General features: G+C 41.0%; 3 protein-coding genes across 4 annotated transcripts; 2 read left to right on the top strand and 1 right to left on the bottom strand.

Annotated features, from left to right (window-relative positions):
- The first annotated feature begins 451 nt into the window (after positions 1 to 451).
- On the top strand, positions 452 to 29,601 carry golga1 (golgin A1). Of its 2 annotated transcripts, XM_030059784.1 has the most exons (24): positions 452 to 621; positions 1,433 to 1,742; positions 5,253 to 5,343; positions 6,641 to 6,715; positions 7,957 to 8,054; positions 8,138 to 8,170; positions 8,494 to 8,622; positions 9,597 to 9,766; positions 11,147 to 11,258; positions 11,359 to 11,442; positions 12,169 to 12,294; positions 12,818 to 12,913; positions 13,489 to 13,584; positions 16,509 to 16,604; positions 17,206 to 17,346; positions 17,731 to 17,805; positions 20,200 to 20,289; positions 21,454 to 21,556; positions 22,809 to 22,969; positions 25,021 to 25,179; positions 25,395 to 25,454; positions 25,952 to 26,176; positions 26,556 to 26,642; positions 27,741 to 29,601. In XM_030059784.1, the coding sequence occupies exons 2-24, from the start codon at positions 1,614 to 1,616 to the stop codon at positions 27,819 to 27,821; spliced, it is 2,517 nt and encodes an 838-aa protein (XP_029915644.1). In that variant the 5' UTR covers positions 452 to 621; positions 1,433 to 1,613; the 3' UTR covers positions 27,822 to 29,601. The 2 variants fall into 2 exon arrangements, with proteins under 2 accessions (XP_029915644.1, XP_029915645.1); XM_030059785.1 differs by lacking the exon at positions 6,641 to 6,715.
- A 3,447-nt stretch (positions 29,602 to 33,048) lies between these two features.
- Positions 33,049 to 36,698, top strand: rpl35 (ribosomal protein L35). The gene is made up of 4 exons (XM_030059793.1): positions 33,049 to 33,158; positions 33,670 to 33,806; positions 35,875 to 35,956; positions 36,508 to 36,698. Exons 1-4 carry the CDS (start codon positions 33,156 to 33,158, stop codon positions 36,655 to 36,657), a joined length of 372 nt encoding a protein of 123 aa, XP_029915653.1. The 5' UTR covers positions 33,049 to 33,155; the 3' UTR covers positions 36,658 to 36,698.
- A 1,945-nt stretch (positions 36,699 to 38,643) lies between these two features.
- LOC115365899 (uncharacterized) lies at positions 38,644 to 44,974 on the bottom strand. Its single transcript, XM_030061113.1, has 3 exons — positions 44,704 to 44,974; positions 42,174 to 42,315; positions 38,644 to 39,168 (listed from the first exon to the last, which is right to left on the bottom strand). The coding sequence occupies exons 1-3, from the start codon at positions 44,972 to 44,974 to the stop codon at positions 38,976 to 38,978; spliced, it is 606 nt and encodes a 201-aa protein (XP_029916973.1). The 3' UTR covers positions 38,644 to 38,975.
- Between the last annotated feature and the right edge of the window lie 15,974 nt (positions 44,975 to 60,948).

Here is a 60,948-nt window from a genome sequence, read left to right as displayed (position 1 = left end):
CAAATCAAGTTTTAAGACCAGTCAAGTAAATTATAGAAATTTCATCTTCCAGAAAATTGGGATAGTTACACAGTTATATATCAGCCTTTGTGAGTATGAAGTATTTTGTCTAAAGTGTCATGAAAACTCCAAAGACATGTTCAGTAGTTTCCCCCCTCATCTGTTGTTTGTCGTGGCCTTGTTGCCCTTAAGGCCAAAACGGCACTGTTTGTATGTGTCCTCTAAGATAATTTGTTTGGTCATAAATCTAAGTTCGATTTATTAATAATAATAATAATAAAACTTAACCGATTTAAGCAAAGACGGAAGCACAAGCCAAACACACCTCTTGCTTCGTTTGGCTCCTCTGTACGCTGCGTCCCCTGCCTCCCGATCCCTCTGGCCAATCAACAGAGACACAGACATGACGTCACCAGTCATCTGTGTTGGGGTGATTACGTGTAGCTTATCCAGTAGCAGTGAGCTAGCTTGTCAGTCGGACAGAGTCGCTTAGTCTAGTTCAAGTGTGGATAATGAACGCAGTGCAAGCAGACCTTGGAATATATATGACAAAACAGCGACTCTACAGACACTGAGCATGTAAGAACGTCATGGACTAAGCTGTTTTATGAAGATATTACGGTAAGAGAACAGCGGATTCGGTGAGCGAGCAAGCTAGCGATAGCTAACATCAGTCAGCGGTGGCAGCGTTAGCTCTCATTGTTATGGCTAGAGACGCTAGCAGTGTGTCTCCAGCTGATTAGGGACATTCAGGAATTTGGAAATAACATCAGCTTTGACAGCACACTTGTACCTGTCCAGCGGGGGGTTAATGACAACGAGTAAAATGAGAAAAAAACAACTTTTGTGCTCAACTAATTGTGAGTTGTCAACACGTTAGAAAGCTGTATTTAGCCTGTCAGCGATACTGCCAAGCTAAGAAAACGAGATAGGCAAGTGGTATTTAGTTACAGACTCCTTACAGAATCCTCCTCCAAACCTTGGTCAAACTTTTTGAATTACAGTGCTGTTTGCAATAGAGTTATTTATGACTAGCACCTAAATCAAACTATGTTAATAAAAAGCTATTGAAATGTACTGGTCATTCAATAATTCACACATCGTGAGGGGTTGCAGTAGACAGTCAGTGTTCAGAGGCTTCCTGTACACTGTGTAGAGAAAGAGAAAGGGAGTAGAGACGACAGACCTGCCATCCACAGCTAAAATTTCCCAGCATGTGGTTGTGTTTGATGTTTATTTCTCAGGGTTTCTGCTGCTCCCATATGTGGTTTATGCAGCATTAGTTCTTAGTCAGTGACACCTCTGAACAAATTACAGCAGAAAAAGAGTCGCTGATGGTTCAGTGGCTCAGTAGTGGCATGTTATATTGCTGTGTACAGTTATGTGCTGTTTCAGTCTTGTTATTTTAATAACCATCTGTCCTTTTTTTCAGATTAGCAGAATGGCAATAAAAACGCACTCTTCTTTTGGACATTACTGCACCAGGACAAAGCTGCATTTCAGCTCCCAAAACAAGGAATTGTGAACCCCCTGCTGTTGAGAGCCTTGCATGGTGCAGCTTCTCCACAAGAGGCTGAGAACTGCACCCAGGAAGACATACTGAAAGGACAGAAATGTTTGCCAAACTGAAAAAGAAGATTGCAGAGGAGGCAGCCACAGCGCCTCGGACTAGTGTTCGGATCCCCCGCTCCATCAGTAAGGAGTCCATCACCTCAGTGGGGGCAGACTCCGGGGATGACTTTGTAAGTATTACTGCCTTGGTGGGAAACTATCACCAGCCAGCCCTAACCCTATTAAATAAACTATTCCAAAAGTGATTTGTGTGTATGCACTTGAAATGGCTAAATTACCCATTTTGAAAAAAACTGATAGAATTTCACTTCCCACTAGTTGTTCTGTAGGACAGTAGTGGTGCTATCTTCCTCTCATTGTTACTGAGTGCTGGATACTGGCTGGATGCTCCAAATGCTAACTGTTAGCCTCCTGCCATTGAGGTGGACTTCCCTCACGGCTAACATCCTTAGTGTCTATCCCTGTTCTTGTATCTCTACCTTGTAAAATAACTAATATTTTTAATCACTGGCTCCACGGGCCAGTAAGCCCCCCGAGCATTACCTGCACTTCTGTCCGCTTGTTTACATCCGCCTACAATCTGTTTACATTTACAAGACCATTTGCACTAACTTTGCACTTTAAATTGCACATCCCGTTATTTATTTAATGATGCAGAATGACAATAAAGAAATCTTGAATCTTGAATCTGTTCCTGGGATGGCTACTGCTCTTCTTGTGCAGAGTGATACAGGAAGTGCAGAAGTTACATGACCTTTCTGGATGTTGATACCAGGAAAAATACAGTCATTTGAGAAAAACTATTGTGAATCTGTGCTGACTAATCATATGTGGATTTTAGTTTTAGAAAGCAACACTTGTAAAGTGACTTCAGCCTTCTTTGAGTGGAGTTGAGGGGTTGAAAAAATAGTAAATTTTTCAAAACAGGTGAACTATCCCTTTAAGTATTTGTCTGGAGCTGGTTAGTTTATCTGCCAACCAGCCAGTTTGGTGCATAACTAATTGTTGTGAAGGTCTTTTTGCATGTGAAACATGCAGTTAAACTCATTAAACAGTGAAATAAATTGGTTAATGTGGGAGTTGGTTTCTTTTGCTGACCACCACCTCACTGTCAGCCAACAACCCTGCCTGCCTAATAGTGTGACCTTGCCATCGAAGTGGTTTCCCTTATAGTGTGATATCTATGTTGAAGCTGGTTGTCTAAGTATTGGAGATTCCCTGGCCATGCTCCAACTCCATTAGTAACCCCCCTCTGTGGCTGGATAAGTGCCCTTTTCCGCCTCCATGCAATGTAATGGAGCCCCCGGGACAGTCCCAGTGTACAACCAGCTGCATAGATGCTCAGTATCACACCTTTACCCCTCACAGTGATGGTCAAACAACAACAGATAGCAGCTTGAAGTCCTATAGACATTCCTCTGCTGTTAATGAATATCAGTATATTTTGGCAAGTGTTTCACCCTGAGAAACACAGGATTCTTGGCTCCAGTAAAACATAAACAATCCCTATCATCTGAAAGGCAGCATGATTGCCAAAAATTCACGTTCCTTGGCCTGTTATTGCCATTGCCATTTGAAGTGCAGTATATATAGAAAAACATTTTCCTGCATAATTTCATTTTCATCACGTATGATGTTAATCCTTAGAGAGTGCACTGTTTAAGACACAATAAAATGTGTTTTAAGGAAAAATATTGACAAACACCTCAATTTGTTATTTTGGCGGTTGTCTTGAAATACCCTTTTCCTCGAAGGAAAACCTAGCTCCCTGTCATTTGTAGGAATCCCACTGGTCATGGAATTCCTGGAATGTCCTGGAGCTTTGAGAGGTATGTTCCAGACTGGGAGACTGATAGCCTGATATTTAGAGTGAATAAAGTGAACGTGCAGTTCATTAGTCTGGAACCAGAATAGGAAAATCTGGAATTTGATCAGTTCTCTGGGGAAGTTGGAGAATGTCAGTGGATTTTTCAAATAGATGACTTTGCAGAAATTTAGCTGAATGTATTTTCCAGCCTTTATTGCACATTCATTACATGCTCAGGATGAGTGAAAGGAATGAACTTTTTTGCTGATGAAAATACTAGGATTTAGGGATGGAAAATAACAGAATTTTACATCAGCGTCATAGTGGGCTCTAGTTATCAATGCCTGGTTGTGACTGACATCCATAGATAATAGCAGATGCCTTTGTGCTTAGATCCAGTTTGCCGGCTGTATTGTTTGAGGGCATGTGGGCAGGATAATGTGTTCTCTGTCTTAAGGCCAACTAGTGTAACCTGAGGCCCTGCTAGCTGTCACACTTGCTCTACTTGATTAATTTCTCAGTTTACTACACTCACTGACACAAAAACAAACTCTGCTTGTGTCTTTCTTAGTTCCTTTCTTTTTTTGATAGCTTTTCCCACTCAATTTTGTTTTTGTATTTGAATGTTATGTAGTGCAACAATTATATTGTCAGTGTTTTGACACCCAACATTTGTCCATATTGTTCCCAAGAAATGTGGTTATCACATTTTACAAAGAAACCCATATCTTTTCAAGCCCATTTTATTTGGAACTAATAGGAATAGTGTCATCCCCCACCAGGGAAGCAAGAATCTTGAGTTTGTTCTGTCGTCTCAGTTGCACTTGGCTAAATTATTTAGTGTAGCCCAAGTCCCTTGCTAGCAACCCTGCCAGCTGACATGTAACACTATGTCTGATAAAATGAAAACATGCAGTGATAGAAAAGGAGCTACACTCATCAGTTTCTCCAACCTGTTTCAGGGTACCCGCTGGTTATTAACAAGTTTCAGAAATTCAGAAATCTCAGTGTAAGGTCCTAGAGGTATCAAAAGTCCATTTACAAAGGTCTTGAATGTTTTGTGGAATTCTGAGCAGGTGAAATAATAATAATTATGTCAAGTGTTTTTGTAGTTGTGTTGTAAAAGAGATTTATTAATGTTTTTGCTACATTACCCGGAGCTATCTGTAGGATGATGCATCATGACGCTATGGTACACAAGCTGTATGATTATGTGCTGTGTCATTGACTAGTATGAGAATTAAATGCATATGCATGATTTCAGTCAGCACCAAAATCAGTTACTCCTCACCTCAAGCTCAGCTTGCTAGCTTGAGCTTGTTTGTCCTGAAATGGGAAAGTGTAAATTTAGTGATGCCTTGCTTGAAAACTCAAGGTAGCAGTGGGTGAAGTGTGTACCTGAAAATCCGCATCAAGTAAGATGTATGTTGTGCTGGAAAATTTTCCAGCTCAGGACAATGGGGACAGTGGCATTGGAGTTGGCATGAAAAGCCAAAACAAACAGGAGCACTGGATACCAATGTAAACAACCCTTTTAGATTTACAAACTGCTTAAACGGATGTATGCTGTTGCAAAGTAATATTCCTTGTATCAAGAGCTCCAATTGTCAGTAAATGTGTTTGTTTATAACAATTAAAGGACTGATTGGACTAGATTGCTTAAGTGTATGGCCATGAATTCAGTATTTAATTGTACACAAAGCGGTGATAAGAAAGAGTCTCGCCTGTTTGGCTGCCTTAACCATTCCATACACGAGCAAACTGGTTGATACCTCAGAGAATCGGAGAGGATTTTTCCCCTTTAAAATCCTCGCTGTGACCTGGCCGAATATCATCGCGGGCTTCTTAATGCTATATGTCTGCCTGTTTTCAGGCCTCAGATGGCAGCAGCTCCAGAGATGACGTCTCTGCCCAGATCCTCAGAAGGAACGATCAAATTCGGAAGCTTGAAGCCAAATTATCAGGTAAGATGGGTCCTCAATGAAGTTCAACAGGCGGATGCTTTCCACCATCCATCCATGTATTTATTCCAGTTTGAGAGCCAAAATAAAAGCCCTACAGCTTGTTTTTGTTAGTTTTTGATTAACGGCTTCTCTCTTTCCTCTGCAGAACACAGTGACACTATAGTGAATGAATGAATAAATAAAGAGGATTACAAGCCTGTCCTTAATATACATGTGCCAAATAGACAGACAGTTGATCAATGAAGACCTATCAGTCAAGCCACACAGAACGTGTCACATTAAATCATACACGCACACACACACTGCGTAAAAGCATCACACAAAATAAACTCAGTCTTAAAGCAGGCCTTCTAACAGCTGATTGGCACAGAAATCAATCAGTGCCTTAGAAAACAAAGCAATTAGATTGAGGCAAATCCCTTTATGCATGCTGAATAGGAAATCCACGTATTGTTTACACAACTAGACACATTATACTTAAATCATTAGCAGAGCAAAATAGAAGAAAAAGCTGGCTTTATGCTTTGATAGTGAAACCTCAATAATTCTTTGCTCTCTTAATTCAGCAGCAGCAACTTAAAGTTTTATTTTGAAGAAACTGGTAATTAATATTGGAAAATGTGATATTGTTTCACTTCCCCCCCAGCTGTTCTGTAGGACAGTAGTGGTGCTATCTTCCTCTCATTGTTACTGAGTGCTGGACACTGGCTGGATGCTCCACATGCCAACTGTTTAGCTCCATTGTTGAAGTTTTCATGTACATTTGACATTAAAACTTTAGATTCAGAACAGGCATTTAAAAGTGTAAATACCACTATGAGTTGTATCCCCAGCTTCATCCTTAACATTAGTCAGCAAAGTGGTGTCCCTTCCCATTTGAAACCGCCTTTAAGGAAAAATGCCATGGTTTATAGTGTGTATTTGTAGTTTCTTCACGTTTTTCTCTTCCTAGCGTAAATGATTTTCCTGCCTTTGGGTGGCCTGTTTGGCTCTGAACACCTAGAAAACGTTAAAAGACGCCCGTTCTCCTGCAGCCATTTAACTAGGATGGTTTTCTCACACAAGAAAATCATTTGTTGTTTTTCCTTCCATTATTTCTCAATCATGTTTTCCCATTTGTTTTTCCCCCCTCTCCATTTGTCGTTCACTTCCTCCTCTGCCTTTCTCTTTACTGTCATCTGCCTGTTCCCTCTTCCTGTTTGTGTTTTCTTGTGATATGTTGTGTGTGTGTGCGTGTGTGCATGTGTCTGTGTGTATTGTTGATACCCCATCCCATCCCCCTACCTCCCACCACTAGACTACGCTGAGCAGCTACGAGTTATGCAGAGGACCAAGGACAAGCTTGAAATTGCATTAGAAAAGCATCAGGATTGTACGTACCTCTACTCTCCTCCCATTTAGCTTCCTGTCTCTCATATGTCTGTCGGCTGTGATAACGGTCACTCAGCGCACCATCTCTTCCTCTCATGAAGATCATTTTTATTCCAGAGGCTATTGTCATGGGCTTTAGAAGTTTGCTTTGGGAACGTTGGGTTCTTCCTCCTTTTTTAAATTAAAAATTCACCCTCAGATACACTGTTGAATATATCATCAATCTGGGATATTAAGTGTACTTTAGGAGTTCTTTTGTGATGAAGTGGTGTCATACACTATTTTGGTGTGCCCGCCATTTCTCCAGCTGCCTCTTCTATGTGTACTTCATTGAATAATTTCCCGTGTTCCCAGAGTGCCTTTAGGCAGCCCTCACAGAATGTGCGTGAACTTTCAGTTAAAGGTAAACCTATGCTCATATAAATATAGCCAGCTAGCCATAATGGGCCCTAGTTCTCATGAACTAATCCAGTTCTAGTTCTTGAACTGGTTTAGTTCATGATTTTTTTGAACCAAGGTGCTAACTAGCAAATTGGCCCGTGTTTGCACCAGTTTGGGGTGGAAACACTGTGACACTGAGAGGTGTTGCCGGGTTGCTGACCACTCACTCCAGCATCTCTGAATTCAGCCCCAGTCTGCTGGTTTGCTGCTCTATGACCCAGCACACCATCAAGGAAAATTAGGTTCTTGTACCAGGATGGACCCAGTTCCTTGTTGGTCGATAATGCTGTTTTATTCTGAGGGACTGACACCAAAACCTAGGTTTTGATGTTCATGTATTGCATCGTTGAAACATTTTCTGCCATCAGACTGCATTGTAGCTGTGCTGAAAGTATCTCAGTATGACATCACTTCATCTAACTTTGACCAGTTATCCTTGGGAATAGGAAAAATACACCACCTGACATCAAAATGGGTCCATTAATGCAAGATACAATGCCCATAGCTGTTTTTTGTTACAGTATTTCAGGGTGGATTTGTCCTTTAATCGCACAAACAGTGCAGTGCTACCTTTAATAATTGGGGTATAGGTATTTGTTTGTCAGTTGCCATGCATTGCTTGTCTTTGCTTTGCAGATAAACACACGTGTTAATCTGACCCTCACTTTTCACAGCTACTAACAGCGCCAGTGTCTGTGCAATGTCTTTTTATCTTACTAGGTGTTTTTTTTTGTATACAAACTATTCTGTTTGGTTTCTTTCTTTCCTTTTTTGTTTCTCTCCCTCTCTCTCACTGCCCAGCGTCCATGAGGAAACTCCAAGACCAGAATGAGTCTCACCAGGCCAGTAGAGCCAAAATGGCAGAGGGAATGGCTTTAGCCCTAGAAAAGAAGGATCAGGTAAACACTCCATTGGATATATATTGTAGCAGAATGATGTTTGTTAGTGTGTTTAGTAATCTTTCCCCATCTTTTGCCTGCAGGAATGGCTGGTGAAGATGGCGGTTTTGGAGAAGGTAAATCCTGCCTGTGGTCAGTGTCAAACAGAACATATAAACTTACAAGATTATCCAGTGGGCCAAAAACAGGTCCAAAACCAATACCTGCTCAACCAGGCAGACGAGAAGAGTATCAGTTTGTATTGATGCTGCCAGTATTTCTGATATTCAAGACTGTGAAATTTGACCATGTTCACACTGAAAATACAAGAATGAAATACTCAGAAAGCCCTAAATTCGAGTTCTCAAAACCTGCAGTCATCCTGAAAACGCAATTTGTAATGGCTGCTGACAGCTAAGCGTGTGTTTGTTGCTGTAGTGTGGCTGCTTGATTTGTGCAGGAGAAGACTGCCATGGCAGCCCGGGTGGAGGAGATGATGGAGCAGAGCCTGACGCTTTTCCAGAGGAGAGATGACCAGGATGAGCTGGAGGGCTTCCAGCAGCAGGAGCTCGCTAAAGTCAAACACATGGTACACATGCACACACCTGTGCTTCTATTCCCATGTGGGGCTTTTGCTAAATACAGTCCTTCTCTTGTCCTAAATTAAAAGGAATAGTTGACCCATTTTGAAAATTTTGATATTATTTCACCCCCCTCCTAGCTGTTCTGTAGGACAGTAGTGGCTCTATCTTCCTCTCATTGTTACTCAGTAACAATGAGATTCTGGCTGGATGCTCCAAATGCTAACTGTTAGCTTCCTGCCACTGGGGTGGACTTCCCTCACGGCTAACATTCTTAGTGTCTATCCCTGTTCTTGTATCTCTACCTTGTAAAATAACTAATATTTTTAAGCACTGGCTCCACGGGCCAGAAAGCCTCCACTTTTGCTGGCGCAAATGTAAACTTTGGTAAAAACAGAACAGAAATACAGAAAAGGTAAATTTGCACAACTTAACCCATCCTTCCTTAACTGTGAAACTTCAATAAATGGGAATAATCAAATATGCCATCGGCTATAAATAAGAGGCTAACAAAGAAAACTATGTTGTTGTTTTTTTATCTTTATTTATACAGCCATATTTACAACAGGTGAACACTGGCTGCTAGCTGAGTTACTTGAACAAGCCTCTGATGAGTAGATCAAATCCAGTGTCATCTGAACACATGCTTCAATGGAAGGGATACAACTCAAGGAAATCTTTTGTACAAAGGAGTTAAGTTGGTCAAATGCCACAAATTTGCTTAAATTTGATTGCCGACCTAGAAATAGTACGGAATCTCACTAAAAGGCATAAACGGGATGTTTTTGGGAACACTGCACTGGTGAAGAATATTCAGTGGCCACAGAGTCACTTTTTGTGGCCACAGGCCATGGCTAATGTTGAAACCACAGTGGGGGAATGAGAGGGGATACATTAGCCTGATTCTGACCTGTGACGCTGTAAGTACATGGTGCACGCTTCATGTAATCTGCTTCTAAAATCTGTGATATGTTGATACTAGTTGCTGAGGAAGGAGGAACTGCTGAGCCAGCGGGAGCGGGAGCTGCAGCAGAAGGAGTCTGAAGTTCAGACAGCAAAGCGAAGGCTGGGTGAGGCTCAGGGAAAACTCCAGGCTCTGGAAGAGCAGCATGAAGAAAGCTGCAGACTCAACACCGAGCTGGAAATAGAGAGGTAACTATAGGTGCAGTGTTGTGAGCTTTTGATATTACAATTATAACCTAGAGTAAAAAAGTAAGGTTTCATATGGTAGATTTTATTTTTATGACACTACAGAAAAATCAAGTTAGTATTCTATAAGTAAAGGTGATTTTACATTTTCTTTCCACACTATTTCTTTGGCCCAGTGAAGACATATTCCTGTTCTTTGTTGAATAATCATTTAAATATGGTTGTTGCCTTTGGAATTCAATTTTTATTGAAATGAATACTAATAATACAGTATTTACCTGAATAATAATACAGCATTTTCCTTGAAAACATACAAAAAAATGTTTGGATTTCCCTTATACACAGCCTATTAGTAGAAACTGTTGAATCAATACAGATGGAAATGAGCAAACAGGAAATGAATGACTGCACCAAATGAGCTCTCCCAGCGCTAACAGACAGACATGCAGTGATTTGCAGGCAAGTTAATTAAAAGATACGCTGCAACATTTTAACTTTCTTTTTACATGATTACATGCTGTTTTGGTGAGCTTTTTAAATGCAAAGGAATTGATGGACACTGCAATAGTCACGGCACATTGAAAATCCTACTCTAAACTCATTATTTATTTGACAGTTTTTTTGTTTTTTTTTTATCAAATGCCACAGCAGTTAGCCATGGTATGGATATATTTACACAAATGCTAAATAAAATGGGTCAGAGAGCACTGTTTTCAACCATGTATTTTGGCTGGACAGTTTCAAGATATATTTGACTGTGCTGTAAGTTTCCCGCTTTGAAACAAAGACATTGTTGGTTTTTAAGGCTGAAAAGAATTGCTCTGTTGGACTCTGCTGAAGACATGTAAAAAGCTGCAGCAAAGTGGTAAATTTCTGGTCAGTCTTGTGAGGTTATAAATGATGTGTGTCAATATTTTGTCATGACCAGGGTTGAAAAAATACCCAACCAACCCAGCTCATGAGGAATGTAGAAAGTCAAACAAAAGGTTTTGAGAGAATCCCATGAAATGACACAGTAATTAAAACATGCAAACAAACAGGAGCCAAGTGTGCTTCTCAGTGTTTTTACTGCTGGGTGCTCGGCCTAAAGTAGTAATGTTTGCATTTATTGTAATAAAAGACTGAAAAGGTGTCACAATGTTTGAGAGGACAATGAACTAAAGCATGTTCATAAGTGTCTCTAGTAAGAGGGATTCCAGACCTCTAGCTGGCAGATAGTGATGTGACCTAGTTGCATAATTTAGCCACTAACAGCATACATTGTACTGACGACTGACCAAAATCTTGGAATCCAGGGAGGAATTATAACATCGGACAAATGTCTGGAGCTTTGAAATGGGACATGTTAAGGAAAGACGGCATGTTGTGATTTTTTTTCTGCAGAGAAGAGCTGCTGGTGCATAGAGAGGAAGCAGAGAAGAAGATTACTGAGCTGGAGGGAAGAGGCCAGGAGCTGCAGACGGACATCCAGCAGGTTTCTGAAGACTTCAAGAAGGTCAGTCCTGGAAGACATCCAGCTGAAAAAGACTTCAGTTAATTAATAATTCATCAAGACAGATGGCTGAATAAACCCATGTCAATTTGTGTGTTTGTAGTCACAGAGTATGGTGGCATCTTTAGAGCAGTCCCTCCACGCCTTACAGACCGAACACGATGCGCTAAAAGTGCAACAACAAAAGGTCGGAACATCATGTAACTTGTGCTTGTCCAATCTTGTGTGTCTTTTGATGAGAAAGTGATACCCTTAGAAAAAAAAAAAACATTGGAATAAAATTATTACTTTTCAGCATATTGCCTCGTTATGAGCTCAAAATTTTTGTAAGAAATCTGAAATTTGTGATCCTGATATACGGACACCTGCCAAAAGAGGCTGGCAACTCGATAAAATTTCCTCTAGCTGATTCTCAGGGTTCCACTGCCTTTCTGGAACATCTGAACAGTAATAGAAATGTACTGTTTCTCATAGTGCTGCATATTTGTGATGAAAATAATAATCTCTGTTATTTTTCCTGGTTTTGTGGTAGGGAGACTTTACTGTGCAATGTTCCTGATTCCTGAAGTCTGCATCGATTTAGTGTGTTTTGTCTGTATCTTAGACATCAGGAATCAGTGAATCATTACGCCCATAATAAAATGTTTTTCCCAACTTTTTCACATATTTATTGCTTTCAAGGTTTAGCCCACCTAGCAAATCTAAACACATTATTAACAAACCAGGAAAGAAGAAAGTTTTAGGTCATTCTCTTTAATGTTATTATAGACAGTCATGGAAAAGTCAAAGAATATTCCATTAAGTCCACCGTGGAAACCCTGTTCTAAAATATGAAAATGCAGTCGAAACTTTGAGTCTGTACTCCCCTAAATCCCTCCCGTGTTATTCATCTGTCTTCCTTCAACATTGTCAGGCTGCAGTGACAGAGGAGGACAAGGAGCGCTTGTTAGTGGACCTTCAGAAGAAGGTGACCTCTCTTGAAAGACGCCTGGAGGGGAACCTGAGCCAAGATGAGCATTTGCAGGAGCTTCTGAAGGAGGTGAAGACGATTTAGAGCAGGGTTTAGTGTTGTCCAAAGCCTGTTCAGTTACCTTATGTTTCAGGTAGCCATGGTGTCTTCTCAGAACAAGCTTCAGGGGCTCTGCTGTTTCAGGATTTGATCCTATGATTTGTTTGTTATGTGGCAGACTTTCTAAGTCAGCCTCCACCTGATGTTTATAGGTTGGATGTGCCAAACTTGTAAACATTATAATATTAAAATACGAAATTCCATCAACTGAACTGATTAAAAGGCAAAAGACAGACTCCATTGTCCTTGCATACTTTTGAAAACAGTGAATGGAGTCTGTTTTCTTAAACTACCAGTACATTTATAGTATGGGTGGTAGTCCCAGGAAAGAAATGAACATCTACCCCCTAATTGCTAACCCTTTACTCAGCCATCTACAATGGTCTAACAATGACGCTGGGACTTGCCATTCAAGTATATTGTGGAATTATGTGGAAAGAGATGGAAGCCTCTTGGCTGAATATGAATTTCTTTGTTTCTTTGCTGTTTTCAGAAGTGCAGCCTGGAGCAGAGCCTGGAGGAGGCCAGAGCAGAGCTGCTAGTGGCTCGGACCAGCCACGCAGATACCGTTAGCTCTCTGGAGGCACAGGTGAACTAGGCTTTCTATTTACTTAAACCCTAACCTACAGCAAAGTCCAAACCTACTTGTATAGAATAAGTAGATTAAATTTCTGAGGTGAAAGTGGAGCAATGACTGATGACTGACAAATATTCTTTAGCTTTAGTCAGTGTGTGAAGTTATTAGACATCACTCACATTTAATAAAAACTCAAGATCAAATGTAGTTTTATCTAAGTTACAGGAAATGCTGTAATTGGTGCTGTAATTTATCTCTTTGTTAAATAAACAAAGTCACTACATGTCAATAACTGCATGCTTCACACAAAATGAAAAATACTAATTTTAGACAAATATACTTACCTTAATTGACTGTGAGATGTTCACCAGTGACCTCATTATCAAAAGCCATGTTGTATCAGGATCATTTGTATTTATCTGCTGCACAATGAGAGCTTGAAAATTGAATATAATATGCTAAGCCTATAACCAAATATGCCTTCACATGTGTCTAGGGATATATGAAAATCTATCAAAACCAACATCATTATCACAAAATTCCATGTATTTTCCAGCACTACATGTGTCTCCTCTGTCTGACTTCAGATATCCAGAATGAGCTGTAATGTTACTGAGCTGCAGACTCTTCTCCGACACAAAGATGATTCCTCCAAGGCCTACAGAGAGAGAACTGATGCTCAAGTAAGTAAGCAGGCTCACTGCTAGAGAAGCAACACAGAATTACACGGTAATTGGCCTCTCAGTGAGCTTTCACATTTTAAGCAACTCACTTGATGGGTCTCAGTATTCTGATGGGTTATTGGTGGTGCAAGAGGCTCTGATTGAGCATGTCTAGTGGATTTGGTGTCATACAGCTACAGAGCTTTAAATAGGCAAATCATGTATTTTGTGTGCTTTTGTTTTTCATGTAATAATGTTACATCATTTTGATGAGTTAACAAATTTAATAGTGTTTCATTTATCACAGACTGCATTTTTGTACTAAGCCAAGCACCAGTCAGGAAGCAAGATGAACATACGTTTTAGGCTACATACTGTACATGCTACAAGTCATAATGGTCACAGAGGTTTAGAGTAAAAGTGAAAGCAGTAGCAGTGTCTCGCTAAGGGTAACTTAGCTACATACAGCACATGTTGCATACCTGAATAGCAAATGTTACAGCCAATCATAAGTTACATGATTGTGGTTATTTTACTATGATTATGTTATTCCATACTAACTGAACAAGCCTGGATATTCCACAGCTTGAAATGTGTGCGCGTCAGCCTGCAAACACCAGTGACCAGACAGGGGCTGCTCATTTTGCATGTGGCGCATTATTCTGAAACCCCAGTAGTCCAAAAAATTTCCCATTGGACCGAAAGCCCATTATCCTGAAAACAAACACCCATTATTCAGAAACCCCAATAGTCTGGAAAATGTCCACCCGTAAATGTGGTTAAGTAAAGGCAGGGGTTTCCTCGGGCTGGGGTTAGGGTAAATGGGTGGATGCATTCCCCAGCAGCGATGCAAGACTCAGCATAACACTGGCAGTCACTGAACTCCAAGTGTGTATTTGCAATGGGCGTTTGTTTTGAGGATTACACACCGTCAGACTAATGGGGTTTCGGTCCAGTGGGACATTTTCAGACTATTGTAGTTTTGAAATAACTATATACCAATGGCATGGCACTGACCAGGGCTACCAGACAGACTAGCGCTGCCTCACACAGCTGGCATCAGCTTGGCTATGTGCATCAGGGTTGTGCATCTCTGATCTGTGGCTGATAAGATACGTATCTTGATACACATAAGCAACAACTACTGATGATTTACCCCCGATTTACTCCCATGTACAAGTGTTCTCTGTCTATTTAAAGTTGACAATACGGTACACAGGCTCACAGTAAAGGATGCTCAAGATTAACAACAACAGTGAAGCTTAGTACAATATGAAAAACTACCGTCAGGCAGCAGATTTGCTGAACACTCAGCAGGTATGCTAAATCGGGAGCGAGCAGCAAAATGCAGTTTCTATATTATGAACAACAAATAAAAATAAATTAACCTTTCACAGAGAGATCTTTTATAACTGCTTACAAATGAAAAAAATTGGAAAATTATAGCTATTATTGGTATTCACATGCTGCTGTAAACAAACATCAATCTCACTGTCATAATAATAACAGTCATGACATTAAAATAGCTTACCTGTGGTGAGAAATTGAAAAAGAAAAAAAGACTCAAATAATCAAAAGAAAATGATGTCAGGACACCTTGTGGCCAGTTAAAGTAGTGCACATAGAAGTGCACATTGGTCAGTCATTTTGTTCAAACTCAGCAAATACGAGTTTGTTGTGACACGCCGCTAACCCATGCTGCTCAGCAGCAGTCAGCTTCCACTCCCTAATGTAACGTAACATCGGAGAAATAGTCCATAATGTCAAAATAGATGTTTTTGGGGGATTTCTGCTATTATTTGACATCCACAGTAGAAAGAGAAAGGAAAGGCAGGGGAGAGAGACGGGATGACATGCAGCAAATGTTCTGAGGTTGGATTCGAACCCAGGATGCTGCGATCAGGGCTTAGTCTTAACAAGCAGTATGCGCTTTTATTCGGTGAGCTGCTGGCGTGCCCCCATAATATTAAATTATTGGATGGGTTATGTTTTTAAATAAAGGCGTAGAACATCTAATAATTAAATTGATCAGATCCCAAAATTGTTTCTATTCACAGCTGCCCTACCAATGCACTCACATTGTGCCGGCACGTGTCCGTGTGTCAATACGAATCTGTTAATCTTCCCCATCCCTAGTGTGTTTATGTGTTGAGAGCCAGGGCGGAGAGGTGGATTTTCACCAAAACAATAATAGTGCCATGACAAATTGGCTATTTTCAGAGCTTGAAATCTTGGCAGCCATAATGGTAATAGTGGATTGGTGCTGTGTCATGGTAATTTGAACATTTGAACAAGCAAATTATTATATATTGTACCTTAACTAAACTAAGTCAACTCCAGCTAGTGATGCACCTGTTCCTCAGCTGTTTTAAAATGAAGGTTGTGTAGAACCAGGAATGTTTTAATGGCTTTAAACAGTTTCACATCCATTTTGTACTTTGCTAGAAAGTGCATTGTTCATCCAATTGGTTGAAACAAGGAAACGGCCTGAAAATCTGACAGCACAGCTGTTGATGGCCAGTGGCAACAAAAAGTTCATCCATGGCCAGCGTTTCTCACCCAAAAAGCTTGTTGACTGATGTGGAGACGGTCTTCTGCACATCAGCTGAATTTCATTTTGTGGAAAGTGGAAATCACACTCTAAAGCAGGGGTGTCAAACTGGTGCCATGGAGGGCCGAGAGGCTGCAGGTTTTCATTCCAACCAACAACTCCACCAGGTGATTTCACTGATTAGTCCCGCCTCTCTGTTTGGAGGTAGGGTGATCAGTGAAATCACCTGGTGGAGTTGTTGGTTGGAATGAAAACCTGCAGCCTCTTGGCCCTCCATGGCACGAGTTTGACACCCCTGCTCTAAAGGAAATGAATTGTCTTCTGGTGACTTGATTGTGTTGCATGCTGTTTGGAGGTGCAGTCCTAGTCCGTCCTTGTTGTTTTGCTCTTACAGATAGCTGGCCTGGAGCAGCAAGTCCTAGACACCAGCGAGAGGTTCAAGAGTGCAGAGCAGCAGATCACAGACAAACAGCAACACATTGATAAACTGGTGAGTATGGAATACAGTCAAGAAATAAGAGCAAGAGCAAGAAATAAACTTGTGGCTGATGAGTCCTAAAATGAGTCCCACGTCCGGGATTTTACCAGCCAATAAATTTTAGTATTTATTTACTTATTTCTTTTAGAATGGTATAGGAATGGTGAGTAATAGCTGGATATTTTTCACTGAATATTTCCCAAAGTTACTTTTGGAGCAGACAGACTCACCAGCCACTGGCAGCATTTATCAGCATTTGACTGGAGGGAGTTTTTCACCCCAGTTAAGTTTGTTTGTTTGATGGGTTGTTTGTTTTATGTCACGTTGCCATGTGTTCACTTGTCTCTAGATAGTTCCGGGGATTGGCTTGCATTAATTTATTTGCCTTGTTTGACTTCACATACCTCCTTGCAACAGCTGCAAGGTCCATGAATTTAAATGTAAATGTAGATGGAAAATCCTTGAAAAGAGCATTACTTTAGAGTACTTGAACAGCCTGCGGAATGGAAAACGCGTGGATAAATAAAGAGTTTAGCATGTTTTTTTGTGCGTATATTTGTAAGTATAAAGACGGTAAATTAGGTGTTTGTTGGTATGTTTGTGTTTTCTTCAGCAAGCAGAGTGGAGTGCAGAGAAGGCCTTTCTAGATCAGCAGGTATGTCTATTACAACAGCAGAGTCAAGAAAGAGCCAGCAGGCTCGAGGAGAACATCACCACTTCACAGACAGAGAGACAGACGCTGCAGGCCAGGATTGTGAGTTCTGCTTCTGATTTTCACTTCTACTACGTGTTTTGTCAGTAAATGTATTTATAGTTCATTGTGCTATGTAACATTTGTGCTGTTGGCCTTGTTCTTCACTCCTTCATTTCTCTTAATTGAATCGGTCTAATCGGTGATTTCACATTTGCAGTCTGCACCATCTCAGATAATAAGTTTGTAATTTCATCTCAGCTGCAGGGCCAGAAACCCATGAAAATTTGTACATTTTTGTTGGAGTATGTCTGTTGTGCCATGTCACTCCTGCTCATATCTCTCCTAGCAGCTGTACCTTTTTTTTTCTTCTCAATAGTTATTCTCTGTATTAAAGCTCAGTCGCTATGTGCTAGACTCAAATCTCCCTTCCTCTTCCTGTATCAGAGTGATTTGGAACAGCAGAGGGACGAGGCTGACTCCTCTCTGAGACAACGGACGGAGGAGCTGGACCAGGCAAGGGTAAGAACAGTGGACAATAACTATATTAAAAATCTGCTAAAAAAAAAAAAATAATCGGTAGTGCAAGAAAGGAAACTCTTTGGTGCCATCTTTGAAACACCCCCAAGCAATAGAATTGTGACCAACAAGACTTAGGGATGGCGAAAATGGAAAATTTTCTTGGTCGACCACCGGGCCTCATTAATTGGTTTATTTCGGTTAACCGAGAATATTATTTGACTGTCTGTAAACCTTAAAAGAATAACCGCAACAAACAACAGTTTCAGACATTTTTTAAAGTTTCTGAATATCACAAGCGATCACGGAGAAATCGTTATGTAAAGTAGGCATGCCGAATCCTGTCGGTGCCGACATCGCTGGGTTAAATAACAAACTGCTGTGTTTGCTTCTATCATAACAAAACGCCAACATTTGTAATAACGGTAGGTGGGCTCACTAAACCATCCAAACCAACCGGTAAATCAAACTGATGTTTACATTCAACGTCTGCGAGATCTCTTCTTCTTCATGCCCTTTCTATGCTTTCTGGCACACTCGACTCACGAGACCTCCTTACAAGTGAACGTCTCGCGAGCATATGCTCGTGAGGGGCAAGTGTGTGGCATGTACCAGTGCACACCGGGTAATGTAGTATATCACAAATCCAAATCACAAGGCGAGACATAGAGCAAGACAGGGCACTATGGGCTCACGAGAAGTCCCAGTACGCCGTAAAAACTCCCGGTACGCTACAGGCTAAAACTGAGACGTGCCGGTACTCCGTACCGGTGCATACCGGCCCACTTGAAGCATCATAATTCTGTTTGAAGTGAACAAGCGCACGTCACATTCCAGGCTGACTCAACTTCTTTTTAACCGACAAGATTATTCAGTTAAAGTTCAAACGGTCAACAACCGGTCAAACGGCCACCGGTTAGCATCCCTAACAAGACTACAGCTCTATTTCTTTAAGCGGGAAGCCTGTGTTATTGCCATGGTAACTGTAATTGTCTTTCCATGGTAACCATAAAAGTCCAAAACACCAACCAAACCAAAAACACACTGTCACGTGCTGTCAAGTGATTCATTTTTTAAATCATATTAATCACAAGGTGATCATGCATTATATAAAATTACTTGCTTGCTTACCCTTTCACTTTTTTGTAGTGTGTTTCAGAAACAATTGTTGCTCTTCAAGGGGGTTTATATGATGGATTCCCAGACACAATCTGTATGTTTTCAAGCCTGTTCTCTCCAACAGTGCTTATTGACTGGCAGTCCATGGAAATCCGTTTTGTAGATGCATCATTCGGTTTTGCTGTGTTGACAGATTTACCCCTTACACACTACATAAGTGTGGTTTGATGAACACAGACTAGCACCGCCACATAACACACTACTACCACTGGAAGCACCAAGAACATGGTCAGGATTTAGATGATTTTTTTAAACTGGTTGAGTTCCAGTAGACATAATAAACATTTCAATGTAGTGTGTCCATATGAGTTTATTTCTGTCCACAGATTCGTCAGGAAACTGCTGCCATTAACTTTGCCTGTTATTGCTTTTCAGTAGCTCAGTGCAGACAGCGTGCACTGTATCATTTGTGACACCAAGTTCAGTTCAAAGATCAAAAGTGGGTCAAAGTTGAACATTGCGTTAATTTGTAACTCCACAATATCATATTAAGTCTCATTCATGCTCAACATGAAATCCATATACGGATGCGAACTGAGTCTCCAGTCCGTACTCTGTGTTCCTTTTGTCTGTATTTGTGCATGTTTTCAGAAAACATAGGGGTAGAGACTAAATGGAGCAGTGCCACTGGAGCTCCTGGGGGCAGTGCAGCCAATAGTTACAGCAAAACACAAAGAAAAAATTTAAAAAATATGTAATATTAGAGAAGCGAATTCTCCATCCTCCTGTTGTGATGTATTTGATGGCCTCACAGACCATCACCGTCTACAACACTGCTTCTGCTTTTGCCTCTTTGTAGCAAGTCCATTATTACGAGCTCCTCCACTGTCACCATGTTTGCTGTCAAACTTTGGACTCTGAGCTGCCCTCTAGTGGACTAATTGCCAACGTAAAGGACACATGGGAGCATGTGGGCAGTGATGGTCACATAGTTTGAAACGGACGTATTTATTGTTGTACATAAAGGGAGTATAAATTAGCCTTTCAGGTCCTCAAATGAATCACATGCATTAACTTTGACAGCTCCAGATTTTACCTGCATTCATCGTGCGGTGTCCAGCAGGCTCTCACTTGTCTTGCCTGAGCTTGTATGGGCTGGGAAATACATTATGTAATGTCAACAGCATTAGTAGTGTGATAACATAATTCAGTGTCTACCATAGAGGAAACAGAGTGTTTATGTCATAATATATTCCTGAACTGGCTGTGTTACATCAGGCGGAGCTGAGCAGCCGGCAGACAGTCAGTGTTGAAATTGCCAAAGCTCTGGAGGACACCAGGCGACAGAAAGAAGAGCTGCAAACACAGGTCTGTAGGCAAACACATCCTGCTCAAGTCACAGCAGAAACAAGACAACAGCTCCCAGGGGTACATGATAGATGATGTAACAGTCATCCTCTGGGCCAATCAGAAACAAATATGGCACTCAGAAAATCCAATGTGGTGTTCTTTGACAGTTCCGGTAGGATACTTGCATATGTGAACAAAATTTCATATTACTTCAACTTGTGGTGTGGGACAGATGACTGGATTTTTCATTTTTACTTGTAAAAATCTTTTACCTCAAGCTGTTGCATCCTTGCAAATTTGAAATTACTGTAATATAGTTGTGAGATGCATCATATCTCCAAAGTCTTACTGGTGGTATCTGATATTGAGTGACTGATAAAGGTAAAGATTTATGCATCACATTTCTTACCAAAGTTCTGTAATACTGTAAAATAAGAAACAAAGTAATTGTATTAACAACATAACTACTGCCTTATGAGAACAAGAACAAGTTAAATTTAAACTTTGGTAGAGTGTTGACTTGTATTGGTACCTGGGCGTTATGAGTCCACATGGTGGTGAAATGTCCTCATCAGTTGCTCCGTGCTCAAATAACGCCCCAGCAATTTTACAGTCCAACACTGTTAAAGCTCTAAATGAGAGCTTAATTTGTTTGTTTGTTTTTTGTTTTGTTGTGTTTTTTTTTTTTTCAGTTGTGTGGTTTAGTGCCAAAGATGGAGACTAATAAAACAGCACTAGTGTATTGTGAATTTCCACTTGAGTATATTCTGTCTCGCTTGGAACTGTGTTAAAGTTTAGGCCAAGTTTATGTTGGGAGCGCTGATGAAAGGTATCCCCAGATAATAAAAGAATAATTCTGTTAAGTAAAACATTGATATTAAAACCTCAAGAACTAATTTGAATCTAAATTTCTTTAAAAATACATTGTGAAGCCAATTTCTTTCTTTCTACCTGTCATGTCTCAGTTATAAATTTATTGGTACTGTCGATACAATTTTTTGAACTACTTAATGCATCCTATCCATCTATGTAATCATTCATTCATTCATTCTGTCTTTTTGTGAGTTTATATCATCATATTGTCATTGTGTGTCTTGTGTATTATATGCCTGTCTTCATAAATGAAAAAAAGCTTAGACCGTTTGAATGTTAAATGAGAAGTTGCCCTGTGTTTTTTGTCAGGTTGGGGAGCTGACCACTTCTCTTCAGAGCACACAGCAGGAGCTGGCACATGTCACTGAGCAGCTAACACTGAGAGAGGAGGACATAACGGTACTCCACGACGGTACGCACACACACATACACACACACATGATGGAGCAGTGAAACCTCACTCAGAAGTCCTCAGGTCATGTCTTTGTAGAGTCTCCTGACATGTATAACAAGGGTTGTGATCAAAATTCCTAATATCATTTTGAAAATATATTCTTTTTTTTTCCCTGGGTCTTTGTGGTGGTGGTCGGTTGCTTTTCCCCTTTTCCCCACCCACTGCTTCAAAACAGGGAATTAGTACTGCCCAAATACATATGTTTTGTAAGCAAAGATCTTAAAGGGCGAGGCAGTATTTTTGATTTATCAGTCGTAGTTTCAGGCGGTAATCACAGCAAAACGGCTATGCACATTATTATGGAGAAACTCAAAGCTAAAAATTGGGCTTTGCTGCAGGTTATGTCTTCTCTTCTTCTCTCTCCGTGGTCTGTCCTCCTCCTTTCCTCTGCTGCAACAAATAGCTTAACTCCGTTTTGTGCAGCCTAAATAAGGTCAGCCAACAAAATCAAAATGTCAAAATCTGGAACATGGTTAGCCATTAGGTATGTGGAAGGATTTGTGTTTGAGGCGGATGCTCAGGGGTAATAATAAAATTGCAAAACAATATATGCAAAAGATGCTGTTGAAGTTTCCCGTTCCATAGTTGTTTCTTTATCTAATTATGTATAAGGCTACTTATTATTTCCATATTTTTCTCATGTCTCTGCTGGATATTGCAATTGAAATTCTCTGCAATCTAAAAAGTTATTTAAGCACAGTTGAGTTATTGCGTGTTTTAAATACTTGAAGGCTTAAATACTTGAATGTTCAATAGATAAAGGAGTTTCCCAATGTTCATTCCAGGAATTTCTCTACTAACCCATATGGCCTTTGCAACTGGTCCAATCGCCAAATTAAATAAGGACAGGAATAATGGGCATCCCTGCTGGCATCTCTGCCAAACATTTCATAGATAGATGTTTGCTCATATTTGAGCTTGAGGATTGGAGTGCATAAACCTTATAAGGTGGTTATTTTTAAGAAGGTTAACCCACCTCAGTGGCAGCAGGCTAACAGTTAGCATTGGAGCATCCAGCCAGTATCCAGCACTCAGTAACAATGAGAGGAAGAGAGCACCACTACTGTCTTATAGAACAACTGGAAGTGAAATAATATTTTTTTTTTCCAAACTAGGTGAGCTATCTCCTTAAAAACCATATCTTTGGAGCACTGTCATGGCTGTCTGACTTTGGAATAACATTTCATATGTGTGTGTGTTTGTGTTGCAGAGCTGCAGAGGAGCCAGGCGTCGCTGGTCCAGCTGCAGGAGGATGCTGAGCGGCAGCGGGCCCAGATGGAGCAGAGGGAGCTGGATAAAGACTCCCAGCTGAGCAGCCTGAGGGAGGAGCTGCTCACCCAGACACAGCAGTTAGACTGCTGCCAGGCACGGGTGAGCAGGAGCGCGCACACACACACACACACACACACACACACACACACACACACACACACACACATAGTTACTTTCCAGAGTTACGGACCACTGGAAAATAAGTGACACCCACTTTTAAAAACATGGGGAAAAATAAGACAATCATACAGCAAAGAACAGGAAAGAAATTTAAAATCGGAAAGGACTGACATGACAAATGAGGATGAAAATGTATTTTTAGGTATTTGCCCATCACTAGCTTCACTACAGTATTGAATCAGTTGAGTAGATGTTTATTACAGGGCTTCCAAATTAATGATCTGTTACTTAAGCATCTGGACAATGGACAAAATGTACTAGTCTTCAGCTGCTGATTGATCACATTTTTTTCATATTATGACTATAAACTTTAAATTCACATATTTGTTTTCTTCATATTCCCAAATTTGTTCTCCTTTGTGTAGATTGTAAATATCTGAAATAAGTTTATACTGCTAATATTTAATTTTTGGTAGTATATTTCATATCATGCATCAGGGTTTCCCCCAGGATTTTTTGAAACTGTGGTGCTGAGGTGGACGACCCCTCCCCCCCCCCCCCCCCCCCCCCCCCCCCTAACAATAATGTCCCCACCGGGAGGGGGGGGGGCAAGCAAGCCAACAGGACCAAATGTGTTGGCATGTAACAGAAACACATTTATTTACATTGCTACATATTGCAAGACTGTATTATTGGCAGTGTGCAGCCTGGCTGAGAGCACTTCATCTTTCTTTCTTTTTTTTTTTTTTTTTTTAAAAAAGAGCTCTAAGGCTCTATTGTAGTTCAACTCAGCCAGAGGTGGCCCATTGATGCTGAGAAAAACCAAACCTGGGTGGGGCTTGGGGTTTACTTGGTGCTGACTGGATTTACTCTCGGCGCGATGTAGTGTCAACAGAAAGCAAACAGCCGGGCACTAGGCGTCCCTAGCAACACGACCAACACTACCAAGCTAACGCTAACGTGCTAGCTAACGCTAACAACACACTTTTTAGCCGGCATTTTTAGGGACGCTAACGTTAGCTTTAGCGGACGTTAGCTAACGCTAACAACAGGCTTTTTTAACAACACGCATTTTGATGCCCCGGTCATGGTCGCGCAACCGCCCGGTAACTTTACAGGAACGTCCTCTCACTCGGCCTCTCAGTGGAGTCATGGCAGGTGAGAGGGCCGAGCCAGAGGACGTTCCTGTAGCAGCTCCTGCCCCCCAAATACTACCAGGAACACTGCAGAAGCCCCAGCCACAAGCCATCCACAATCCGAAAAAGCGCGCAGCAGTAGGACAAAGCAGGGGGGTGATAACTCCGGTGCTTTTTCAAAATAAAATTAATTGCGGCGTAGTGTAACATGTCGTGATATTTAATGTATCATTTAAAACTCTGATCATAGTAAGTATATGTGCGCAAATATATGCTATGTGTGTATGTAGGGTCGTTTTCACAGGTCATTCATACAATATACTTTAAATTGTGTTAACACCCGAAAAAAAAAAAAAAAAAATCATCATTCCCAAGCCGTGGCGGCTTTTATTTAGCCGTGGCGGTGCGCCACGATCAATTACATGTAGCGGAAACCCTGTGCATGTTTTCGTTTTTCTTTGTGTCACTACTTTACCTCAGTGTTTTCCACACTTTAATAAGGCTGTAATCTGTGTGTTTTTCAAATTTATTATTATTTTTTTATTTTATTATTTTTTACAGAATTCATTGAGATTGTCTGTTATATTTAATAGCCTAGTCCACATTTCCTCTACTCTCATTAATAGTTTTTTTTTTTTTTTATTGTATTACTATTTTTTTTTTGCTGCAATGACCCACTTTCCACAAAAGAAGTTTCATCTCAGGCAATCTCACTAGCTGAACATTAAGCTTGCTTGTCTGTATGTGTTTGTGTTTGTGTGTGTGTTTGTGTGTGTGTTTGTGTGTGTGTTTGTGTGTTTGTGTGTTTGTGTGTGTGTGTGTGTGTGTGTGTGTGTGTGTGTGTGTGTGTGTGTGTGTGTGTGCGCACGTGGACCGATGTACATGTGTTTCCAGATCTCGTTCCTCGAGGTGGAAGTGGAAACCCTGACGGAGCAGCTTCACACTCCAGAAGTGTGCGATGAGGATCAAAACGGCAGCGTGACGATGGACGACTTGGACCACATTCAGAAGGTCAACAGAGACCTCGAGCAGCAGCTCAGCGAAAAGAACAAGGTTAGCCGGCGCTGCCTCTATTCCCTAATATTCTCTTATTTTTGTTTGGCTTTACTCTTGTTACTTTAATGTGTAAATCTGCCAACGTGTGTTTGGTGGTGGTGGCTAGTTTTCAGCCAGACTGCATGTCTTCTGTACCTTTTAGCCCACTTTGTGAAGACTGATGCCAGGATTTTTGGATTGGAAGTTCCACTAAACAGTATTTTGTTTTGCAGACCATCAAACAGCTGCAGCAGAGACTGGCAGAGCTGAAGAGGACTCTGCAGAAAGAGCTGGTCAGACACACTGAACATCAGTGGGGTGTTTCAGTTTTTGTTCATTCAGAGAACATGACAGGAAACTGAAAAATTCCATCTTTTTCCATCTCGTCTTGCCATTATAGTGATTTGGAGAAAGTTATCTTTGCTTTTTTTTTTTTTTTTTCAGGGTATCTGCATGTCCTTTAAAAAGTCTTTTCAGTCACTTCTCAATATTTCAATACTCAGTAGTAGGCCTTAAAATTCATTAGTGGTAAATTGTTATTTATGAGGTCTTAAAATCAGCTTAACATTTAATCTAATTTCATTCATCCAAGGGTTCTTTCTTTCTTTTTCCTTTTTTTTAATCAGTCATGTTCTACCCCATTGGAGTTAGCTTTCTGTTGTCATAAAACTAAATCTTCCAGTGCTAAGACTGCCTCTATATTGACCTGCTTCTTCTCTGCCTGACCTGTTGCCGTGTTTTGTCCAGCGCTTTATCAATCAAGATGCGTTAAGTTGTTTGTGCTTTGCAGAAGCTAAAGCCTGACCCAGAGGCTGAGGGCAAGGAGAAGTTGCCAGAAAGCCGAGTGGAGAAACAGGAGAGGGTTTGTCCCGACCCGCCACCAGCCTCAAGCCCGAGCCCCCCCACCTCCAAGACCACCGTGACCAACACTTCAGACCTCAACGACTCTCGAGAAATCAATTTTGAGTATCTCAAACACGTCGTCCTCAAGTTCATGTCATCCAGAGACGCTGAGGTAAAAGAAACCTGCTGGCAGACTGAGAAATGTCAGCATTTTGGTTTTGGAGGAGATCATGGCCACTGTTGATTTATGTGATTGTGTCTTTGGGGTGTATTGAATTGTTTTTCATATTACTGTTATTTTGTCTTCCACAGAGGGAATAAGTGGCAACACTTTTCTGTGTTATAATCTGTGGTCAGATGTACATGAATCGCTATTTCTTATCATATCCTCCTTATGTGTTTTTCTGTTTACCAAATCCAGGAGCTCTGCATTGGGGTTTTTAGATGTTAGATTTTTTTTTTGGGCTTCAGAGTCAATTGTCTGTCAGATAATGAGATGAAAGTGAGAACCTGGCTCTTTTTGAAATGTGTGCCTTGTCTCTTCCTCTCAGGCATACCAGCTAATACGAGCCGTGTCTGTGCTGTTGAACTTCACCCGTGAGGAAGAGGACATGCTGAAGGAAACACTGGAGTATAAGGTCGGTGTGTGATGTCATCACCAGTCGCCGCTCTCTGTCTTCGTCTTATGCCAGCTCATTTGAAATTAGACCTCTGTTACTTGAAGTCTCATTTTTGGATATACAAATTAGGGTTTGATATTTTTGAGTTAAACCCTTTCACAGTTGTTTGGAATCCTCTCAAAATGTCTAGAATAGAACAGGGCTTAACATACACGATCACTGTAGTATTGATCAATCCTACAATAAATATGAAATGAATCAAACTGCATCATATTGATAATATTAATAATAATAACACTGAATGAACCAGATTGGATTGATTTTATATATATATATATATATATATATATATATATATATATATATATATATATGTGTGTGTGTATGTGTGTGTGTGTGTGTGTGTATATATATATATATATATTTTTTTTTTTAATAAAGGATGAATATTTTACACATACATAGGTTTAATCTTACAAATCAGTGGTGGTTTCTTAAGAGCTGCATGTAAAGTTAATTTTGTTGAATAAAACTATGAGTAAAAGTGTTCATCAACAATTTTCCAGGTGAAAACAAGACTAACACATACCAAAAAGTCTTCTGTTGACAAAAACAATTAGGAAATATAATGACATTTTTATTAACAAAAGAAAAAAGAGATGAAAATGCCAGAAATAGACAAAAATGCAACTGCCAACGTCAGTTTGGAATAGAACACATACATGGGCAAACTTTACTTTTGATATTACGTTCAGTAAAAAAAATCAAAAACTTGCAACAAAATCAAAGCTGCTGTATTGAGGAATATAGATCAATCTATGTATAAAGTTCACTAATAAACAATTTAATGAGGAATTAAGAGGGCAGGAAAGGCAAAAATTAGTGGAATTAGATTAAAACTTTCCATTTTATTGACTAAAATCTCTGAGGTTTTCATCAACAAAATCAAGGCTAGAAGTAACAAAATGACTAAAATGTGAATGAAACTAAAATGTATTGTAGTCAAAATGGTAAGACTAAAACTAAATCAAAACCATCTGTCAGAATGAACCCTGGTTGAACACTGAGTTTGACGAGTCTGGCTCTAAGTTGACTGGCTTGTGTTGTGTCTGTCAGATGTCCTGGTTTGGATCCAAGCCTTCTCCGAGGGGCATCATCCGGCCTTCAATCTCAGGAGCGTCGGCTCACTGGAGCTGAGGGGCAGCAGGAGGAGCTGCAGTGATGGAGAGAGAGAGAGAGAGAGAGGACAGACAGGACGGAGTCCAGGAGGACAGTCTGTCTCGCATGACTCCCGTCACTGAGCAGGACTCTCGCAAAGCTTTAATCAGTCTCCCACAGTTTCCTCCTCCAGATTGTTCTGCAGGGGGGAAGACTGCTGTTGTTCTGCTCTTCAGGAACAGAGAAGGGCTCCACACAAACTCTTGAGACATACAGGCCTATTTATAATTTGTTGTTGATTTTGGAATGACATTATTTTCATGTGAACCATGGAGGCACGCTGGTGTTTGGCCTAATGTTAATTAACAACCAGTATAAAGCTCAAATTATATTTCTGTGTCAAAGTAGTGAACGCTGCGCCATGCCTCAGTGGCTTACGTCACTGTGGGCAGTTATTATTTTGAGAGTCTGTGCACACGATTTGATTAATTCTGCGGTAATAGTGCACAGATAAAAACATAAGCAGTTATGTTTCCATTATCTGAACCAGTCTGTTTGTGTTTGGAGAGAGCCGTTTCTTTTTGGCCATTTTTAAACCAAAACTGAACCTTAGAAGTGCAGTCAGACTGCAGTAATGTCTTGGCAGTATTTTTCATCAATTTAAGGCTCAGTGAATAAAAATATCAATTTCTTTCCAAATTCAAAAAACTGTACTGTAGTGATTACTTTTCAACAGTTCGGAATCACTGAGAATTTTTTTTTAAAGAAACATACCAGTAGTCACTGTGTATTAAATTGATCAAAACTAGAGCCAATGATTAACTATCACTGATTGATAGATAGATTTATTTAAATTATTTTTATTTCTTTACATTATACATACATATATATGTATCACATTTTTTTGTGTTTTTTGGTGTTTTTTGTGCATTTTAGGTTGATAACAAGTATACACACAGTGACAAAGTAGGAATATGAATGATAAAGTTAAACACAAGGTTGGGGAATATGGGGAAATAATGGGGGTGGGGTGTGTGAGGGGATTTGGAGATAGGGGCTTAGGAGGGGGCACATAGTTGGGCTTTGCACTAGAATAATGTAAAGCTAATACCACATTTCTAGACTAGAAATGCAATAGAGATACTTGGAAATAAATCAATACATATGCACAATGAAAAATAAAAAGGAAGAAAGAAAAGATGAAGAAGAAAAGGGAGACACATCAGAAAGTTATGAAGTTCAGTTTTGAAAATGGCCAAACAGAAATAGCTTTCTCTACTCACGAAAACAGAAACATGTATCCACCAGTCCAGATGTTGAGGTCTTGTGTCGCCCTCCACGCAGTCACATTACTGCAGAGGTGCAGCACAGGAGCCACAGAGCAGCCATGGCGTAGCTTATGGTGGCATTTTGATGTAGAAATATAAATTGACCTTATCTTGATGGAAATATGCAAGGCTACATTCACACTGCAGCTCACTGTGTCTCAATTCCAGTTGGTTTCCTTTGTAGGTGACCCAGCTCTGATGTTGTCTGTCAACAGCAAAAAGCCAGCCAGGACACAAGGAACAACAATTGAAAGAAAGACAACTAGCTTGAATGACATTTTGCATCAAGTCAGTGGAACACTTGAAGGCTCTTAATGAAAGTGAAATATGTCAGAAACAAGAACAGATCATTTGTTATTGCCTCCCTGTGCGTCTTCTACATGGCTTTTCATGTTGTGCCAGATTTTGGTCAGAATAGATACAGACTGTCCAAAAAAAAAAAAAAAAAAACATCAGAATTGATCATGAAGGCCTGCAGTTTGAATGGAGCCTCTTATGGTTCACAGCACAGGACGGCTCTTTCTGCCTGAGGATCAGAGCTTCATGTCAGACATGGAGTTGGGCAGCGAGCATGTCTTTGTGTCCTTTATTTGTTCATTTATGTGGACATTGACAATGGTACATATTGCCAGTGACTGCCTGTGGTCTGGAGTCGGGAAGAAAGAGGAATGGCGTTTCTATTCTGTATCATCATGTCTTCTCTGAATGAATGATACACACTTTGATTTCTGAAGGACTTTTTTTTACAGCAGCATTTCTCTTTATTGGTTATGTTTGATTTTTAATCTCAGAGGGCTCCTAACTGAAATTGTGTAATTTTAATGACATCCTTGTAAGGATTGTGTTCCAGAGTCCCAGCCACTCCAGTGGCTTCAGTGTCAGAGACGGTCTGTTTACTAGTCCAGGCCGAATGGAGATGAACGGTTGAACCTCTGTGTAAAAAAAGATCAGTAATTGGTCTGCATGTAGCCTTGGTGGCCTTTTTTCCCACCATTCTATCCATCCAAGGAATTCCGGGCATTGAACTACAAGTTTATATCAATTTGACTCCTATGACACATTCGAAAAATTGGCCTGGACTACAGTTGACCAGTTGGATAATCACTTCAATGTGACATTAGAAAGTAAGACAAGATGAGTGAAAGACATGCTCTACCTTTACCTGCCTTGTGTTGATGTAAATGAGTACATTCCATATGTCTATTTATATATGAAAACTGTATATATGCATTGAGAACTTTATAAATCAGTGGATGTAAATGGTTTGACGTGACCGGTTGCAGTATTTATCACCATGGACCTGAACCCTCTGTAACCTCTGTCACAACGTTACAGTTAGTTCTCCATCAGTGGGAAGCCCAGGGAATCAGCATGTCTGCTGTTGTGTCAGATCATCCGATCCCTAAAGCAGCCAATCCATGTCTCCACATCAGTTATTAAAGATTCCCCTTGGTTTTTAAAGCCTTAGCATATTCAAGATTTTATTCATTCCAATAGTATGTGTAAAATGTGACACTGCAACAGATCAGTCTACTCTCTGGATTACCATTGGCCAGTCACACAGAAAGATGTGATTGAGGCTTAATAGTTGTTTTAAGACATTTGAAGCTCTGTCTTTTGAAGGGACGCCCCTGTATTTGGAGGATGAAGCACCTGATTTACACAACACTATAACTTAGTGTTATTAATGACAGCTGACACACTGCTGCAAGCCACCTGGACTCCACTGGTTAATGTGCTCTCAATGAGAATCAAAGAAGCAATGCACTTTTTAGACCCAGATGATTCTGCTGTGTGATAAACTCTGCAACAATACTGTCCAATCACTACAGATTTTCTGTCTTCTGCATTCTATGATTTAACTGAGGTTGCCACTACAAATGGTTTCTTTTTCCCCATTTATTGATAATAAATTGAGAATTATTTTAAAAATCATGTCTTGGCTGCACATCATGCATATAGGCTGTACAATCAGTTTTGTTTCTAAATATTTTCATATATTGTCATCTGTATATTGCATATATCAATTTTATTATTTCTCCTATTTCACACATTTACATTGGGGAGCGCGGGGTCAGTTATAACACAGACTTTTTAGGTAGTTGCACAAGGTCAGCCGGCAAGTGCTTCTGGTTAGTTCGTTACATGATCGCAAGAGAGCCCAGCACGAATTTTGGGGGGAATTGGCTGCATTTTTGAGGAGATACAAGTAAAAGTGTGTTTTACCACCAAGTAAGTGAATTTCTTTACCTTTCTAATTTTTTGACTACTGAACTGTGTGCGTGCGTTACCGAATCCAATCTTACATCAACGTATTAAGCATCATGTTGTCTAAAACATAGCACTGATTCAAAACATTTAGCTAACTCATAGTGAGTGCTAGTCAGGTTTGAGGCCAGTGACTACACAGTGGGGTTGGTTGTAACGCAGTGTTACAACTAAGCCGCAATAAAAATCAACTGCATATTTGTCACTAACAAGAGAGCTACGTAGTGCAGCTGTGTGTGTGTGCGCGCGCTACACCACTGATGGCCTGCACAATCAGTATCCCCCAGTAGAATGTAGATGAAATTGTATTAAACTGTGTTAAACCAAACCTTTCTATAAGTGTTACAACTAAGACTCGCTTCGTTACAATTAATCCCACCTGTGGGGTAAATTGTAACATTTCTCTTCTTCCACTTAGGGTGAAATTCCACAGAAATGGTAGGTTCTAGAAACAAAGTTAAAGTGTTCATTTGTAGCAGAGATGTGTATGTTGCTTGTATTAAAAAAAATGAGTTCTCTAACTCCTACATATCCTACATTTTTTTTGCCTTTGGCCTGAAACGATAGGTTGTACCCCTTGCTCCCCTACATATTAAGTATATATCCTCCTGAGACCCGGGGGTGGAGGAAGTGTCTGAGTGTTATTTTTTCATTACTACTTTTTAGGGTTTTAGGCCTAAAAACGTTCCAAAAGTTCCAAAAGAAGAACTACAGATCGCATGATAAATATATTTGTTCCAGGATGTCCACTGTAATGGGCCTCGGGATGATCTCGGCTGTTTTTGCACCTCCATCTCCGGGGCACACTGCAGCTGCTGGCGGAGACACATGCACTACAAGCCGGCGTCGCGCCACTGAACGTCCGCTCCGAGGCTCCGGAGAGTCTAAGCTGCTCGAGCTCCGCCTGTAGCCGCACATCGAGGGGCATTTCTGGCTGCGCTCCCCGACCTCCTGCTGCAGCGACCCAGCCTGGAGCCTTCCTGATGCTTACACACGTTTCTATCGCAGAGCCGTGTGTGTGTGTGTGTGTGTGTGTGTGTGTGTGTGTGTGTGTGTGTGTACACGTGCAGCGCGATCGCTAACTTTCCTCCTTCAAGTTCACCATTATTAAAACTGTGGATGAGCTGAGCTCCATGTGAAAATGCTGAAAAACATACATTTTTGATCCAGCGTCCACTACAGTAGACATACAGTGGGCTCATATTTCATGCTTCAAAAAAGTTCAAATCAAATCAAATCTCAATTAGAGCATTCATCAGGTTCTCACACACAAGAAAAATAAAGGGGTTTTACTGAAAAAAAAAAAAAAAAAAAAAAAGATGTAAAAATGTAATCGTCAGGCATCTTTTGTATCATCTGTTTGAAGTTCAGAAGGTTCACGCCTTAATATGTCATCTTTGCAAAGTTTACGGTGTTCAAAGGAACACCCGGAATTTTCATAACAGCAGATGGCATGCAGTCTGAAAGATACAGCTCCAAATGTGTAATGTCCACTGCAGAGGACACAATGCATTGGCTGGGTCTCGGGAGAATATTGAGCGCACACACACTGGGCACACTCTCACAAAGTTAACTCATAACCAACGTTTTATTAGTGCTCCGAGGTCATTTTCTCCTATTTTCCGTCTGTTGCTATTGCGACTGTCCTCCTGTTGGTGGTGCTGTTTGTATTTATTACGAAGGGCTTTGAAACAATAGAAGAAGAAATTCTCCGGAAGCTACTTTTTTGTGAGCACGCGGTACGTCCGGCCTTTCCAACTGGGCAGCGAGAGGAAACATGGTGAGAGCACCGATGCTCCTTCAAAAATGCTTTAAATATCCTTCACCGTCACCTCCAAATTTCGAACTAGTGTTATATAAGTGTACATAAGCTTCTTACGTGACTATGTATATATGTATCGACGATTAGCAAGTCGTTGTTAATGATGAAAATACGAAATTGTGCCCGGGTCCCGACGTTATAGCTACGGTAGCTTACATTGCTAACTAGCTAGCATATTTCAGTATGGCGAAGCGGCGTCTGTCGCTGGCGAGAGCTCGCCAACATGGTGGACAGAATAAGTTAAAGTTGATGTTTGATGTGTTGGCCGATATAACGTATTTCGTTTCTATGCTAGAACTCAGACAACCGGCTCGCTTTAGTCGTGTTCATCTCTAACATGCAGTGCTAATCGCCGTGTGATGTCAGCTAGCTGTGTCGGGAGACATGGGGCCGACTTGGTGTTTCTGTCTGTATCAGTTGAGATGGAGAGCAGCCATTAAAATGTCTTCGTCCATTTGTGCTGGTTCAGGCCAAGATCAAGGCAAGAGATCTCCGGGGCAAGAAGAAAGAGGAGCTGCTCAAGCAGCTGGACGACTTGAAGAACGAGCTGTCCCAGCTGCGTGTGGCCAAAGTCACCGGCGGAGCTGCCTCCAAGCTCTCCAAAATGTGAGTATCATTAGTATGGGAACCCACAGTGTATCCTGTGGCTGGGATGTTGGGATTATCTCCCAATTCAATATTATTTTGATATTTGGGTGCCACCTCGATATGTATTATGATTCAATATTACGATTTATTGTGATTTTGTTTTTTTTGAGTCATCCTTTAATATATAGTTGTAAATTTTCATGAGGCTGTGATGATCCTAAAGGTCACAATGTCATTTAATATGGTGATAAGTTTTTAAAAAAAGTCTCTGCCTGCAGTGAAGTGGCTGCTATGGGGGCCAACATCATCACACATGAATCAAATGTGGCTCATTGAATCCACAAGAGTCTCAGCTTTCCAGTTAAAGCCAACTGATGCAGCTCCAAGACTGTTTAGGCCCCAGTCTGCACACACACACCATTCTACAACAGGCCACAAAACACATTTGGACTGCATGGTTTGTGGCCCAAACTGCATGGGATTAGCAGAAGGTGGCCATGTCTGCAAAGGGGAGAGCCATGGCTGCCCAGAGAACCCATTTTCATTCAGACAGCTGGAGGTCAGAGGTCAAGGGACCCTGCTGAAAATTGTAATTCCATTTTTCCCCCTCTAAAAGTGAGCCAAACTTTGGAGTGATATTTAGCCCCATTACGTAGCATGGCATCCTTGGTATCAGTGGATTCCTTGGGTTGTCTATTTTCTTATGATAGCAGAATCTTTACCTTGAATTGATTCGGCAATTTTAAAAAATGGAGCAACTTTAAGAAATGTGTTTTTTTTTTTTTTTTTTTTTTTAAGTAAATCGATCCCCACTCGCCACCCACCTCTAGTGCAGTCGTAAGGCCACGCTGTGTGAACATGATCAGTTGAACAGGATGATAGATGGCAAGATGCTGCTTTACATCAGGGTCCCGTCAGTGCAAACTGTCAGCATCTACTCCACAAAGCAGACCCTGAGAGTTTTGTCTTGAATTTTTGAATCTACAAGGAGTCAGGATTATACACATTGAAATGCAGGTGTCTGTTCTGTTTATTCAATATCAAAGCATGTCACGTGGAAAGGAATTCTACATCACAGCTACAGTGGAATTCGTATTCAGATTGTCTTGCTGACACCCTGCAAAGATGTTTTTAATGATATGGATGCAACATGGGATCAAACAGATTTGTTGTTTTGTTGACGTTACTGCTGTCCTTATGGTCTAGAGCACAGGTGTCAAACTGGTGCCATGGAGGGCCAAGAGGCTGCAGGTTTTCATTCCAACCAACAACTCCACCAGGTGATTTCACTGATTAGTCCCGCCTCTCTGTTTGGAGGTAGGGTGATCAGTGAAATCACCTGGTGGAGTTTTTGGTTGGAATGAAAACCTGCAGCCTCTTGGCCCTCCATGGCACCAGTTTGACACCCCTGGTCTAGAGGCAGCACCATGTGTTCACCTGATACTCATGTACTGGAAGCTGGGTTAATGCCGTGGTTCATGTTGGTGTGAAGTGAGCAGTTTTGGCTCGTGACAGGGCTCAGTAGTTGATTGACTCTTGACAGAGTGAAGGGCTCAGTTGTGACTGGTTGAGGGATTGCCTTTGAATTAGTATGTAGTGCATCATCATGCTCATGCCCAGTAGGATGGGATTATAATGGAAGTTAATCAGAGCTGCAGAATTGGGGTGGAAACTCAAAATAACAGTAAAGTTGGCGAATCTGTTTGAAGTGCAAATATACAAACTAACTACAGGCACTGAGACACTTGTTGGCCAGACACCCAAAACAGTGTCTTCAAATTCCTTAGTCTAAAAACAGCAAAAAAAAAAAAAAAAAGTGTGGTGTGGTTTTAATATGGAAAAGTTCTGGCATTTAATTGGCAAATAAAATATCAATGAAAATGTAATATATAAAATATCATAGCCCATCAAACAGCCTCAAACTGAGAAGACAAACAGATGAGGGTAAACCAGCAGATCATTTGTATTTTTCTGTAATAAAATGGGGATATTGTTTAAGTTCCAGCAGTCTGCAGTCTAATCAGTTAATAAATAAGACCTGGGTCTGTTTCTGAGTCTGACTTGGATTGCCATCTGTCTTTTCCAGCTGTGTTGTTCGCAAGTCCATCGCCCGAGTGCTGACTGTCATCAACCAGACACAGAAAGAGAACCTGAGGAAGTTCTACAAGGTGAGAGCCACGGTGACTCTGGAGTCCTCTGCAGTTTCCCTTCTTAGAACAGTCTGTTCCACTGTCTGTTGAGCACTGGAACTTTCTCTGCATGGCATCCGTGGTCCGAGATGATTTTCACTGAGCTGATGTTTTTGCTGATGCATTCACAACTGCTTACCAAAAGACTGAGACTCGAGATGGCCTGAATGTTCCTAATGTCCTGTCATTTTAACGTTCCCTCCCTGAATGATGCTTTACACATCATTCCATAGTGTTAGGGGCTTGGCACTGTTAAAACTGAAATATCCAATATTACCTAGTTTTTCTTTTCAGCCTTGAAAGCTAACCTTGATGTCATGGACATCAAGGTTAGCTTTGATGTGCATGACATGGAAAGCCTCGCATGGTGTTTGGTGCCGGGAAAAACTAACTGTTATAACATAGTTAAGTACTGCAGTGTCAGACAAATGTCAAAAGTCCCTAAATTTTCCTACCCTCTAGTTAGTTTTCCTATAGAGAAAAATGCCATTGATTTACTGTGTATTGACTATTAATTTCATTGCTTTCAGGGTAAGAAGTACAAGCCCCTGGATCTGAGACCCAAGAAGACCAGAGCTCTCCGCCGCCGGCTGAACAAGCATGAAGAGAGTCTCCGCACCAAGAAACAGCAGAGGAAAGACCTCCTCTACTCCATCCGCAAATTTGCAGTCAAGGCTTAAAATGCTTTTCTAATGACAAAATAAAACCCCAGTAAAAGCCTGGAATTGTTTTGTGTTTTTTTTTTTTTTTTTCTTCTCACCAGAGTTTTTACACATCATCTACATGATAACAAATCCATGCTGTAGGTTACATTTTGAAAGCAGTGTGTCTAGTGTTAAACATGGATTTGTAATTGAGCACAGTATTGGTTCAGGATAGGTGACTTAAAATATCTTAATATGCTGAATTGAAAGGATCTTGATGCATGGCAGACTGGCCTAACATAGGTAAGGGTAGATGTGACGAGCAGACTGCAGGGGTTGACTCCAGATGAGCAGCAGGTCATGTCACTGAGCAGCACACCTTCAGCCACAGAGGAGAAACTGATGTGTGGAAGTCAGTCCCACTAACATAATTAAGATCAGGCACAGCAACTAGGGCCTTGCCTTCCTCAAGATGGTCAGTATATTACCCCACCCCCACCTTTCTCTCTCTCTCTGTATATATACATACATGAAGCTCTACCATTTGAAACTTGAGCAAATTCACCAGATTTCTTCAATAACATGGGAGAAAAAGCAAATTTAGGAACAAAAAATTCTGCAGTGATAATTTGCAATGAGGAAGTTACTGAGAAATAATAATAAAAAAAAAGTCAGGAAAACATCTAATAAAGGAAAATTATAAAACTATCACTATGTATTTGAAATTATATTAAAAGAAAATTTGCCATAAAATTTACCATAAATTACCCCTAACAAAATTACCAACCCCCCCTCCCCCCTTTTATATCAGACAACCTTGATGTGTAAAAATACATAAATAAATAAATAAAAATATGATTGAGACTACCATAGGAGGGCAGCATACATCCACACTAGTCAGTCCACACTCACATCACCTAATGCATTCTTAACAAATTTATTAAGAAGAGGGCACTCACCGCCTGCAGACAGAAAGAGACATTATATAACAAAGAAAGATTTATGTTTCTCTACATAGTTCATGTTTTGTTTTCTATGGCACACAGTAATATTTTTTTAAGTCTACCGTATCAGCATCATCACCAGCGTTATTTCTCTTGCTTGGAGGGATGTACGTAGATAATTAGAGATGTGGTGAACACAATGGCCCTCTGGTCAGGCTGTGTTTATTTATGTAAAAAAAAAAAAATCCTATTGGTTCGCTCAGCACTGAGCCTGTGATATGCTGAGCTGTGTTGCCATGTTTTATCATCATGTACCAACATCCTGTTCCACTGAAAAACACCAGTGAAAATATTTGGCCTCGCTGAACTGGAAACCAGTTCACCATGTCCTGCTTGTATCTAGGTTCGTCAGACTGGAAGCTCCAAGCTTTTATGTTGTGGCCCACACTGCTTTATTATAACACACAATGAGTGAGCAGGCAGAGGTTCAGCAGCTGTTGATGAGAGTCACTTTTGAATAATTCCCAGTGGGGAAACTGAATTGCAGCAGCAGCAGATGGTAACAGGATACAGCAAAGACCTGACAGTTACAATACTCAAATGTCATAGGCCTTGCTAAATGCCATTCATAAAGTGAGCATCACTCATTCATGATAAGCTTCAGGACAAAGTCAAATATAAGGATATCTTTGACCAAATATTTTAATAATCAACATTGTAGGGATGACAATTGGTGCAGTCATTAGATAATTATATATAAACAATTTCAGTTTAGAATATGGATATGTTGACCAAGCAGACAGAGGCAAATAATAAAACAGCTAGAAGAGACAGTCTAATTGGTTCAGACAATTGAATCCTTTAGCTATAATGCAGCATTTAAAACTAGGAAAAGACAGCACTTGCACTATATCACAACATTAGCATATCCAAATTCCCAAATTCCCTTATCTACAGTTATCACAAAATCAATATAATCCCAATATAAGGCCTGGATTTGCTATTCATTCAAGAGTTGTTTCATGATGCCAAATGCAACCCTTTTAACACCTTTATATCAGATGCCTTTGTTGCACTTCATGTCACTCCTCCATGCACTTCTTATCACTCATCAGTGCTCTCGAGTGGCCCTGCAGTGTGTCCACAGTCTTAACCTGCTGTGGTCTGTAGGGTCCCCACACCAGTCTTTGTGGTTTTGGTTTTGGGGAGGTCCTCCTTATGGGATCCATGTTTCTTAACAGATGTGGGGCCCTCCATCTCCAGACAGCTGCAGACCCTGTCAGGAGAGGACTTGTCGTCCTTTCGCATTTCTTTATTCAGAGCATGCAGAGGCTGTTCAAGGGCCAATGGGCTGGGACTGCTATTTAGATTCTGCTCTGAACTCTGTGTTGCACTATGGTTCACATGTCCTTAGTCCTCAGGGTCCCTTTGTGTGACATCATCAGAAGGTGACTCGGGCCTGCAGTAGAGTGAAGCGTCCTGTATGTGGTGGGTTTCAGCTGGATCCTGTGCTCCTGTGTGGTTTGAAGCAGGGGTGACTGAGATTCTTGGTTTTGAGCTTAGCTTGGTCGGCTCTTGAATACTAGTCTCTTCTGCTGAAGGTCTGCATGAAAGACATTAACATAACATGCAATACAACTTGTAACATAGCATGAAACACATTTAAATGTTCACCATTCTTTTAGTCATTTCTGCTGGCAGGCCACAGCCACAGTAAAACACATCTGCACAGCTCTCAAACAAGTGTGACATACTTTATGGCCCTACTGATTTGTTACCATAGCAAACAATAATCACAGTTTTATTCTGTACTTGCCAAATGACCACAGCAAACAGAGCAATGTCCGTTCTACTTCATTCAGTTCCTATGGTGATACCCCGTGGTTGAAATGTACATGTGCAAAAATCTAAGCAGCACTTGAGGCACCTGTATTTGGCAGGAGCATACCCATGTTCCCAGGGTCCTATGTTCCCTAGTTCAATATTCTGTTAACACAAAGTAACCCTAAACCCCAAATGCAGAGCTAGGGATCATCTTTTTCAAGTTGAATCAAGATATGCTATATAGAGCTGGGGAACATAGGACCCTGGGAGCCTAGGACCTTGGGAACATAGGTCTTTTACCCCTTTTCCACCAAGGAGGTTCCAGGGCTGGTTCGGAGCCAGTGCCTGACTTAGCACCGGTTCTTTGTTTTTCCACCGCCCAAGCAGCGGCCAAACTGGTTCCAAATCGGTTCCAGGCAAGCACCAACTTCGAACAGGGGCTAAACAGGGGCCAGAGAAAGAACCGATGACGCGACCCACCACGTCATTGGTGGGCGGGGTTACAGACCCAAACAGGAACCGTGAACGCTATAAACGTAAAGCTAAACGTAGACGACCACGAATACGACGGGTAGCCAGCAATAATTGCGTTTTTCATCTCTGGATTGCAATGTAGGCTTGTAAAGACACGAGTAGCAGTTGCAATGCTACAATGGGTAGTCCATTTGTCGTCCATGTTGGTTATTGTGATTCCAAGCGAGCGTCTCGCACACCCACACCCACGTGATCACGTTTTCCGCTGACGTAATGACGTGGGTCTGACTTGGCTCCATTTGGCTTTTGGCCGATGGAAAAGCAAACCGGTTCTTTGTTGGAACCAGTTAAGCACTGGCTCTAGCACCAGCTCCGAACTAGCACCAGGTTCTTTTTGGTGGAAAAGGGGCATATGAGAGCATAGGACTCTAAGAGAGAGCTAGGGAACGTTGGGCCCTTTGTCATGTTCCCATTATGTGCCATATAAATCTTGGAAACAAAGGACCCTGGGAACATAGGACCCTGGGAATAGGGTCAGGTTAGGACTCCATATATGGTTGCTGACACACAAGAGAAAAGTTATAATTTAATCTAGTTCATCATTTAATGTGCATGTTTGCTTGTATGTACAGATGTGCAGGGACGTATTCAGTTATAGATGATCGAATTTAAAGCTTCAACAGTGGCAGTGCTTACTGCCAGCATATTATGGTTTACAGTCTTAAGCTAGTGTACTGAAGTCAAACCCAAGCTGAACACACACACTTAAAAAAAGCATTACTACAGGTCAAATCAAAAACCTTCTCTAAAACTCAGGTCCTGGGAGCCGAGAGGAGACAGAAGGGCTGCATACATCCAACCTCTCTGGACCAGACCGGACCTCAGCAACAACTGCTGCTGGGCTCTGCTTTAGTGCAGAGAGATGGCTGTTGTGCCATTGGTCTGACAGCTGATTACTCTGAAACCCCAGTAGTCTGAAACATGTCCTGTTGGACCAACAGTCCAAAAGTCCCAATGCCCTTTTTCCCAAAAACAAATACCTGTTGCTCTGAAGACCCTTTGCTACAAAAATACATGATCTGGAGTAACCACATTTCCAGAGTGGACATTTTTGGGACTATTGGGGTTTCAGAATTATGAGTGTTTGTGTTCAGGTTAATGGTCTGTTGGACTAATGAGCTTTCAGTCCAATGGGACATTTTTCAAACTAAAGGGGTTTGAGAATAATAGTTGTTTGTTTTCAGATAACAGGCTTTCGGACTAATAGGCTTTCAGTCCAATAGGACATTTTTCGGAATATTGGGGTTTCGGAGTAGGCTAATGGGCCATCAGAGCATTGCACAGTCCAAACTGCAGACCAAACTACAGAAATGCTGTTTCGTGGGTTAAATGATCAGACCAACGAATGATAGGCCATATGGCCTTTGCCCCAAGCTCCATCTCATGGAATTTCCTGCTGATGCACATACACACAAACCTGCATGCTAGGAACATGAAATAGAGTAGGAAGTGCTCAGTAAATAACACCACAAATTCTAAACAAACGTGGAGGCAAGGGGCTTATTTTTAAGAATATTAAGAATGTTAGCTGGGGGGACGTTCACCTCAATGGCAGGAGGCTAACAGTTAGCATTTGGAGCATCCAGCCAGTATCCAGCACTCAGTAACAATGAGAGGAAGAGAGCACCACTACTGTCCTACAGAACAGCTGGGGGTGGGAGTGAAATTGTATTGAATTTTTCAAAATGGGTGAACTATCCCTTTGACTTAGTTTGATACTGCTCAAAATGTTATGATGTATCCTATGAATTTGTGTCCAGTGTTGATGTCTAAAAAAATGTTCAACTCTGTTTCACACGTTTCAGTGGGGAGTTTAGTTAGGTTTCCCCTTCACTGCATCCCTGCATGAGCGCATGACAGCAGTGGGACTGGACTTCAATGCACTGTAAACACTTTGACGTTTCACAATCCCCCCCCTTACAGAACATCCTGGAAACTTAATCCCCCACTGGCTGTTTGGTTGCACACAATTATTCTTGGGATATAACAGATCCTACTTAGACCCAGCGGGCATGCCTTTACATGTGCTGCTGGCTTTCTACATGCCTGGGAAAAATGCTTTTGTGTCTCCCCACCCTCCATTTGACTTCACTTAGGAGACCTGTTTTCAGAGTTCTGTTAGGATTTCTGGAGGGAGGCGGCAAAGCACAGATGTGATGTGAAAAGATATTATCTGAGGAACAACTCTATGGAAGTAATGCAGATGGCTCCTATAACTGACGCCCCTAACACCAACAGATGAAATCATACCTCGTCCCCTCTGTTTCAGCTTCCTGCTCCTCTTCCTCATGGGGCAAGGAAGGCAGATAAAGATGCAGCTTTGAGACCTTTCCAGCAGCCTGCCGTCCGTCATCAGCCTGCCTCATGTCATTGCAGGGGGTTCTGGGTGTTTCTGGGAGAACCACGTGTTTCAAAAAGTTGGTCATAGTGGGGGAAAACAGCTTTGAATTCTGTTGAAACCACCGCTTACAGATGTCATTCAGCGCTTGCCAATATCCCCAAATACAACATCTTGAAATTAGCATGGTCAGTGTGATTGATCGAGCATGACTGCATCTGAATAACTGTGTCTGTTATCACTAGAGGAGATCCAGAAGGCAATTACCCAAACTGCAGCAGAAACATACACTGCCCTCAAACCAAATGATACATAGAGAATGGGAGCGTGAGTAACTTTCATGTAAATTGGCAATGAAATTGGATTATTTGTCTGAGTCACCACAAATAGCCACAGCTGTTTGTGCCTTAAGCCAGAGGAGAAACTCCATGCGTATTGTTTGGATATGGTTATGGGATTTGCAAGCAGATGGAAACTGTTTGTTTGTGTGTGTGTGTGTGTGTGTGTGTGTGTGTGTAGCTTCATTATTCTCCCTTGGAAGAAGTGCTGATCAAACAGGCCTTTTAAGTGGTTACCAATGTGGGTAAACATCAGCTTTGGTCCCCATTATAACAACTGTGAGTGCACATTAGCACCAGTTAGGGTTAGACTGATATCAAGGGCTGATTTTGATCTTTTTTAAGTGTTTATATAATGATATAAAGGATATTATGCAGCTGGATTGATTACATATGTATCGTATCGTATCGTATCATATCATATCGTATCGTCTGTTATCCAGTGTCCTGTCCATGGTCTGCTGTGGAGATAAGTTTCCAACACTCATATGTACTAGTGCTGTTGTTTTGTCTTATATGAAAATGAAAATAAAAATAAAATCAATTGCTCATAGAAATGAGTATTACACTGGTTACCTATGGCAGGGGTTTACACTTTTTCATGGTCTGAACCCCTCTGTATGCCATGGAACCCCAATTTGAAGTGAGTTTGCCCTACAAGGACCCTGACAGTACATCAAGAGGTGTTTTGATTTGTGGTCAGTATTAAATGCTCACCTTTCACAAGCACTTAAACTTCAGTTCAGTTGTTTCAATGTCACACTTGGGCACCGACAAATCAAGGTGAGGTTAAATCAAAAAGGGGAAACAATTTCTAGTGAATGAAATTGCAGTGAAATTAAATGTCCTCATGTTGCTGAGGACTCCCTTGAAGCCCCAGAAGGACCCCCGGACATTCCCATTCTATGAGAAGACCTTAACCTGAATAGATTCTTTTAGACATTTTGATCTGATCCCACATACTATATGTATGTATGGATATATTTTACTGTTATTGTCATCCTCAGTGTTGAGTTTCAGTGATGAGTTGTGCTGCTGTTTTGTCCAAAAGGATTAAGGGACAAACACTGAATAGTTGCTATTTTTTTTTGCAATTTTTGGCATGACAATAGCCAAAAATACCGATTATGGGCTTCAAAAGCTGTTGATCTATCTAGGCAGTGATAATGAAGCTTTGATTTAAGTTGGCATGATTTAGAAACTGCTTAAAAAAGTTCGTTTTGTTTTTTTCTGCTGAACAGGCATGTAAAATAGACCTTTTCAAAGTAGCCATTCTGACATGAATAGCAGGGTAAACACTGGTGTTACTACTCATATTAAGCAAAGTTCTGTTCCATTTAGCTCTAACAGAGGCTCGGTTTGCTCATCCTGGCCCACAGTTAAGGATCTGTTTCATTTGAATTGAAAGAGCCTTCATTGATGATTACTAAGACCAGTTCTTACCCTGCTATTTCATGTCCAAACAGCTGCTGTGAAAAAGGATCTATTATCCTCTGTGTGGGCAGCAATTATTTATCATCAGAAAGGAAAAATGAGCCAGCACCCATACCAGTAACAGTGTCAAGCCTCACAAAAAAGAGAAATAAAAGACCTCATGAAATGGACTCTTACTCTCTTGATTTGATGGATTTCCTGTTGAATCAGGATGTTTGGGCAGGACATGGTGCAGGGAAGAACATTCAGTGCAAACCAACAGGATCTCAGTTTGGGAGAGAAACAGTTTTATTTTGGCGGGATAGGTGGATGAGAGACGATGTTTAAAGATTTTGTGAAGGTTTCATTGGCTGAAATTTTAATTTACAGCCACAAGTGCAGGATGATGTCACTATTGACTTAGTTTTACAGGAAGTAGAAGTCATGTGAAGTCATTTTCATGGGGACTTTAACAAAGTGAGAATTTGACATGTTGAGTAATAGTTCAAAATAGAAACAACAGTGCGGGCTCCTTCGCCCTGTTGCCAGTGTTTTTCATCGTCACTCAACGCTTCAGTCAACACAGGAACACTATAAAACATCTTGAGGAAAACTGTAGGATTAACAAGTCAAATAGTGACCATTTCATCCTCAAAAATTCATGCAGGTGAGTGTTCATGCTTTCACTCACCTGATGTTTCCCTGCCTGCCCCTCTCTGATCCTGGAGCTCTGCCCACCCTCCTCCGTCCCAGGCTGGGCCAGGTTTGCTCCTGGTCCAGGTCCTTGTCCTAGACCCGGGTCCCTCCCTGGTCTCCAGCCTCCACCCAGCCCTGCCCACCTGTCTCAGTGTCCCACCTCCTCCACCTCTGCTCTGGTGTGTCACCCTCGCTGTCGCCCCTCCACTGCTGGGCCTCTGCTGGAGGGTGCAGCAGAACCCTCGCACTAAGACAGGAGTATACATTATTATTATTGTCATCATTACTATGATTATTATATGAGCCATGCACCTGTTATTATTATATAGAATAATGTAAATAATAATGTAAATAAATAAATCATTTAAAAATAATTTACTTTCAATATTATTACCATTTCATATACTATTATCAGCATTAATGATAGTAGCATGATTTGTAAATAAAGAAATACATTTATGTTTTATTTTCTGTTATTACTTTGAATGGCAGTACCATTTAAAAATTCAACAATAACAACAAAATTCAATACTGAAACACATAAATGATTAATATGTTCGCCCTTACATTATCATCATTATTAACAATAATAACATTTAATGTATATAAATAATTATTGTCATAATTAGTAATTAGCATGTACATTTTCTGTTAAGATCCTGGATTGGCTTGTATTTTTTTCTTAATTTTTTGAGAATTGTAAGTAATTGGTCATTTTCAAGAAATTTGTAATTTATTTATTTATTTATTTTTTTTACAAATTATTTTGGAAATTATGCGGCATTTTAATGTTTTTTTATGGGTTTTGTTGTTGTTGTTGTTGTGATTTTGTTATGAGTGTGGGCATTTCACTGGTCTCAGTGGCAATCAGTGTGCTTCAGCTGGTGTGGATGCTGTGTGTGTGTGAGGAGAGCGGTGTGGAGACAGTCACCGTGCAGGCCGAGGACATCTGAGCGTGTGCAGGAAAGCCCTCTGTGAGCGGGGGAGCGCGGCCTGTGTGGAAACACTGGCGCTCCTCTGTCCATGTGGAAGAGCACGCTGCTCTGCTCACTGTGGAGAAACATGCTCTGGTGCCTGGACCACAGTCAGTCTGATGCCACACACGTTCATCACATTCACTGTGTTTGTCTGGAAAGAGAGTGTGTGCATAGTCACTGCTTAGCTCTCTCTCTCTCTTTCATTTCCTGGAGACTCACCCTAACACCAACCATAACCACTTCATACATAATCCTAATCCTAACACCTAACCTTGCCTTAGTCTAACCCTAACCTAACCTTAACCCTAATCCTACCCTTAACCACTGACTCCAAAAAGCAGTTTTGCCAAATGGGGACACAGCTTTTGTCCCTAGTTAGACAAGCTGTCCCCAGTTACAGGGTCTTAAATCTGTTGTGTGTCCACAAAAGTATTCAAACACACACACACACACACACACACACACACACACACACACACACACACACACACACACACACACACACACGTTTTAATTACTTTATGTAGGGCTGGGTCCAAAATGATACATTCCTGGGTTTTTTTGAGAGGGCATTATTATGGAGTTCAAGACACAAATTAAAAAAAAAATTAAGGGATTATTCACTCATTTTTTAAACTTATTATTTTCCTTCCCCCCTAGCTGTGACAGTAGTCACAGTTACTGAGTGCTGGATACCAGCTGGATGCTCCAAATGCTGTTAGCCTCCTGCCATTGAGGTGGACTTACCCCCAGCTGATGAAAATTTGGGTTGGATGATGTCCAGAAGATTAAAAAACAAAACAAAACCAAACGAAAATGTCACAATGTTGCCCTCTGATCAGGAGAACCTAAGCTTTCTTTTTGTTTGGACTGAGGATATAATTTAAACGTGGTTATATACTTTTTAGAAAAGCTGATTCCATCATTCTAGTTTTTTTTTTAAGCTAAAATCCTGAAGTGCATGATAGAAATACTTTAAGCTGATAAAATACCATTTCAGAATCTGTGTTGAATCATTAGTTTTATCACCAGTGTAGAAAACAAATCCTTACAAACAGGCTTAAAACACGTCACATAACGAAGAGCTTGTCAAACCACAGGGCATGGTACCTGCTGTTCACTGGAAGCTTTTATTGGGGACGTCTGCAATGCCACACGCACACACACACACACACACACACACACACACACACACACACACACACACACACACACACACACACACACACACACACACACACACACAATTCATAGCTTTTTGATCAATACAAATACACTTATGTGCATAATTCAGCTGATATAGGTGCCTGTGTGGCAAAATCTTTAGATAAAAGCTGTCAATATTTTTGCTGAAATTCAATGCCTTTAAAATTTCAGGCTAAAAACTCTCAAAAAACACCAATTTTGTGTGTTTTCCCTGGATTTTTTTTCTTATCAGGGTGGAAAAACCTCAAGAGACATTAAAAATCTCACTGAACCCTGCCAGCATAATGCATAATAAAAAATAAACATTCATACATGTGTGCAATCTGATCAAAATGTCTTGTTAGAATCAATTCAGATGAAGGTCTTCTCATAGAGAACCAGTCTAGATTAATCAGTTCAACAGCTGGGAGACAGCAGGTCTTCATTTTAAAACAAGAGAATTGTACAACACAGTAACAAGCATGTCATGTTGATTTGTTTTGGCAGACCTCCGCCCTCAAAACCAAATGATTTTTGCTCATTTAGTATACTCCCACAAATATATTCCTTTGAAACTCTATTTGAAGCACCTTTATCTTTGGTATTAACCTCTTCAGTTCTGCTGCTCCCATCAGGGGGTTAGTCATGCAGCTGAGATTTGTTCAAACTCACAAAACTTTATTTTAAATTCTAGCAAGGATCCCACGGTTTCCAAAGATCCCAAACATGTGCTGTCTAAAATGATGCACCAGACATATAAATCTTTTCTATTTGATGTGATGCTGCAGCCATAAAACAATGGAATCTTGGCATTGAATATTTCAGTCCATATATTCTTACTTGTATAACTTAAAATATCTTGTAATTAATTAATTAATTTTGAATGTCAGTATTTTATGTTCTCTGTAAAGCAGTGGTATGTAGCTTTGTTTTTGCATTTGCAGATGCACAATACATATATATGTAACATTGTCATACAATATAGGGGAAAAATGTCTTCTTTTTAAAAAAAAAAACAAAAAAACATTGAATCAACTTAAGGGGAATTTAAGGACAAATCAGAGTTCAAGAAGTTAATTAATCATGCTGCATCATATCAGCACTGGACAACAGAGACTGCATGGCTAACATGAGTTTTTTACATTTAAAAACTAAAAAACATATATAGTAAATGTTTGTGTATGTCATGGTTCTGTGTTTCTTGTACTTTTGGACTTTTGGACTCTCGGTTCTCTGTTTTCCTGTGTGCTTTGGTGTGTTTCCTTTGCCCGCTTCCCATCAGTGATTTCACCTGTCTTGTTAGCTTATTAGTTCTTGTGTGTTTAAGTCCTGTGTTCAGTTCTGTTTCTTGTCCGGTCATTGTCTTTGCTGTGTGTGATGTACTCTATGTAATTCCTGTGTTCCTAGTACTTCCTGTGTTTCCCTAGATATTATTAAATATTTTGTTGTCCTTTGCGCTCCTTGCCTGCTTGCTCCTGCGCCTGGGTCCGACCAGCCTACCTCACGTGACAGTGTATATGTGGCAGAGAGATGATCATAGGCAGCTTGGTGAGGAGTCTACACATCATATTGTGCAGCAGCAGGGACTCAAATCTTCCAGACAGCACAAACCTTACTTTCCAAAGTCTCCTCTAAGGAGTGGATGGTTGCATAAATATACTGTGCTGCTTAAGTGGCTAAAGTAATGGACTAAGTGCCACACCACAAAAATGCTGAGGGTGCTGAAAACAATTTGACTGAGGTGACGAGGGGCATATAATGCCATGTAACTGAGGCAATATACTGTGGATTTGTGCATGATATGACAACACCAAACTGATATCACAAGCTTCTAAACACAGAGTGGTAATGAGAACCCCATAGATGGACTCCTGATTAGGTCAAGCCACACTTCACATAGACCCATTAGCCAAGAGCAAACAATTATGAAGACAGTTATACTTTCCATTTATTCAGTGTAATACTGACTCAGACTTTGAGTAAAGGATGAGTGCAGATGAGGACTGTCCTGATTAGAGGACTTTATAGGCTGTGAGGTTATTGGAATGAGATGATAATACGTTATATTGTAAACTCATTCTATTTACACTGGGGACAATAATCTGGATAACCATCTTTTACAGGCCTATTTTAACTTAAGGGCATTTTTTTTTTTACACAAATAGAAGCCATACAGCTGTGGAAACGATCCAGTTAGGATGTTTAGTTTGAATGAATTGGATAAGTAGGCTTATCAACGGTATTTTAACAGAAAGCATGTGTGTGTGGGACAATCCATAACACTGTCCTTCAGCAATTCCACAACAATAAAGCCGTGCAACTGTTCTTACCTGCTCTGAATTAGACATCCACAGCTCTCGCCAGTGCTCCCTGGGGAATTATATAGTGCCGAGTTGACTGACAGCCCATTTTGAATGTTTCTCTGAATATGGATCCACACCCAAACATTATTTTATACTGGCTGGCCTGTTGGCTGTTGCCAAGGGCCAGTGAGCTCACTCTCTGGGTTTGTTTGTGGTTGGTGTTGGGGTGGGGTGTGGTGCGTCTGTGTGTGTGTGTGTGTGTGTGAGGAAGGGGGAGGTCTGTATTGTTATGGTTACAAGCCATGGTTTGGGTGACACAGGCATAATGGTTGATATTTTAACAAGCCACAGAGGGCTTTCAGGTGACATAACCTTTCCTCTGGCCGCCATGCCAAACTTCTTCTATTGTGTATCAAAGGCTGTGTTCACACCACATGTTTGAGGTAGTTTATTTGAACTCTGAACTCCTTCAGAGGAACACCACTGTGCTGATGGTTTAGATATGTGGATGAGCCATTAGTCCAGTCATTTTATGAAAACACCTAGGACAAATTGCAAGAGAAACAAACTCAACTGATTTTGTATCCTCAGTATGTCAGTATCTTTTAATTTACTGTTATATAGTAACCTTTTAATTCAAGGTTACTTTATATATAGTAACTTTTTAATTCACTGTTTAAATGTCTCTTCTGGCATTTATTCCTTATATTCCTTATTAGCACATATCAAATCAGATAATGTGTGATATGCATGTGTAAACAGAAGAATTCAAAGAACTTGTAATTGACTTTTTTTCTTGTCTTTGTGTGTGTAATCAACTTGTGAATTTTTATAATGATATCTGAAAGTAAAATTTTGATCCCTTTCCCCTGTGTGTTAAAAAGTGTTTTTTGGTAATATGTGGTCATAAATAGGTGATTTTCAAAACTTTCCACCAATGGGATTTCTTGGGACTTTTTTTCCCCTCACTCAGGACAAACTGAGGATCCAAAATCAGTTGAGTTTGCTTCTCTTGCAATTTGTCCTAGGTTGACCCCAATTTTGGCCTAAAATTACTGGACTACATGGGTTAAAATCAAAACCCATCAACTCAGTGAACTGTAACATCAAGCTCGTTCGAGAGATTGTCAGGAACGACGACAGCTTGACCCTTTTGGACTGCTCTGTTCACACTGAGGAAGACAGGAGCTTCCAGATTGAAGTATACAGGAAACCCACACATACAGATCAATACCTGCTCTCTGACTCTCACCACCCACTGGAACACAAGCTAGGAGATATCAGGACCAGCACCACCAAGCTGATAATGTGCCAACCAGTGCCTAGGCCCAAGAAAAGAGGCACAAATACCTGAAGGAAGCACTTAAAGCTTGTGGATACCCAGGAACAATACTAACAGTGTGGGTGATCAAGCAAAGGAGAATATGTGCAACAACATTGTCATCCCATATGTATCTGGAATGTTAAGTATCTGAGAAACTCAGGAGGATTTTCAAAAAGCAACGCATCCCGGTGTTTTTCAAACCCGGCAACACATTAAGACAGAAACTGGTGCACCCAAAAGACTGCATAAAGTCAAACACAAGAAGAGCAATCCAGTGTATGCAGTCCAGTGCAGTGAGGAATGCACAGACCTATATACTGGCAAAACCAAACAGCCAAGAGAGGACCAACTCCTCAGGTACAGACTCAGTAGTTCACCTGTACCTGAAAGAGGACGGACACTGTTCTGTCATCCTTCCCTATCTCTTCCCCTCCTGGACTCAGGTGACTCCACCAACACTAACAACGTTCATCACAACAGGGAAGAGCACTAAGAAACGAGTGGTATCAATGACTTGGATAACCATCCCAGCAGTCACTCAGAACTGAAGTCAAACATCTTCAAGAATCGACCCAGAGGTCCAGGTGCCCTTGATTCAGCTCTCCTTGTTTAACTCTAAATGGTTTCCTCCTTTAGTCTGGTTCACCTGGTCAGATGGGAACAATGCCTTTCAGATTCTGATGGCACCAAGTAACTGCACCAAGATGCTTGATCATGCTCAGGACTTGGCCACATGCCAAAAAGATTGAGAACCACTGGGCTAAATGAACCTAAAGGAATCAAATACAAAAATACAACAAAGTGAACTTCACCATTACAGTTCAGACCAAAAGAAAAACTTGGTATGATTGCATTGTAACCACATGTACAACTTGTTCATCTCATCAGAAAATAACTTCTCCAGTCAATGACAGGCGACTGATGTTTTTCTACGTCTGATTAATGCTGAAATATGCCTAACCATAGTACCTGCTAAGCTAACATCATCTAAGCATCTATGCATCTAAATGAGAGCAGATGGATTGTGGGAGGCAAAGTAGGAGCACAGTTTACTTTTTGCAAATTTCAGACTGCAGGTGCATGTTTCAGTAAATGAAATAGTGCCTTATGTTTGATTATTTTTGCTTTATTTCACAGTGACGGTAGAGAGGGACAGGAAAGGCAGAGGAGACAGACAATGGCATGCAGTGAAGGGCCCGGGCCAAACTTGCCCTGCCCACATTTAAAAACACACCCATGTGAAATCTTTGTGGTTAGAAGTGCATGCCATGTTTGTTGATCTTCATTTTGGGTAAAAACAAAAAACAAAAAAATGTAACTGCTCCCATGATTACACCCTTGGGCATTAGGTTTCCTTTCAGTTAGGAGATGGAGACGTCTCCTCTGGAAGGAGCTCTTAAGGGAGTCGTGGCTGAAGGATTACCTCGGCTAGGCTTCCATGGAGAGAGCAGCCTGTTTACGGAGAGACTGACCAGGGTGTGACTGGGCGCTGGGAAATTGTCAGGAGAACTCTGTGCTGAGAGTTGCATGCATGTGGCTGTTTGCATGGAAATGACTAGGTGAATATGCAACTACATGTAGTTACATGCATGTATTTGTATAGGTGTACATGGGATGTATGTACACACGCAGATGTATTTGTGCTTATGTTCATAGTCACATCTGCATAACTCTGAACTCTGTCACAAAGTAGACATGATTTCACCATTTGTACCATACATTACCATTGGATTATTTAGTATTTGCCTTACTTATTTGTGCACAGACAATTCTCAAATAGACCTGGCACAAGATGTGGCAGCTAGAAAACTTGAAAGGCAGCTGCAAAGACGGTAGGGCAGGAAGCACACCTCATAAAATGGGTCGTGTCCTGAATCAAGCCTCTTAGGGGCCTGTGATAACTCTAAAGCCGAGTAGGGAAAACAAAAGGTCATGCGTGAGAAGTACGTTTAACATTACTCCACGGATTTGTGGCTCCTTGGTGATGCTTTGATCACCACGTCATACCAAATGAAATAACTTTAAAAGAGGACAGGTGGAGAAGGAATTCATATTGCATTGCGTCTGTCTTCACTTTCCCCCATGGCTGGACTGATTCCAGCAGACGAGGGATTGTGGCTTTCAGGGCATGTTGTCTGTTTTCATTTACACACCATTTCCATCACCATGGAGCTGGCTGTTTGAGGGTGTCCAGGTGAGCTCTGCTACAGAACAGAACAGGAGCTGAATCTCCCAACTGACTCTCCATGACCCTTTTATATTTTTATGACCTCTATTTACCCAGGGAAGGTTGGCTGAGCATGCATGCTCTTTTTCAACAGGCTTCAGATGCATACATTTAGACATATGCATATGTACCATCGAAACAGTCCTTTGTATGAACCTATTTTAACTTAAAGGAATAGTTCACCATTTAAAAACTTTTACATTATTTCTCTTCCCCCCTAGCTGTTCTGCAGGACAGTAGTGGTGCTCTCTTCCTCTCAATGTTACTGAGTGCTGGATACTGGCTGGATGCTCCACATGCTGTTAGCCTGCTTCCCTTCTGCTAACATTATTGAAAATAGCTTCCTTAAGCTGCTCAAATTGTTAATAAACAAGTTTCAATTTGATGATGTGTAGCAGAATTTTTATGAAATGGTGTAAAAAAAAAAAAAAAAAAAAAGTTCTTGTGGGGTCTAAGCTCTCTGTCCTGGTCCTCAGTTACAACGGTGGCTGAAACGTGTGACAGAGGGGAGTGGAGGAAAGGAAGAAACTAGCCACAGCGTTACTTGCCAGCTGTCTTTTAGTACTCTGGAGAAAGGTGTTATTTTTGTCCTCCAACATGTGAACATGTGTTCAATGAAGAAAGCAAATGATAGCAAACTCAAGCAATCTGCCTCTGTCTCTGTGGTGGCTGCTGCTCCTCTGGTGATAGAGGACGTGCAGAAGTTACCAGATCTTTACAGATGCTGATAACAGGAAAGATACTAACAGTTAGCATTTGGAGCATCCAGCCAGTATCCAGCACTCAGTAGCATTGAGAGGAAGATAGCACCACTACTGTCCTACAGAACAGCTCGGGGGGGGAGTGAAATAACATCACATTTTTCAAAATGGGTGAAATATTCCTTTAAGGATATATTATAACAAACACAAAAGGTTTCAGATCTGGAACTGATTGAGTAAGACTGTTTCGATTCAGCGCGTTAGAATAGCGGGGTTATTTCCAAAACAAAATGTGAAACAACAGAAAGCATATGTGTGTGGTTCTCACAGGCCTCTGGGGAGCGTCTTTAACACGGCCTCTCTCCACCACAACAAGAATGCACTGCAACCGTTCTTACCTGGTGATTTAATGGCTGGCTTCTGGGTCCTCTGGGTGAAGATCTTGTACTCCAAACCACAGAGAAGAGAACGCAAATGGGCAAAATAACCAAACAGAAGCTCAGTCACACACCGTATTCTAATGATCTGAAATTTTTTTACTATCCAGCAAACATAATCTTAACTGCTTGCACTTGCACATAAGAAACAAATTGCATAATAAATGCCATTTGCCTTTCAGCAGTTCAGGGCAATGGTTCTTAAGCTCAGCAGGGCTCAGTTAATTACTTTCACATGGTGTCAGTTGCTGATGAATGTTTCTATAAATCAAACATTGTCACATAGGACTTTGAGCTTGCACATAATGATTCATCCCATGTCTTTCACTCACCACACTTTTTTTTTTTACCACCAGAAAAAAGCAGTGAACCAGATTTAGTGTTTGAAGTATCAGCATGTCTACATATGTTCTCGAGTGTTGATGAATGACTGATGTTGATGCACGTCATCACCAACAACAGATTACAGTTAACACCTCTATATGTTGTAGGGTATTAGATCTCTTTTGAAAAAATCAGCCCCCAGCTGTTATATAGGACAGTAGTGTAGACTTCCTCCCAGCTAACATACTGATGTTCACCGCGTTATCTCTCTTTATACCATCACGATACATAGCCTGCCTTCTTTGCTCAATTCTGATTGGTCATTTGTCTCCTTTCCTTTATCTATGCTCTCCATCCCCTTTGTTTGAAATGGGTAAATATATATTGAAAGGAATAGCTCGCTTGTGTCTGTTACCTTGGTAGAGGTTGGGTTAGTTGCTGCTCAAAACTAACTGTATACACTCTGGAGCATACCTTTTTGCAATTACTCTTGCGTAGCCATGAAAGGGTGAACACAACTTGATCCCAAACCTGGATTGCACCTTTAAACCCCCACTTTCACTCACTCTCCTCCTGTCTCACTAGTTTAAAAAGCTGCAACGCACAGGGCAGAGAGAGCAGTGGTGCACAGGGGAGGGGTTGGGAGGAGCAGCTGTCAAATCAATCTGGTTACGTAAAGGCAAACTGGAGTGCCACAGTATAAAACATCCAGTGATGTACTTTTAATTCTTATCTGCAGAAAACAAAGAGACGTTTTGTTGCAACACCTATCAGCATTTTTACTTAAATGTGGAAATAATGCCTAGTGTTATTGTCTTTTATTATACAACAGTTGGACATCAGTTAAAACCTCAAAAATATGTTTTTGTGTTTCTGATCCCTTAAAGTAGAAATAGATGAATGAAACGGAAGAAAATTTCAATGCTATGTGCAATATTGCAGAGTCATTCCAATGTTCCCAGGGTAAGACGTTCCCCAGCTCTGTATTCTGGGTTAGGGTTAATGTGTATTAACAGAATATTGAACTGGGGAACCTAGGACCCTGGAACACAGATATAGCAACATCTACTGAGACAAACAAAAGATGAATATAATGATGTAGATATGAAAATGTACCCATTCTATTTCATATGGCCTCCTTAAGTGTTAAAGTCCTCTCCTTTGCCATAAATGTTTACACCCTGACTGTTAATAGAGGTGGGTGCTCAGGGAGGGAAACAGGGAAAATGTGTGTTGCAGTATTGGCAGGGAGAGGTGATGCACCTCTTATTTCCATCTTCTGTGTCCTGGAATAAAAGTTCTTGGCAGATCTAACCCTTGTCTCCTAAGCCTGTTATTGTACATCCACCCATTGTGAAAGTCACAAGAATCAGCTGTTTAGCTCATATGGACAAACTTTTAAGTTAAAAACCATGCTCGGCTGTTTTTGTGTTGATAAAGGACAGGGTCTTTACTTGAAGAAGTGCTCATAAGGCATTGCAAGGCATACTATAAGGAGATTGAGAGTGCATGATGCTTCTTAAGAAATACAGGACAAAAATGTAAAGTGTTGCATGGTGTTTTAGGGGGGAATGGGACTATATAATAAAGGGACATTAAGTAATCTGTGAGGGACAGTGCAAACGACAATTACACAAACACTGATGGTACTTATTGCCTCCTACACACACTTCTCTGGCATTTTGGGTGGGAGTTGCTTTGAAACTCCAATAGGACCCTTTGTTCCAAAACAGAAACAGCCAGACAGGGAGTTTTGAAAGACAGAAATCTCAGGACCAGGCCAAGAAATCATTGAGTCATTGTTATTGATCAACCATCAGTCCTGGAGAAACATTATGATCACTCTGAACTTTGAGAGAGTAACGCCCTTATTGCCCCTTTTAAGTTGTAATCCTGAAGGTCCTCATTTAAGCTGCTGCAGTGTTTCTGCAATGCACTTCCCAGAGATCACCTGTCAATCAAACAGTGTGTTCAGTGGTGTCACCATAGAACTTGAATGGAGTAGAATGGTCATTGGTTAACGGTCAACGGTCATGCTGTGACACACAAGGTTAGCATTAGCATCAGGAAGATGTGCCTTTCCTATCTCCTCCAGTCTGCAAGCAAACCTAGGTGGTCAGCATCATCAAAGCATCAAAGCATGTGAACTGTGAATGGCTAACAACACTGGTTAGCCTGTCCACGAAAAAAAAAGGCTTTTGTTTTGAGCATAACGGACCGTTGGACTAAAGGGCTGTTGGTCTAATGGGACATTTTTCAGACTACTGGGATTTTGGAATACTGGGCCGTCAGACCAATGGCATGACACCGTGGATGTAGCCTCAGTGCAAGCCTCTTTGGTGGAAGATTAGTGAAGTTGCTTTCACCTCCTGAGACTGTTCAGACATGAGAGAAGTCAGTGCCCTGCTTTGAGAAGCCAAGGACATCGCCACTTGGATGAGTTACCACTGAGACACTTGGCTACAGGACTGTTTCCAAAGCAGCTGTGTGATGCAAGGCCCCTTCGAAATTCCATGGCAACTGCAATCCTACAGGCATTTCTAGTGAGCCAACTTAGAGTTGTGTTTTTTTTGTTTTTTTTGTGATTTGGAGTTTTATTGGACTGGACATGTTTTGAAGCCGTCATGTTGCTGAGTACAGTTTATGATTGATGTTCTCGCATAACTGCTCCATTCAGCGCTCCAATAATTCAGTAACAATGTACCACCAAAATTGATTATGTCACTAATATCTTGGTGAAAACCCCTATTACCTCATTTTTCACATCGGCCCTGTTTTCTCCACAAGTTCCCTCCTCTCTGAGGAGTCCCCTTGTGAAGGAGTCACAATGGGAGCTGATCTGTGTTAATGTGGAAATGATTCACCACACTGCTGCCCTTGTCCAAAGGATCTTCACGCTATTTCCTAAAGGCGTCTTGTCTCTCTCAGCCATTCCACAGTTCAGGGGGTTTTCCCATTGTGAAACCATGAAATCATCTTGGTTTCTTAGGACTCAGCGTGCTGGAGCTGTTGCTCTCTGTGGGAGGGGCTGGGTGGAGCTGGCTGGCTGGCTGGGTTGGGGGGTAGCTTTACTCTGTTACTGGGTCAGAACTCCCTCCCATCTCTCTTGGATCTCCAGCATGCTGATGAGGTGTTTCATTACATTGCATGTGAACTCGTGAGACTTCAGCTGGGACAGACAGAGTTGCACTGCCACACCCTTGTAGCTGAAGTCTCTGCAGGTTTGATGAATGAATCAACACGATCCAGCACTATGAAACATACAGGGACAAAGCATGGCTCACACTAAGAGGAATATACATGGCAGATAAATGACACATGATGCACTGTGGGCATGGGAGGCTGTTTGCTTTCTGGCCCAGACACAGAGGGAAATAAGTGGGAAACACTTTATGTTGTAAGTGTTACCCATCAAGACTCTTTAATGTACATCATAAACACATTATGAGTGTATTATTGCCAGAACCTGTTATATGTCCAGTGTCCAAAAATTCCAAGGCTTGAATTGAACCATTGCTCCCTGTTTGAAGTGATACCCATATGGCACTTACATGCATCATGAGCTTTTGAACACATTGTAAGTGCATTTATTACCGCAGCATGTTGAAATATGCACATTGTGCAAAAAACCCAGATGACTGAATATTTTCTAGGACAACTATATTGTTACTGACACTAACAGTGCCATATATAACAAGTAGCATTGCCAGTGAAAATTCCTTTGCAGGTTTTAAAAGTTAGCAGATTCATCACACAGGAAGGAGTTGAATTACAGGAAATCTGCCCTGATGAGGATTATAGTTTAGTTACTGAGAAAAGGTGCTTCAAACAACTTTGTAAAAAACAATCTCTTATACATTTGTATACCATACAAGCACACAACAGTAAAAAGTACCATTGATTAGGATGCCAAAATAATTACAGGAATGCTGGCTGTGTTTACGGAGAAAGGAAGTGTGTTTGTGTGTGCGTGTGTGAGTGTGTGTGTAGGGTCAAAAGAGGTGGAATCAAGACGTGAGAGGAAGCAATAAAAACCAAAACAAAACAAAACAGAAACATCTAAGGAAAAAAACATTCAAACCTCTTCTCTTTCACAGCCAAAAGCAGACTTTGTTACCATGCCTCGAACAGACTTCTTCTTCTTCTTCTTCTTCTTCTTCTTCTTCTTAATATTCCTGATACTTTCTTGCTAATTTGCAAATCACCTTTTTTGCCATGTTTTTGTACAAAATCAAGAATCTCAAAGGAGAAACATCCATTTCAAAATCAGATCAGAGATTGTCAGACAATTACTAGATAATTAGAAACAAAATTACCAGAAATTCGAAAAAAAAAAAAAAAAAAAAAAAAAAAACTGGTAAAAAATAACCAAAAATTAGTTTACACGGAATAAAAGAAAATCTGGAAAAAAAAAAAAAATAATAAAAAGAAGTAAAGTTCTATTACTTTGAGAAGATGATATAAAACTTTCAGGTGATTCATCTTTTGAGCTGCAAGGTGCCCCCGAATGATTTTTTCACTCAGGGCCCCCAGATGTCTAGGAATAGCACTGTACACAACTGCCAAAAACTATAAAAATTGTAAATTTATCACATTTTAATGTTCTTCAACTACCATAAAGTTAGCAGTTTAATTACATGTAGTAGTAGTGACTGCTTCCCATCACCAGTCATCACATACCGCATTATAGCTGTTGTAACTCTATGCTGTGATCATAAGGCCCGTTTCCACCAAAAGGTTCCTGGTAGTCTTTGGGGGGCAGGAGCTACTACAGGAACGTCCTCTTGCTTGGCCCTCTCAACTGCCGTGTCTCCACTGAGAGGGCCGAGTAGGAGGAAGGTTCCTGTACAGTTAAACTATTGCGACGATGGCTAAGATGACCCATTTAATGGGTAAAATAATAATAAATAAAAGTCAGATAGCTAACTTTACAGTGTTACATTGCATTGTTTAATGTGGTTTTCCTGTTCAACCACTAGATGGCAACACCAGACATGAATTGTACACATGGTAGTATTTTTGTACAGCTATATCAAGTTACCGTATTCATCTGAACATAAGACGACATTTTTTCCATTGAAAATGCCCTGAAAAAACGCCCTCGTCTAATATTGGGGGTCTGAGCAAATACACATGTATTGTACTGTAGGTAGGCTCACCTGATGCCGCGATTATCGGCGAATGGCCGCACTGCACAGTCACTAATCAACCATGTTGTCTGTGTCATTGTCCGTTGTGCTGCTGCAGCCGCATATGAACAAAAGTTGATTTATAATGATATGGCAGTATGTGTGCGCCGCTCACCTGTCAGATCAGGCAGACCTGACCGGGTGGGCGTGGTACCGACCGATGCCGCGGCCGGCCCGCCCGATGCCGACCGGTGCCTTGGCCGGCCCGCATGATGCTGACCGGTGCCGCAGCCGGCCCGCCTGATGCCGACCAGTGGCTTTTTTTTATTCAAACAAGATTTTGTCCATATAAAAAGTATTTTTCCAAAAAAAAAGGGTCTTGAGAAAGAGGGGTCGTCTTAAAATCAGGGTCGTCTTAAAATCAGGGTCGTCTTTTATGCGGGTCAATACGTTAAATGCCTCAAATACAATAAATTTGGTTCCACAATAAAAACACTTCCACCGTACAGATACATTGCCATCTACTAGTTTGCCCATGAAATCACTGTTAGCAGAATGAAATGATGGAGCTGCTGCAGTTCCTGTTCATCTTGCAGTCTCCCGCTGCACATATCATCCACGCACACAACGGTGCATATGACGAAATCACGTTGGGGCAAGCCCTCCCTGGGCCCATAGAAATGAAGTGTAGGGTCCAAAATGTGAAAAAAAATCTCACCATGTAAGTCTATGAGAGCGCCTGGGGCGATTTTCAATCTGACTGAGATCGCCCCAAGGGGGCGGGGCTGCTGGTTGGAGAGTGACATTCAGGCTGCTGATGTCACAGCGATATTCGGGCTGCTGATTGGACAATAATATTAAGACCTTGACCAGCAAAATAAACTCTTTTTTCTCTCTTTTTTTCATTTGGCTTTAGGAGGGCGATGCACTGTTGCCCACTATGGGCCAGCCGCCCCTGCCCTAAAGCTAACGTTAGCGTCCCTAAAAATGCTGGCTAAAAAGTGTGTTGTTAGCGTTAGCTAACATTAGCTAGCATGTTAGCGTTAGCTTGGTAGTGTTGGCCGTGTTGCTAGGGACACCCAACGTTAGCTAAAGCTAATGCTAGCATCCGGCTATTTTGTTGCTTTCTGTTTATTTTATTTTATTTTAGTTTAGTTTAGTTTAGTTTAGTTTATTTAATCAAGGGACAGTGCATATTAATAGAACAAAAACAACTGCAACACCACATTGTGCCGTGAGTAAATCCAATCAGCACCAAGTAAACCCCAAGCCCCACCCAGAAGTTTTTCAGGGCCGCTCAGAGTCCCTAACCCGAGGCTGGGCCGTTTTTTAGCCCCTGTAAAAGTTCAGGAACTCTCTCCTTCGGGGTAGTTCCAGCGGTGGAAACGGGCCTATTATGTCCGTAAAGTTTTTACAGCCTACGTACAGCCAATCCTCCTGATGCACTTCAAATAGACTGTTGAAACTGCATTGTTACTAAATGCTTCATTTGGGCGTTAGATCAGGGTTGGGCATCAGTCTCCAATGAGATTAAAGCTTGTTATGGTAAAGGTTAGGCCTTTTGGATGAACGTTATAATGAGTTCTGACGTGGCCAGAAAGGCCCAGCAGCTTGGGAGTAGGATTGTTGACAG

This window comes from Myripristis murdjan, chromosome 9 (assembly GCF_902150065.1).
Source record: "Myripristis murdjan chromosome 9, fMyrMur1.1, whole genome shotgun sequence".
Lineage (NCBI taxonomy): Eukaryota > Metazoa > Chordata > Actinopteri > Holocentriformes > Holocentridae > Myripristis > Myripristis murdjan.
This window is presented reverse-complemented; position numbering and strand designations above follow the sequence as displayed.

What these genes read in the sequence shown, in the direction of transcription:
- golga1 (XM_030059784.1), top strand. Translation starts at nt 1,614, where the DNA reads ATGTTTGCCAAACTGAAAAAGAAGATTGCAGAGGAGGCAGCCACAGCG. An exon ending in AGGAGCTGGACCAGGCAAGG is followed by an intron (nt 17,806 to 20,199) that starts GTAAGAACAGTG and finishes GTGTTACATCAG; the next exon opens with GCGGAGCTGAGCAGCCGGCA. An exon ending in CATAACGGTACTCCACGACG is followed by an intron (nt 21,557 to 22,808) that starts GTACGCACACAC and finishes TTTGTGTTGCAG; the next exon opens with AGCTGCAGAGGAGCCAGGCG.
- rpl35 (XM_030059793.1), top strand. An exon ending in GCCTCCAAGCTCTCCAAAAT is followed by an intron (nt 33,807 to 35,874) that starts GTGAGTATCATT and finishes TGTCTTTTCCAG; the next exon opens with CTGTGTTGTTCGCAAGTCCA. An exon ending in ACCTGAGGAAGTTCTACAAG is followed by an intron (nt 35,957 to 36,507) that starts GTGAGAGCCACG and finishes CATTGCTTTCAG; the next exon opens with GGTAAGAAGTACAAGCCCCT.
- LOC115365899 (XM_030061113.1), bottom strand. Translation starts at nt 44,974, where the DNA reads ATGTATACTCCTGTCTTAGTGCGAGGGTTCTGCTGCACCCTCCAGCAG. An exon ending in GGCAGGCAGGGAAACATCAG is followed by an intron (nt 42,316 to 44,703) that starts GTGAGTGAAAGC and finishes TGGTTCTCCCAG; the next exon opens with AAACACCCAGAACCCCCTGC. An exon ending in GCTGAAACAGAGGGGACGAG is followed by an intron (nt 39,169 to 42,173) that starts GTATGATTTCAT and finishes TCTTTCATGCAG; the next exon opens with ACCTTCAGCAGAAGAGACTA.